Here is a 62840-nt window from a genome sequence, read left to right as displayed (position 1 = left end):
GATTTTAGCTCAGAATAAACTCACCCAAATTTTCATTTATAGATTGGTTATGGATTATTTTCGTCGACAGGGGGAACACAATTCAGCCCAAAGCAGAGGGAGTGTGTGCTGGGGACAAGATGGGGCAAGCCTCCAGCAGAGGCAACCTTGGTTTCAAGGACTGACTGGACAGCTCGTGTAGGGGCATGACAAGCCGGTTCAGGGAGCTGGGCAGGCCCCAGCTGCAGGGGCACCAACAGGCCCAGGAATGGATTTAGGACTTCGCTCCCCAGGAGCAATTTCCTAAGCGAGGTGTGAGCACCACCAACAGTGGGGGCCGATTTGGGAAACACTTGAACAAACTCTGCCTTGTGTATTTGTTTAAATGGGCAGGGAGAAATCGAGACTAGCACCATAAACTCATTGATGTTTTGTTAATGAAGAGGGCCTGAGTAAAGCTGGTATGTTTTTAAGAAAATGAACGTATTTTAAGAAAAATATTAATAGCACAGATCCTATGTGGATACAAAAATCCACATGGAGGTGGTATCTGAACCACTTTAGTTTGAGAAGTTGTTTATTGACTGAATGTTTGTGTCTCCCCCCAAATTCATACCAATATGATGCTCTTTGGAGCTGAGGCCTTTTGGAGCTGATTAGGTTTCGATAAGATCATGAGAGTGGGCCCCATGGTGGGATTAGTGTCCTTATAAGAAGAGACTCAATTGGCAGCCCAGGGCTCTCGGGTTTGGATCCTGGGCGAGGACATGGCACTGCTCATCAGGACATGCTGAGGTAGCGTCCCACGTAGCACAGCCAGAAGGACCTACGACTAGAATATACAGCTATGTACCGGGGGATTTGGGGGAGAAGAAAAAGAAAAAAAAGATTGGCAACAGATGTTAGCTCAGGTGTCAATCTTAAAAGAAAAAAAAGAAGAAGTTAAAAAAAAAAAAAAGAGACTCCACAGACAGATGGCTCCTTCTCCGCCGAGTGAGGATCAACCAAGAGGGGGCTGTCTCTGGAGCAGGAAGAGGGCTCTCACCAGGACCCGACCATGCCGGCACCCCGATCTCGGCCTTCAGCCTCCGGAACTGTGGCACCCAATCTGTGGGACTTTCTGATGGCAGGCTGAATGGACCAAGACACTGTCTTACATCCGATTTTAAGCAGATTTGCCTTCTTAAAAGATGGATGTGGCAGCATGGTGGGAGATGGATGGGAGGGGAGAAGGGGCAGAGAGGAGAGCGGGAAGGCTCTGGTCCCACTTTTGGGCCCGGGTGAGGGCACCATCAGAGCAGGCTCGTCTGCCCCAGAGTCAGCTGCAAGTGGGATCTGCCTGTCCTTGTAGGTCCCACCTTCTCCCCTTACCTGGCACAACAGCAAAGCCCCTCGCTGTCCTACACTTTCAGGAATTAAGGGCAGCTTCTAGTGTGGTATATAACCTGGGACCCTGCCTTCCTCTCCAGCTTCATCTCCCACGACACACCAATCACTGTCCTGACAGCACTCAGAGGAGGCCCGCCAATGTCCACCACGTGAGAGGACACTTTCGTCCTTTCAGCTGAGCGCTGCCCACTGGATCAGTTCCTCACACAACACAATCCTTTTTTGGAAAACACAATGCCAATGCTAAGCACAGCGTTTTGTTTTTAATATATTGACTTTTGAGCAAATGCATGAAATACATGATTTCATGTATTTGAATCATATCTTCAAGTAGCCAAGTTTGCTTATGTTAAAGAAACAAATTATTATTCAAACCATTAAAGAAAAAGCTATTCAATGACACCTGTTAAAGCATGGTAAGGCAGACTTCATTCAAGGGGGGGCCTTTGCGATGGGCACAGCGACCACTGCAATGAGTAAGACCCCGTTTTTTCTTGCAGTACGGGAGAGAGATTGGACTCAGCTCTGAATGCCTCAGTGAGAATTCATAGCCAAGGAGCAGGGTGGGTGTTGGTGGATGGAAAATTACTAAGAGGAGACATCAGGGTCAGCTAAACGTCAGGGGTTCTGGCTAAACCAACCTACCAGGATTCTTGCGGAAGGCAGGCCAAGAGGAGCAGATGTCACCTGGGGTTGGTGAGAGACAAGGAATCCCACTAGATATGGAGGGTAATCAGATATGGGGGACGTGGGATACTAGCGAAACCAACTTCGAAGGATTCTTGCTAAAATTGGACAATGCAGAGACAGACACACAAGTTGAAAAGGCAAGGCCCAGGTGAAATTCAGAGAGCCTGAGTACACTCTGGTGAAGGAAGGAATCTTTGTCAATTAATTATGGTGGCTTTGTCAAATAAAAAGACAAAGGCTGCGTTATGAATCTGCATTTTTTCCCCCTAGAGCTGTTTAGAAACAAGAGTCCTAAAGAAAATCTGCAATTTAATAATTATAAGAGTTGGGCAAAACTTGGGACCAGCCAATCAGAACACTGGCATTTGGGGACACTCACCAGACTCCCCCTTAGAATTCTCATAGTCACAGTTATCATGTGGCATGTTGTAGGGATGCATCGTCATATATTTGCTGGTTTATTTCTGTATAGCTACCTAAATGTGTATACAGTCAAAGTAACCCTAAAAAACACAGTCATCTTAATTGAGGAAGGATGTACTCTAAGTATCCTATCATTGTAACCTATTTTATTTTCCTAGGCCTTAAGACTCTTTATGCAAATAAATCCCAAGGTTAAAAAAATCTAACAGTGGGTTGGAAACTAGGTCTGGATATTATTCTAAGCTCTGCCATAGGCGCCCAGTTTGTCCTTGGGCAAGTTCCTTAGCTTATCTGTGTCTCAGTTTCATCATTCCCAGAATGCAAGGTAAGAAAGAGTGATCCTCTCTCGTTATTATGGAGGTCAGGGCATGCTTGCACCCTTTTACGAAATGGGACGCCTCTTTCCTAGGAAGGGTGGAAGTCATTATCAGGGTCTATATCTTAAAGAAATAATTCGATTAAAAACAGGATGGTGTATGTAAAGAAAAATGGCTGAATTCTAGAGTGAACCAAGCTTGAAATGAGTTTACAGCATATTTCTCTTACCTTTTTGGTCCAAACAAGAAAGTACTGCTTAAGCTATTGAAATATGCTTTTCTGCCTCATCTAATAAGTTATAAGCTCCTAGACAGAAGACAGATTTTAAGTCTCATTTATATTTCCCATTCATTAGCAATTGCTCGCTGGATTGAAATACTTGCTCCATTCTCTGGCTTACTGTATCTGGAGCATTTCTCAATGTGTTTCATTCATCATTGTACCGCACAAATGTTTGTTGTATGAATGGATGACTCTGTGGTATGTTTATACCATAAGTTAACAATTCCCCTTTGTTAGGCGTTAGGTGTCTAATTTCTTGTTTTATTAACTAACGCTGCAATGTGCTATCTTATGCGTCAACGTTTTCCCAGACACCTGGTTACCTACTTAAAGTTGAATTACTGCGATTTAGAATTGTGTAAAAGAAAAGCAATAAACACAAGGAAAAAGAATATATACAAATAAAACAAATGACATGGTTATAAAAGTACTACAAGATCCATAAACGTTAATAGTGGTTATTCCTCGACAGCGAAATTTTTAATGACTTTCACGTATTACTCATAATCAGAAAAAAAAACTATTTAAAACAACTGAGTCTCGGTCATTGAAAGAGAATTTAGCATTTCCTTGCATGTAGCGATGTTTCTTTCTCAATATTTTCCCTGTCTGTTCTCGGAAACGTGCACTCCACCTCGCCCGACAAGCAGGCGCCCTAATTAGAACAGAAAGCGCGGGAGCTGGTCCCGCGTTCCCCGAAGCGCGCAGCTGTGGTCTCTGATGGTAACTAGCAGCCGTCTCCCGGCAGGCGCCCCATGGCATCAGCTGGGCGAATTACAGGCGCGCGGCCGAAACCTCAAGGGACCCGGCATCTTGCGTGCGGGAGGTGGGGGTCACAAACCCCAAACGTGCGGCTCCGGGGAGCTTTTTACAAAGGGGGAGGGGTTTCTCCCCGGAGCTCTCTGCCACTGGGCTGCCCTCCGCAGGCTGGTCAGGACACTGCCGGACCTGGGGTTTAGGCAGCGGGCGCGGCCGAGAGCCCACCCCACCCGCCAGGCCTGGGAGCCGCCTCAGCCCCGCCCCTTACTCTAGCCTCCCCGGGACCACTCCCGGTCCCAGGCCCGGCCGCTCCAAGCTTCTGCCCCAAGCCTGGCCCCAGCCCCCGCTGCTCCAGGCGTCAGCCGATGCCCGGCTCCGCCAGGCCCGGACCCTGCTGCAGGTCCCGCCCCCTGCTCCCGGGCCCAGCCCTCGCCGCTCCAGGCATCTGCTCCCTGCCCGGCCCCTCCGGGCCCGGTCCCTGCTCCATGTCCCGTCCCTACTCCAGGCCCCGCCCCTGCCCCCTGTTCCTGGCCCCAGCTCCCGCCGCTCCAGGCATCTGCTCCCTGCCCGGCCCCTCCGGGCCCGGTCCCTGCTCCATGTCCCGTCCCTACTCCAGGCCCCGCCCCTGCTCCCGGCCCCAGCCCCCGCCGCTCCAGGCATCTGCTCCCCTGCCTGGCTCCGCTACGCCCCGTCCCCGCTCCCGGCCCCGCCCCCTGTCCCTGGCCCCAACCCTCGCCGCTCCAGGCATCTGCTCCCTGCCGGGTCCCGCCAGGCCTCTTGCCTGCTCCAGGTCCCGCCCCCTCCTCCAGCTCGCGGTCCCTGCTCCCGGCCTCAGCCCCAGCCGACCCGGGCGTCTGCCCAAGCCCGGCTCCTCCAGCCCCGCCCCCCGCTCCTGGCTCCGCCCCCTGACGTCCAGGCCCCGCCCCGCCCCGCCCCCTGTGCGTGCTCGGCTCTGCAGCCGGCGGGACGCGGCGGCGGCGGCGGCGGCGGGGCAGCGGCTCTCCTCTCGCTCCTTTGTGCTGCGGCGGCAGCCTCTCGGGCTCTCGCTCGCGCGTCCTCTCGGCCCGCCAGCCCGCGCCTTCCGGTGACACCATGTCGGCGGCAGGAGCGGGAGCGGGCGCGGAGGCGGGCTTCTCCAGCGAGGAGCTCCTGTCGCTCCGCTTCCCGCTGCACCGCGCCTGCCGCGACGGGGACCTGGCCGCGCTCTGCTCGCTGCTGCAGCAGACGCCGCGCGCCCACCTGGCCGCAGAGGACTCCTTCTACGGCTGGACGCCCGTGCACTGGGCCGCGCACTTCGGCAAGGTGGGCGCGGGCGCTTTAAGGCGCCATTTTCCGCGGCTTTCCTGTGGGGGTCTGGGAAGGTGGGATCTGAGGTGCTGGGGGCGCGGGGCGTGCCGGGAGCGCGGGGCGGAAGCGGGGTCGACGGCGCCCCGAGGGGCCCGGGGCGCATGTGCGGCGCTGCGGGCGCTGGGGGCCCCGAGGGGGCGCGGGGCGTGCCGGGAGCGCGGAGCGGAAGCGGGCCCGGCGGCGCCCTGAGGGGCCTAGGGCGCATGTGCGGCGGCGCTGGTTTCAAACGGGAGCGGCTGCCCGGAGGCGCCGGCTTCCCTGAGGCTCCACCCTGGCCGAGTAGGGCCCGCTTCGGGCACCGCGCCTTGGCGCCTGCCGTCGGACGGGAGTGCGGGTCCACCCACGGCGGCTGCGCGGAGGGCCCCGGGTCCCGCGGCTGGTGTGCGCGGGGCTGAGGAGGAGAGGCCCCGGGGCGGCGCCCCTGAGGGAGGCTGTGGGCCTGCGGGGCCCTGTCCCGCCGTGGGGGGCGCTGTGCGGGGCGCTGCGGGACTGTGAGGGGCACCGCGGGACTGCGGCGGTCGCAAGGCGTCTCCCGCGCGCTGACGTCGACGCGGGCGGCGCGGGCGCGGAGGTCGGGCCGTGCGTGCTGGAAGCGGCCGGCCGCGCGGGCACGACGTCTGCGGGGACGGGCGCGCTGTCGGCCGCAGGCTGAGTGCTGGCCGGTCGGGGGCGGAAGAACCTGAGTAAGTTGCGGAGGCGACTGTGTGCGGTGCGTAGGGACGTTTGGAGAAACGGCGTAAGGGCGTTTGTGTACGACGTTGTGCGCTTCCGACGTTCTTCGCTTGCTGGAGTGTAGTGAAATAGGTGGTGGTGGCGTTAAGAGCGTTTCAGCTGCTGTAGAGGGGTTGGATTGGGTAGATAATTTTCTTGTGGAGCCTCTACGTTCTCCTGTGTGTTTTTTTTTTCAGTTATTTAAGAATTTGAGAACAGAGTGCTACTTTACGTTTTTAGAAGATTAGATAACGTTTTCCTCCTTTGTGCAGTAACTGAGGTTATCTGATCAGGGATCAGTCCTAAGAGGAGGCTCACGATGCGTTTCACAAGTGACTTTAGTGATTGGGATTTACGTGCCCAAACTTCGGGACGCTTAGAAGCGTTCTCCCTCTGAAATGACGGGTTTGGGTTGAGGGAAAGCGGCGGCTTTGCAGAAGCGCCCGCGGGGTGAGGTGCCGTCGGTGGTTCCGGGCAGCCCGCGCGTCTGAGGCCTGGTCCCGGCGGGGCGGCTGCGTGCGGGGCGGCGTCTCGAGTCCGCTCGAGGGGACGGAGGCGGGGGAGCGCGGGCGCCGGTGCCCGGCCCGCCTCGGTGCTGCTCGTTAGGCGGGGCCTGGCTCCAGGCGTCGCTTCTCGGCGTCTGTGTCCGCGTGTGTTCTGGGGAAAGACGCCCTTGTCACAGGCGCGGACACTTGGGGGGGGCGGTGAGCCCTGATCCCCCCGTGCTGGGTGCGAACGACGGTTGTAGGACCGTCTGGGACGTTCTGTAGAGTGTTAAAGCCTCCTCACGGACGGTCGTTTGGAATGTTCGTTTACCAACCGAAGGACGCCTGTAGGGGCTAAAAATCACCGTGACTGCCGTCGAACGCTGAAAGTGGTCGGTTTTCCGTTACGTGCGTCTGATGGCAAAACTCAGCCGCGTTCCGTTTCTGAGAGTCTCGGCTTGTCCCGAGCGTGAGTGGCAGGCCAGCCGTGGAGGCCCGGCGCTGTGGCCGGAGCCGGTGCCGCGGGGTTTCCGGCCGCGCCGTCGCGGGGCTGTGGTCTCGGATGCGGAGGGGCCGCAGAGACATCCTCTGGTCTGTGAGGAGAAGCGGCCGGCGGAAGTGGGCCGGCCCTCGGGCCGCGGCTGCCCCCGGCCCCCGCCTCTGCGCCTTTAAGCCCGCGCGGCTCTGAGGAGCTCCCGACTTCCCGCCTGTGCTCCTGGGGCTGTGCCCGCTGTGCGCAAGTTACCCGAGCTCTTGGGAACTTTGTTCCCGGAGGGCTAGACATCAGGATTTAAATCCTCTAATTATACCTTGCCTTTACAGGCTTTCACGTTGAACCGTGTATTTCCACAGTCCAGACCCAACTTCCTACCTTGAACTCAGAAGTAGCAGAGTTAAGGCCGGGGTGCTCTCCATGTTAAGATAAACCACTGTGGGCGTGCCAAGTGATTTTCATCCTTGTTTCGTTTTTGTTTGATTCGAGACTGTTCCTCTTGTGACTACTACTGGCACTTGGATTTTTCACTCAGGACGTTAATAAAGGCACCGTGTAAAAAGTATACCGAAGTCGTGTCTGTTTGTTAGCTGTCAGTCCTGGATTCAAGTCCCGTGAAGACAGGGGTCATGTTTTAAATGGCTGCACTCCGGACTGTGAGAGTTCGTCTCCCGCAGGTGTTCTTGGCAGCCTTCTGTCCTTTGCAAGGAAAGGCCTGAGTTGCTGAAAGAGGGTGAGGGACTTGGGCTGAGATCAGAGTGTAGCTGTGTGTTCTTCATTTGAGGTCTGTCCTCTGCAAGAGAACTGTTGGCACTTAGAGCTGTTTGACTGACTGCCTCCTGCTTCGGGCGGGGAAGCGGGGCAGCTCGGGATCCAGGATTTGAGGACAGCAGGCCCTCTCCGACAGCGCGTCGCACATGGTAGGCGCTTGCTGAGTACTTGGTGAGTGTGATGAATGCTTTGATCCAGAGGCTTGTGCAGTGTCGGTGCCTGGCTGCAAAGTCTTGTCTTGACTCGCATCTTCCTCGCAGTCACCTGCTAGGCGCGGAGCTCGCTGTGCTCTGGGCTTTTCACATCGGTGGGGGCATTCTCTACAAAGAGTTTGAAAGGCTAAGTGCTGCCCTCTCACTTACGTGACACATCTTTTCCCTAAGAAAGTAATTTGGATGCTGGGCCTCAGCTGAGTATCCAGTGGATGCTGTGTTGCCAAACGGGTGCGTAGTACAGTTGTGCGAGCTGCGGAAACAGTCTTTGAGAAGTTTCCTGTGGCTACACAAGCCTTTTTTAACCCACCAATTACTTTAACATTTTTATTGTTTAGAATAGTGTGTGAAAGTGACAAAATCTAGTTTTGATAGAAGTCTTTGAATAATGCAATCTAATCTTTTCTGATTTTGGCTTTTTCAGTTGTGGGAAAAACAAAATAAATTTGTGTAGTGTCAATCTTTTTAACTTCGTGTCCTATTTACCAACTTTTTTGACAGGGACAAGGAAAAATATTCTTTTAAATGTTTTTTCAAATTTGTATGGGATTGGGAAGGAATGACTGACTGTTCCCCAGGACAGAAAAAAAGTTGGTAACCGAAAAGGCCATGTCTCTGTTACAAAATTTAGGTTATTTGTGTAATTAACAGTATACCGACATTTATGCATGTTTCATTCCCCCCCTGCTCTTTTTGAAGTTGGAATGCTTAATACAGTTGGTGCAAGCTGGAGCCACGCTTGATGTCTCCACCACCCGTTATGCGCAGACCCCAGCCCACATTGCTGCTTTTGGGGGACACCCTCAATGCCTCATCTGGTTGATTCAAGCAGGAGCCAGCATTAACAAACCGGTAAGGGAGTGTGATGGTCGACTTGGTTTGTTTTGTTTTCTTTTTCCACTTATGATTACATGGTGTTGTCTTAAATTGAGGCCTTAATTAGAGTTTGATATATTTATGTATGGGCTAATGGGAATTTGTGTTTATTGAATTATTTGTGGGTAATAGGAGTTTCCCATAGCAGTGCTTTCACCTGTTGTATGACTGGCTGTGACCCGCAGCCATCCAAGGCAATTTGCCCACGGTTACAGCTGCCAACTAAAGAGTATGGCCTTGAGCCCAGGTCTCCTGGCTCCCCTGCTCGCAGCTGCCTTTGCTGCTTTTCCACAGGTGATTGTGAAGACACATCCGTGCTAGCAAAAGAATGGCTCTGACATCGTCTCTGTGGTTAGGTTAGCATCAGCAGATTGACCAATGTGAGTTAATGCTGCTTCAGGTACACGGTGGGGGTGATGACAGATGCAGATAAGTAGCCAAGTGTTGTGAAGGAAGTGACTCTCAGACGCCACATGCAGGGAGTGTGCATTTAAGTGCGCAAACATGAACATGAGAGTGCCAGTTTTTTCATGTAATTTCAGTATTCTTTTCACTTTGGTGGGAAAAAAACACAAGAAGAGTGTTTAGCTTACTGGGAGCTCTCTTCCCTAGACAGACGTTTGGTGTAGAAGACTCCATGGATAGTCTGACTGGAGCAGCCCCAGATTTAGCCCCCTGCCGCGAGGGTGGATTCCTCAGAGGGACTTATGCCTCTGGCTTTGTACCTGTTCTTCATGCCTTTCTACTTTTCTCTTTCACTTTATCCTGTTTTTATATGCTTTTTCCACTGATATCAAGAGACTGCTGTGTGCAGAGGAACTGTTATTTCCGCCTTTCTGCTTTTGTCTTTCCTAACATTCACCCCCGGTCATAACCAGGTATAAAGTAGTTGCAAGCCCCTCTCAGGAAGATAACTCAGCTACCCACCTAAGAAGCAAGTCGTTGAGGAAAGGGGTGTTCAGCAGTGGGTCAGTGGGAAAGGGAAGTGAAGGATCAGAGGGCAGTTTGTTCTCAGTAAAAGACTTGTAGGAGAGAGGACGGACGGGGAGAGCCCTAGATTTTAGGCCTGTTTCTGTTACAAAACTGGAACTCGGGAGGTGGGACAAGTTAGGCTTCCCCTGCTGCCCCTTCCTCTCTTCCTTCAGCCTCCACGCACTGAATCTTTGTGTGTACGTACTTCTCTGCCGCTTTGCGGCTTTTGTCCCTGTGCTCAGAAGTCATGAATGGGCAGCTGTGCACTGTTATTTCACGAGGCATTGCCTGTCTCTCCACTTGTCTCATTCCTGGTCCTGCATCCTTTCCTCCTTTCTCCTGGTAGAGGGCACCTGGCTCAGCCTCTTCATCTCTCTGGCCTTCGGCAAGTCATTTACTTGATCTGTGGCTCAGTCTCCTTATCAATAAACTATGCATAATCCATGAATGGCAGTAATTAATATTTAGTATTAATATGTAATTTAAGTATAGAATATTCTTCTTTTTGTTTTGAGGAAGATCAGCCCTGAGCTAACATCTACTGCCAATCCTCCTCTTTTTGCTGAGGAAGACTGGCCCTCAGCTAACGTGAGTGCCCGTCTTCCTCTACTTTATATGTGGGACGCCTGCCACAGCGTGGTTTGCCAGGCAGTGCCATGTCCACACCCAGGATCCAAACCGGCAAACCCCGGGCTGCCAAAGTGGAACGTGCGCACTTAACCGCTGCACCACTGGGCCAGGCCCTAGAATATTCTTTATGTTAATTTTCATTAAATTGTTACATATCACCTAATTTAGAGAGGTCTAATGAAATTGTCTAACAGTGCTTTTCAGACCTTTTTAAATGTAGAAGCCTCTTTTTAGTATAGTGTTTTGTAGCAACTCAGTATTTTCCACAGAGAAGGTTTGCCACTCTGCCCCTCCCTTCCTCCAAGCTGCTCTGCATGGAAATCTCTGAACCCTGCTCCCAGATCCCACTCTCTCCACGGCCCTCCTGTGTGTAAACTGCCCAGCTGGCTCAACATCCTGAGTCTGCTCACGTACAAGGGGTCGCTTGTGTTTCTTAAGCATGCTGGCGTTGCTCCTGAAAGCGTCTCAGTGCCGTGCTCTCGTGCTGAGCTTCAGTCTGGGTCTCAGATGTCGTCTTGCTCTGTTAGCTAGCAGTTGGACTGCTGTGATGGGCACGCAGTGACCCCTAAGGTCCCAGGAGCCCTTTTGTTGGCTCCCCCAACGCAGTGTTGACTCATCTTGAGGTAGACAGTTTTTCTCACTTCCTACATAAGCTGTTATAAAATCAGATCCAGGTGTTTTTTATTCTTTTTTTGTCTGTGTATGTGTAATATATTTGAACCCAGCGTAGTGTTTCTTAATAACATTTTGTTGATTTTAACTCATCTCCTAGTCTTAATTTTTTGGCATATTAGTTACTAACCATTGTAAGTTCATTTTCCTCGAGTTTCATAGAGACTCTGCCATTGCTAAGGTCAGCGTAAGGGGCTACTGGAACTCAGATGTACTGTCTACAGGCTCTGTGTTCTAAGTTTACCCAGAGGAAGTTAGTTTTCAAGTGATTTATTTTTGGTGAGTAACTACCCATGGGGATCACTTTTTTTAAGTGTTTGCGAGTCATCTCTTTCATCCCCCTTTTGTTGACATTTGATGTTGCCTTTAGTTTCTTGTAACTAAATTAGAAATAAGGTTTTTCTTTCTTAAAATTCAAGGTGACTTGTCTGTCTTCAGATTTCCAGCACCTCTTCCGCTTTATTACTCAGTTTGCCAACTATAGTTCTAGACTCATACTACAAACAGTTTGGTATTTTTGAAATGTGACTGGTCTGAGCTTGAGATGTGAGTAACCTTAAAATGGCTTTTTACTCTTACTCTCTTAGCTGCAGTGTCCTTGAAATAGTGTTTGTTATGCCCTTCCCAGCTTAAAGATGTTCTCCTTGTATAACACAAAACAAGAGCTGGGTAGTTTTGCTTTTTCTCTGTCATCTGGTGTATCCTACCTTCTGCTTGAAATAGTAGAGAAAACCCTTATTTTTTCTTCTTGTGCCAGAGATAGCTGTAGAAGCGCTTTTTTGTTTTCTTGAGCTTTTTTTCCCTCCCAAAACCTCATCTAAATCTCACTTCTGCTTTTCCTGGCAGTACTTGTATGTAATTTTTATTTGTCCTTATTATGTACCTTGTCTCTCTCCTACCCCACTTTTTGGGAGGTATGGGGTAGGTTTTTGTTTTTTTAAAAATCTAAGTTTACTAGATAGTTCCCATACAGCCACATGGTTTTCTGTTTCTTTCTTCAAAAATGGGATTATTCTGTTTAGAACTTTATATCACTTTTGAGCTTATTTTTAAGTAAATACATACACTTTTCCCTCCACTAAGCAGTCGAGTCTTTCATATTATATTTTCCTGTAAAATAATCTATCACTCTTTCTTTTTACTTTGGCCTTCACCTCCATTTTTTCCGCTGTGAGTTAACATGCATTGGTGAAGGACTCAAGTATCAACTGAATTTATAAACTGTTTTCTCAGCACCACGCACTGTGTACTGTGGCCTCACTCCTGTTTTATATCTTTGTCCCTGAATTGTGTGTAGCCATCTACTGCCAAGTTCAGCTTCCAGTGATGTGGAAGTGTGATTGATTCAGGAACTGTTGCTGCTTAGCCAGTCGGAATTACCCAGGCAGAAAGTCCTAAATCAGTTTTTCTAACAGAAATGACTTCCTTCTCTTGATTGCTGTATCTTTCTTTACCTCTTGTTTGTTTGAGAGCCTGTGAGTGAAACTGTATTTCAGATTTTTTCCATTCCTATGGTGTAAGCTAATTCATCTTTTTTGAATAGCGACATTAGTCTCCAGAGTCATTTCCTTGAGTCGCTTCCTCCACCTCTTCCAGCCTTGTTTTCTGAAGCAGAAATCTGCTTCTAATGTAGCCTTCCTAAATGTCCTTGAACGAAGTTGTCCATCACAAACAGCCTGAGTTGTATACAAAGCTGGCTTTTTGATGCTTCTGTCCTCTCTTCTCATCTCTTCCTGGCCTTAAAGTTTAACACCAACCGTCTTGTCCAAAGTATCGTCCTAATTCCAGTTCAAGATAAGAAATCCCAGGGAGGCATTGATGATGTGTTGACTCAGGCCAGCCTTGTGGTAGACTAGGTGAACATGGGTAGCGTGGAGCAGACATTATGTGCTGTTTCTTGGCCTTGATTACCTTTTGTTTTTAAATAATTTGTCGGAGGATAGTTATTTGGGGTTTTATATACAACACATTTGTGCTAAGATCCAGCATAAAATGATTTCTAAACCGCCATCTAGAGTGTCTGCTGTCACAGCTGGAGAAGCCCCATGGTTTTTTCTTCTTTAAGAATTCAGGAGAAAGTGCTCCTTCCCTGGTCTGCTTTTATTTTCTCTTTGTGTTCTGCTTCAAATTTGGCTCACCATATTTTATTTCAAACGTGAATGTGTGGTGCATGATCTATGTTAACTATTTTACTTTACAATGTAGAAGTCTTGTTGGATCTGTATATTTGTGCGTGTCACTTTTTGTTGTTTCAGGACTGTGAGGGTGAGACTCCCATTCACAAGGCAGCTCGCTCTGGGAGCCTAGAGTGCGTCCGTGCCCTGGTGGCCAACGGGGCTCACATCGAGTAAGTGTCTTCAGTTATTCCTCCCAACCAAAGCTGTAGTTAGAGGTGTTGTGTTTAGAGACAGTATTTAGAGCAAGCAAAGGTCCTGACCTTTGTTTGTAACATCATTAATAGAATTTTGCTTTTTAGATCAGTTGGCCTTAGTGAGCAGAACTGTTGCGTGGGTTAAGTTGACCACTAGCAGAAGGGGCCCTAATTTCACAGCAGCCTCAGAATTCTTGCTGTGAGAGAGAGCATATTAGGATGGAAAGAACAGTTACCTATTCAGTTTGGAACCTGGCATTGTTGACTTTGCCACTGACTAGTTGTGTCACTGTGGTCAAGTCTTCAAACTTTTCTTTGCCAAGTTTTAATTTTGAAACCAGGGCCTGGAATTGAATTAGAATACATTTCCAGGCCTCTTTGGCTCAAAAACTTTTTCCAGACAATTGGCTTTTCTAAATTTTTATTTCCCCATCTTTCAGCAGATGTGAGATTGTGTTTTAAAGCCTATTATGACTTTTAATGATTTATGGCGCCTTATAAAATAGATCTGTATACATTAAAGACTTAAACTCAGTCTGAGCTTTTGATACTGATGGCGTTATTTTAGAGTATCCTTGTTTTAGCTTAGTTTACATCAACTAGCTTATTTATGGTTTGATAGAACAATATTTAAATGTATTAATCTAAAAATGTAAACTTGTATGCAAATCATTAGCTAGCCATGGCATTATACATTTATTTTAGGTATTAAATTTATTTGTATTAACTTTCTCTTAAAGATTTATATTATAAAAATTTTTTTCTGCAGTTACAGCATTAACAAAATGGATGTGGTTTTCACCCTTAAGTGTTGAGTGTAAGCTATAGAGCTGTAATAACCAAAATAACTATGATAATATCAGCTTTTTTGTTTGACCTTGTCTTGAATATTTTATAAAAATTAATTACAAACCACTTTATTCTAATTGGAAATGTGAAAATTTAGACTTTGGGAGAAATAAAACCCACAAAACTAACTTAGTTTAACCCTTTGGTTTCCACTTCATTGTTTTGACTCTGTCTTATAATAAGTATTGAAAAGAGATCCTGGACAGCAAAACTGTATAGGTTAATGCAAGGCCTGTCTAGTACCAGGGCTGTCATTAGGCTCTTAGTATCTTGGCTTCTGTTTCATTAAGTATTACGGTTCAGATCAGTCATTAGTTTGGGCTTGGATCATTTACTTCTGTAGCAATTGAGTATTGTAAATGTGACCTGTGTTAACTGTTACGTTGCAGGGAGCCTTGTGACTGCATATGTAGTTATGACTTAAGGTAATGTAAAAACAACTGATAATGTGAATATTTATTACGCAATCTCTAAAACATTGAGATGATTCTCAATGGATTGCTTTAAAGCAAAGTTATAGATGCAGTTTTCTTAGCTATATTTAGATTAAAACCTCAAATCTTTGATTTTAATAACAGAAGCTTTAATTACAAAATACAGAGTCATAAAATAATTTATTTAAATTGCTTAATTGTCATTTATTGAAATAAAGAATAATTAGAAGTTGATCTATTTAATAACTTATTTTTCTAAGCAAAACTCTAATTGGTCCTGAACATTTTATTACTAAGATGTTAGTTTTACTCATTTTAATGGATAGCTTAATCCTTTGAGCCAATAAATATCACTGTGTCCTTTTTTTAATAGGTGTCTTTTTTTAAATGACATCATTTTGTTTACAGTTCTGTCCTTGGTTACAGGACCCTCGAGTGTCTCTTTTCCACCAAGTGTGACTGAGCATGGCCTCAAGTGCCAGTCTGTTTTTCCTTCTCAGTATAAGAGCCACTCTCTCAAGACCCTGCATTATGGTGATTTCCCTTGACTGAACTTTGAGATATTTTTTAGAAGAAATATTTAGGCTGAGCCACTTAGCCAAAAGCAATTCTTAAAATTATGAGTCTTTGGCCTAGAGATGGAGCACAACTAATCGTTATTTATTACTATTGTGTATGTGATTATTTTGTTTTAACATCTAGATGAAATGTCAGTTTTTGCCAGGAAGCTACATTGTAAATTGCTTTTTGATATCTGTTCAGCATATTTTTATAGTATTAACACTTTTAGTGTACCAACAAATAATAGTTTGATTCCCCCAAATTATGGTTCTTAGATCTATTTTACTTGTTTTCTATTGTACTACTCATATGGTAAAGTATAGTCCTAGCAAATAAAATGCCTTTTTCTTTTTTTAGGAAGATCAAAGGGCACAGAATCCATTTACTTACTTAAAGTTACTTATTTTTTTCCCAGTTCAGAATGGGCCAGATTATTAATTCTTCATATTATATGCTGTAATATTTAGGAGATAATATAAATTTTTCCTTTCCTGTGAATAGATTAAAAGGTGTCTCATATCCATATTTTATCACACTTGGTGGTAATTAATAATTTTGTTATTAATTCCTACTTTGCTTTTTATATATATGCTACATGAAGTGGCCAAAGTCTTAAGTTGCTGCGTTTTTTGGTCATTGTGTAGATAATGAGGAGGGCAAGTGTACACTGCGTCTGTGGCTAGAATGGTTTGTTATATAACTTACTTGTCAATGTAGGCCGCATCTGTAAGATAACGCATGTCAGCTGCTGTGCATCGTATTACATTTTCTAGCACCACACGTGAGTATGTTGATGGAGTTTCTTTTTCTTCTCTTATTTTACATCTTAAGTTTTGGTGCCAAGTTTTCTTTTTCATGTGAGATTTTGTTTCTGCTTATATGATGGTCATTATCATTTGCCATTGTTTACATCTAAAAATAAAAAAGATGAAATGTCAGTTCTGTGACCAGACTAAATGTTTGTATACTTTAAATGATCTAAACCTCTACAGATGCTTCTCATTCTCATTTTTTCTCAAGTAGGTCAGGTACGGAGGTTTCATTAAGTAAGTTAAAATTGTCATTATCCTTAATTTTGTTTATATGACAGTTTAATTTTTCATCGCAGCCAGTATTTGAGTGCTGCTTGCTTCACACTTAAGATTTTTGGTTGAAAGAAGGGCATATACTAACATGAAAAAGTTGTTCCCTCATTTTTCTTTTGGATGATCAGATAAGTAACAATATAAGATTAAGTCTTAATGTGATACCAGGAAAAGACTTTGGAAAACTTGTTGACTATCTGCTAATAATTAAGAATACCTTTTTACCACCGATGCTGTAGAGTGCAGATTTTGAGCCTTGGATTATCTTTACTTTCAGTATTTTGGCACTGATTAATTTTAGTTACTTTGTCTTTATTTTCTTGAGAGAAGAGCGGAGACTGTTTCCATATCAACCAGATACTAGAGGTTTTTTAATGCCTCAGAGTGGAAATAAAGGGATTTAGCAGGCTTGAGAGTGAAACCAGAATTAACTTGCAGCTCAGGCAAATTTGCTAGTCCATTTTAATACCACATTGTACAGGTGCCAGTGTTTAATTAGGTCATGACGGAGTCTTAGAGGAATTTCATATAGTCTCATATATGAAACTATATGAGTCAAAGTCTCATACAGTTTCTATAGGAGAGCAATTCTGTAGAAGCCATTAATTCTGTGGTAACCAGGTCTTCAAATGGGTTACATAGATTTTAACTTATTTTGATCCCAAGAGGAGCTTCACCGTGGTCATTATCTGAAGAAGCATCTGTAGCCTTGTACAGTCATGCGTCGCTTAGCAGTGGGGATGTATTCTGAAAAACGCCTTGTTAGGCAGTTTTGTCATTGTGAGCATCACAGAGTGCACTTACACAAAGCTGGGTGGGATAGCCTCTTGCACACCTAGGCTACTTGGTGTACTAATCTTATGGGACCACCATGGCATATGTGGTCTGTTGTTAACTGAAATGAACCGTCATTATGTGGAGCATGACTGTATAAGCAAGTTCAATGACTCACTCTAAAAAAAAATCTTTCTTGCCTAATTTAGAAAACAAGCACAGTTGGCTGTAATAACCAAAGTCTAAAATGTGATCTTAATATAGTTTTTTTTGCAGCGTTAAGAAAAGTCTATTGCTGAACTTTTAAAAAATCTTAGTTGAAATGGAGTTGGTTTGGTTTGGTTCCTTCCTAATTGGTGGCCACCCTTGTGACTACTCTGTTTGCTCACCCCTGGAGCCCTGTCTGGAAACAGGATTTCCTTAGAGTATACCCTGTGAGGAGCACGTTTTGCACTAGTGTCAGAAGTTTGCTTGCAACTTTTGCCCTTGGCAAAATATAACCCAGATTTACTTTATTAGCCATTCATTCATGTTTGAAATTCATGGTTTCTTTTCATTTGTTCACTTATTGGCCCTTGAGGATAATAGTCCAACTCTGAAATTAGAATTATAACTCTAAAGTAGTAGTTTCTGATTGGGATCCTCTGCATTCCAGTCTCCTTGCCTCCTGGTGCTGCCTCCCTTACCTAATTGTCATGACCGCAAACTTGTCTGATCTTGCTATTTCCTGGCTCTTTTTCCTTTTATTAAAACGTTAACAGGCACGGTGGAGGAATTGCTTCATGAGATAGCTGTTGAAGTCTGCCTGCCAGACAGGAGCAGATGGTGGACTGACAGTATTCTAGAGTTGTTGACAAATTTAGTTTAGAATTTTGATTGTTTTTCATAACAGCTTGATTATATAGTTTTAATATTTGTTTAACCACTCCTTTTATAACTAGTGCTTTCAAGTAAAACCAGTGATTTCTAAATCTAATTTTCTCTTCCCTTTGCTAAATTATAGTAGGAGCATGTTAAGTATTTCATCAGACTCTTTGAATGATACTGTTACATTTTAATGTATGCAAACATAATGGGGGTTCAGTTGCAATGTAAAACTATCCTCAGTAATGTTGAACTTGAAATGAAAACTTGGCACCAAATTTATTCAGGTAGAAACTTTAAAAAATAGTTTCTTCCTATTGTTACCTAAAGAATATATTTAAGAAAGTTTTCATAATTATTTAAGAGTTTGGATACCAAAGGGTTAAAAATACACATGTTTTTCTTTTACTGAAGATATTTTAGATGTTTGCTAATGTTTTGTCTGTACAAATGGACTTTTAGTAATGTTTTTTTTAAATCTTTTTTTTTAATGATTCCATGTATTTGCTTATTTCCATCTAGGAATAGTTACTAATGTATTTGAGATACAGCATACCAAATTTTAAAGTAACCAGAATCGTGAGTTAATGGTTTTTAGTCCATACTGTTAAACTTTTGTTGAAATATTGACATAATGGGCTTCATGCTAAAAATTACTAGAGGTAATTGAAAAGGCAGCGTTTTGGAACAGTAGCTCTTGGTCAAGGTGGTCACATGACAATGGCTTACGCTCAGTAATTGTGCTTCTGCACCTCATGTATGTATATGTATTTTTAATCCAAATGTTGCCTGCAAATATGTGATCCCTTATAGTTTAAGTTTCCTGTTTTATGAACCATTGCCCGTTTTAAATCACACAGAAGATTCTGAATCTGTAAAAACTACACATGTCAATGTTTTACAGCTACGTAATTCGAATTGACTTGATTTTTTCAAGTAATCCTAGAAAGGGGGAGCATTCCATATAGAAACTGCTGAAACTGCCACAGGTGCTTCTCCGAAACCTTACGGTTGTGGCATTGAATGTTCAGTATGGCTTCCTTTCTCCACTCGAGGCATACTGTTGAGGTATTTGTTGCGGTGATTGGTTTTACTGCTAATCTAGGAATTCAGATCTAGACTCTTTAGATTTGCATGCTTTGCTTACCCTATTATGATACCTACCTTTTATTTGTAAACTAACAATAGTTAAGTTGAGATCAGAATTTTAACAGAAATATTATTTATATAAAAATTGTGGTTATTTTTCATTGTCACATGGCATTAACGAAAAGAAAACATCCTGAAGGTGATGTGACAACTCAGATTCTAAAAATTTTATTTCAGGTATTTCCTGATCCGTGGTTTTTCAAATTAAAAAAAAAAAACTGTTGTTATTAGAATGGCTTCTCTGTTATGAGGTTGTGACACTATAAGTGGAAAATAGATGGGGAGTTAGCTGGCAGCAGAGTGGAGTTTTGTTATAAAGTTCTTTGAGGAAACATTTTTAGCTATAATAAATTTTAATACTCTTCAGAATTTTATGACAGAAAATATAACATATAAGCATTTGTGTTTTAACTTTAGTAAAGTTAATACCAGCTTGATTTATTTTGCCAGTTATTCAGCAGAACAAGTAATTCACAGTAAAGATGATTCTATGTCTTCCCGTGTTTTCATAGTCCAATTTTGAAAGAATACTAGGAACTATTGGGAGAAAATGGGTGCCCTGCCCAAAGACGGCTTTTCATAGTCTTGGTGAATGTTATGGGAACTAGACTACAGATACAGGCATGGTCACCATAACTTCCATCATAAATTGTAGCAAATTGATCTTACTAGCCTAAAAGTCTGATCATGTCTACTTTCTTTTAAAGAAAGTCAATTTTAAAACTTCAACAGACTAGACCTAATTCGAACATCAAGTTGATTGGTGTCTAATTTTTAAAATCTCTGCCCACTTTCAAAGATTTTTCAAGTGGATATTGGAGAAGACAAGAGAAGGTAAACTAACCTTTAGGATGACCTCACAGCACAGTCCCACTTGGGACCTCTCTTGTTTTCAGAAATGGACAAAGGTAAATTTTAGATCAGGCATAGTCTGATTGCCCAGGTGCATCAAACTGACGATGCTAAGTTCAAAAGTGTATGTTTTTTAAAGATTTAGTCTAAAAATATTGTGAACACTTTGATTACTACCCCAATGTTTATGCAAAATATAGTTTTTGAGAGTAGTTTTGAACAGTTTCTTCCAGGTACTGTAAATTTCCCTTTGGACTAACGTGTGTAAAGGCTGCAGTTCAGAAGAACTTGGTCTTTCCCAGCCTCACTTGAGGTTGATAGCAGTGGCCAGCAGTTCACGCAGTGAGGCCATATCCCACAGCAGTGAATACCTAGGGACCAAAGGGTGAGGGCTTGACTGCTTGCAAGTAGTGTAATGGAAGAAAGTGCCACATTGGAATGTGAAATTGTCATAGAACCTGTAAATCCTAAGTCACATTCGTGTGTCCAGCTCCCATTGAGTTTTAGGAAAATAGCAGAGGGTAGCTTAGGTTTAATATCTACTTAAACTTGAAACACTGAATAGAATTTGATGGTTTAATAAATTGTTGATACGTTTGAACCAGGATTACTGTTTGAACTCCTAAAACATTAAAATTGAAACATGCTTAACAAGTAGGAAAGCATATATGAAAAAAGAGTTTAAAGACCTGAGCCTCTTTTGTTAAAAATTAAAATGTTTCAAGGACTATACCATCTAATGATTATTTATTGTAGCCTTTGTTTGGAACCCCCCCCCCCCACACAGGATTTTCAGCCTCTGTGGTACATTTGAAAGTCCTCTCTACCTATTAAATATTAAAAAGTGGTTTGAGGAATTCAGACCTGTAAAGACAGTTTTCATCTTAGTCGTATTAAGCACATTCCCTAATTCAACTATAAGACACTTAAAACTTTTTATAAAAAACACTCAAATGGAATAGGAATGATTGTATTACTTCTCTGTGCTCTGTCAGGGTCTTTTATTTGACATTGACATTTATTTGACATTCAGATATTTTTCTTGGTATTTAAAATTTTGTGCTTTAACAGACTTAGCAACTTTTTACAAGTTATTTTTGTTTGAATTGAATAGGGCACAAAATTACTAGAAAGACTTTTTCAGGAACCATAGAGATCTGTTCCAAAGTATAGAAAACTAGATGCCAGTATCATCTATTGGTTAAATGTTGCTTGACAGATCCAACCCACTGCTTGTTTTTGTGTGGCCCGTACACGAAGAATGATTTTTAAGTGTTTGAACAAAAATCAAAAGAACAACAGTATTTCATGATATGTGAAATTGTATGAAATTCAAATTCCAGTACCCATAAATAAAGGTTTATTAGAACATAGCCACACTCAATTGTGTACCTATTGTGTAAGGCTCCCTTCAGGCTACGACGTCAGAGTGGAGTAGTTGTGACCGAGACTGTGGCCTGCAAAACCCAAAATACTTAGTATCTAGCCCTTTTCAGAAAAAGTGCCTAACCCTGGCTTAGATGATACCTAACGTTCCTTTCTGTCTGCTTTCTGTGACGTGCACTCTAGGATTGAGCAGCCACTTGGAAGATTTTAAATGTGAGCAGAGCACAAAGGGAGTTAAACGTTTCCCAGGCTTAGAGCACAGAGGAGTGAATGTAGATACATAGGAGAGGAGATGTGAAGGAGAACCTTTGGAGGCAAGAGAGGGGGGCGGCTGGTTTTGTTGCTGTGTACCAGAGTCAGGTATTAACAGCTCCTTCTGCTGGAGAGGAATAGAAACACTGTGAAGATGAACTATATGTTGTGTATGTTCGGTCTCAGTAACATGAGAAATAATGTAGTTGAAACCTTCTGTAGCTGACTAGCAGCAGAGAACGGATACTCTGTCTCCATTTCTGACAATACTATAGGGATAATGCAAAATTATCATCTCCCTATTAATTCTCCCCAGTCACCATATGTCTCAGATTCTGATATCTGTCCATCCATTTTCTAGAATGTTTTGATCTTCCGTTTGCATCACTTTGACTTCCAGTCCCTCAAAGAATTTGTTTGACTTGTGATTGTCGTCTCTTACTTGCTTGGTCCGTACATGGAGAGTACATAGCACGAATTGGCTGTAGTCCTTTTGAATGTTAAAGATAATACCTCACACCACCTAGAAATTTGAGTGGCTCTGTCTACGTGGAGTGGTGTGCAAGTGTTTGACTGCTTTTGGTGGGGAGGATGCAGGGCAAGGAGACCTTGCGTATTATTTTACGTCTGGACAGATGCTCCCACGCAAACATGTACAGTCTCCATGGTCTCCCAGTATTGCCAAAAATTTGTTGCTTAGTTTTCTTTTTTTTTCTTTTTTAAGATTTTATTTTTCCTTTTTTCTCCCCAAAGCCCCCCAGTACACAGTCGTGTATTTTTAGTTGTGGGTCCTTCCACTTGGTGGCCTGTGGGATGCCACCTCAGCATGGCCTGATGAACGGAGCCATTGTCCACGCCCAGGATTCGAACTGGTGAAATGCTGGGCCGCCAAAGCATGCGAACTTAACCACTCGGCCATGAGGCCGGCCCTGCTTAGTTTTCTTAAAGGTTATATTTCCTTGGAAGAACAGTAAACTTGCTACTGTAACCCACGTTCAGTCTACTGTTCATTTTCTGAATGAAGAGTAAAGGAACTGAGTGTAGTTTTGGATGTTCTGCTTTTCAGCAACTTTAGATTGTTGGTGTGCTCCTTAAGGGTCTCAGCTTTCCTTGGTGAACTGGCATTTGTAGTGGTAAATGCTCTTTAACAAATCCATGTGCTGTTCTTTTTTATTCTCTGATCCACTGAGGAGTCATCTTTACTGTCAACTTTATTTGTCCTAATTTTAAGCAGCAGCTTCTCATTTCCATAGTCTTTGATTTTGGAAAGTCCGTATTTGCCTGTAGAAACCATGTTTTATAAACTTTGCTTATGTTCTAGGTCTTCTCTTTCAAATTTTGAAGAGTTAAATTTTATTTTTAATTTTTACGTGGCAACTTATTTTTCTGTTCACATTCTTGATAGAGGAGACCTTTTGGACATCTTCACTTGTGATATCTTCTGAAAATGAAATACACCATTTAAAAAAACCATCCAGCCTGTATACTTACTTGAATGTTATGCTTCAGTAACATTAATATTAAAAAATCAAGTATATGATCATTGTATACACATAATTAATGTAATTCACTCTGCCAAAACTTTGGTGTTTCCTTTCTATTTAATTCATATATCAAAATAAAAATATTATGAAATTTCTGGAATAATATTCTTCAGAATTCACAGCCATAAAGTCAAGTGAAAATGTCAGTTTTAGTCCCTGAAAGTCCTGTACACAACTGCCTTGTATTTTTAAGGAAGTAGTGTTGGTTTCTGTGATTCTCAAGTCTGTGTCTTCTGTATCTGACTGCATTGAGTTAGGCTTTCACCTTTCCTAGGAATGTATAATACATTTCTTTACCTCATGCTTTAAAAGGCGAAGACGTGTTGAGTGATTGTCCAAACATAAATAGATTTTTTATTTCGGAAGTTGGAGCTTTATGAGTGTGACGGCTGGAAATATGAATGCAAGGCTTATTGTTATCTTTAAAATGAAAAAACCCTATTTGTCCCTGATTCTGTAGTTTTCACTCTGAGATGTTTTTGGTTTTTTGCCTTAACATTAACATAGGAAACAAGCATCAGAGGTTCTGCATCGGCTATTTCAGTGACACAAAGGAAGGCCTGTATTTGATCACACCTCTGCTGTGTCTGTAGTGTAGCTTGCTGAGTAGGTATGAGAGCTCTCTTTGCTGCTTCTCCAGTTTCAGTTTATCAGCCTGCAGCTAACAACCTGTTTTGATTTTTTGAAGATTTATTTCACAGAGCAGTGTATTTTCTTGCCTTACAGGGGAGCTTCAACATGGAGTTGCTTTTGTTCCCTAAATTTTTATTGTTTCCTAATTAAGGTTTACAAGTTGACCTGGTTCGTTGATATTCCTCTTGCACTTACTCTGTCACCACCTCCTCCTTTAATCTGAGTCTCAGCTGCTGTAGAAGACATCAGACTCTTACTTGTTAGTGGTCATCAACCACATTAGATGATGTTGCTTCTTTTCAGTGGTAGGACTCTTAGCTTAGGGGATGAGTTCCTGGGACAGTATTAGAAGGTTTTTCACAGGAAACATCCCCTCAAATGCTCTAGAATGTCAAAATGTAATACTCCTGTAAGTTTTCCTCAGCACGCCCAAAAAACAACTCAGCTTTTCATATCTCCAGTCTAATGATAAGTTATTTTGATGTCAGGACATCCTTCTAAACTTCCACTTATAGTGTCACATGTGAGCATAAAATCTGGCTTGTTGGTAAGCCAATTACCTTTGTCTTTAGGAAGCCAATTTTTAAGAATGCCATGGACAATTTCAGTACATGTTTGTTTGTTATGATTTTACTCGAGCTAAAGGAATGGATTATTAAAATTAAGTGCAAATACTATAGAATTCAGTTTCAGGTTAAGTCTGAAGTTAGCATAAATTTAGGTTCTTCAGACTAACATAAAAAATGATTTTGAGAAGTTAAATAGGAAGATGCTTTTTTTAAAGTTTAGTATATTGATTTTTAAATTACTATCTCCCAAATCTTGCTTAGTAATCAAATGTGCATAAGAGAGAAGTTAGTTGGTGAGCTAGGATTGAGTAACTCCTTCTTTAATGAAGACTTGCTGTAAATCTGTATACTCTTGCATATCACTTTCAGATAGATAGTCAGTGCAGCAGGAGCAGAGACCAGGTGAAAATGCTAATGGGATGTAATTCAGTGTTTTTGTGTCATACAGCCTGAGAAATGCCAGTGGCCTGACAGCAGCAGACATTGCTCAAACCCAGGGTTTCCAAGAATGTACCCAGTTTCTCTTGAACCTCCAGAATTGTCATCTGAACCGTTTCTGTAATAATGGCACCTTAAATGGGGGCCATCAGAATATATTTCCTAATCATGTTAGTGTGGGAACAAATCGCAAGAGATGCTTGGAAGATTCGGAACCCTTTGGAGGAAAGAGAGCTAGAACTGAAGGTGAGAGCACTTTGTGGGTGGGAAGGAGCAGACTTGTTTCCTTTCTTTAATGTGTGTTCTTTCTTACGGCTGAAAGCACCTTGGAGATGAGACCTTCACTTAAGGAGGTACTGTGCCCCGAGGATTCTGGCACAGTGATGGTGGAGTTTTTCCCGTATTGCCACTTTGAAGATTGACCATTAAACAAAAGGGAAGGATATAAGAGGGCGTGTTGACAGCTCACATGTGAATGTGTATATATAACTTTCTGCACACCCAGGTTCATCTGCCATGAAATAGAAATATTTTTCTCATTTTTTGTACCTGTTCGAAATATAACTATTAAAAAAAAATCTGCCGCCGTGCCTGATTTTTTTTGTTTCCTGTACATCTTCCTGAGCTTATAAGAATTGTTGATCTGATAGTAAAACATAACTTCACATCTGGTAAGGTCGATGTTTGCTGTTCTCTTCCACTTGCACTGTCATTTGCCCTCAGCTGCTCTCCATACCCCACAGTGTAATATGTGTTTGTCCCAGCAAGATCTGATCTGTCAGTTTGACATTGAGGACTTAAGTCTCTAAGGTAAGTTATTTTAGCTTTAAGTATTCTTCCACCTTTTTTATCTTTAGTTAGTTTTGGAATTTGCACATAAGCAGAGTCAGTTAGTCACTCTTCCAAGTTGAAAAAACCTCCCTTACACCTAGGAAAAAAAATCACCTATGTATACCTGTGTATAAAATTTCTAATCAGGAGACAAATTGATAGCTTAGCAGGAATATTTAGCAAACTTACACAGAAACAGAAATTTAGACCTGACAGTGAAAAGTAATCACGCTGAGATTATGCATTCAAGATGTGCTGAGGAGAAATACAAAGTTGTACCTTTCAGTTTAAAAAAAAACCAATCAAGTATAGTATGAGAAAACCCTGGGTGGCTTGAGGTTTTCTTGGACTTTAAATTTGATGTTAGGTCAACATCCTCTTTTCAATGCTGTGCCTCTTTAAGTTGACTGCAGTGTATCCAAACGAAAACTTTTTTTTTTTTCCTATCAAGTTGATAAAAAGTATGTTATCTATCTATGACTTTCAAATCTTGGTCACTATAAAAACTTGTGATTATGTGACGTTTTTGTAGAAATGAATATATGAACTTAAAACATACCAAGTTCATAAATTTTATAAGTTGCTGGCCTAATAATTTCTAGAAAGATGCTATAATAATTATAAGTACAACATGAAGGTGTGTCTAAAATTCAAAAGTGATGTTTTTTAATGGTGAAATATTGTTCAATGTTGTCATTTATTTGTGCCATGTTCCAATATATTTTTCTATTTTTTTTTTTAAGATTGGCACCTGAGCTAACAACTCTTGCCAATCTTTTTTTTCTTTCCTTTTTCTCCCCAAATTCCCCCAGTACATAGTTGTATATTTTAGTTGTGGGTCCTTCTAATTGTGGCATGTGGGACGCCACCTCAACATGGCCTGATGAGCGGTACCATGTCCATGCCCAGGATCTGAACCATCAAAACCCTGGGCTGCCAAAGTGAAGCGTATGAACTTAACCACTCGGTGACGTGGCCGGCCCCTCTAATATGTTTTAAAAGCCCTTTAGGAGCATCCACATTTTTAAAATATTCTTTGTTTTATTTAATGCCTGGCTAATATTTTGGAATGGTATTAAGTGTCAGCTTTATTCTGCTCTCCTGCAAGAATTATGTATGTGTCCCTGTCCAGTATGTTAGCTTATAGAATGAATCATAACTTCTGTTTAGTTTTTTTAGAAGAACGTCACTTAACATTTTAGTAAGACTCAGAAACATACCTAAAGAGTTTTTGAGCTAGCCTCTTAAGGTCAGTTGAGTTGGCCAATAACTCATTGTTTAAGTATCCTGAAAAGCCTTTCCAGGGATTCCTGAAACTTAAATTTCAGTGTCCTAAAGTCTGTACTACACACACATTTTGAAGAATCATGCAGATGTTCCGGGGGTTTTATTTTCCTCCTACAGACAAGTATCTGTTTTGGTTGACCAGAGCAAGGGGTGCGCACTTTGCTCGTTAAACTCAGCTTTCCCAAACTGCCCATTCCTGGTGCTCAGCCCGAGGCTGCTGGCTGATTCAGAAAGACATGTGGTTGGAGCCTGGCGTTTGTTTAAAGTTTGCGGGAATAATTAGGCAAAGCTCAGGTTGTGCGCTGCCCCACGCGCACATGAAGTGATAATGTTCTGTCACCGTCACAGGAGAAGCCTTGGACACTGATGTGCCTGACTTCACAGCTCCTTTTCTGGAATTCCTCGTTTCTCTGCTGAATGTTAATTATTTCCTCCCTAAACTTCCTAACACTCCTGTCCTGAGGTAGGGTGGTGCTGAGATTTGTCCCACGTGTCGCTTAGTGTGTGTGTAAATTTGTATTTGTGTAACCGTGGATGGGTGCCTTTATGCCATCCCCACCCTGGCCACTCTTCTCTTTTCTCTATGGGAAAGGAAGTGGTGATTTTTTTTTTTTTTTTTACCATTATAAACTCCCTGTGAATTGGGATCTTGGGGCCAGGAATTCTTGATTATTAAAACAAGATTCTCCCCCACACACACAACTACCTGAATTTTCTAAATGAAATTCTTGGCTTCAAAAGATGAAGATATAGTTGTTTCCATTCTTTGACCAGTTTTTTAGTGTATACCTCAATGTGTGTTGCTTTCCTTCGTTGTCAGTTAATTTCTGGCATCGTCTTTTGATTTGCTGTTTAAATCTGTGAGCTTCAGTTTTTGCTCATTCTGAATTATTCATTTTGCAAGATAAGTTTTTCGTTCTCATGCTGAAGTAAAAATGAGTATTTTTTTCCCTCGTCTAACATATCCATATAAAATACTACTTGAATAACTTCATATGTGAAAGTATTTAGAAGAGTTTAAAACTGCCCCTTTTTTTGCCGTGTGAGTATGGCTTTTTTTCCCCACAGCTGCCTGGAATAATACCTTGGCTCATAAATGCATAACTTGGACCTTAGTGATAAATTTAGTCCATTCTGTCTTCCTAGAATTTAAGAATTAGACATATTGATGTTTTAAGTGTGGAATTTATAAAAGCAATTACTTCCAGAAATTTTCCTGGCTAAGCTAGCTCTTAGAGGTGTGCCCTGTAAAATTCACTCTTTAACTTTTTTTTTTTTTTTTTTGCTTTAGAATCATGTCTGAGAGTTATCTGTTCTCCTTAGAAGGTAGTATCTCTCACTGCTTTCAATAAACTATTTTCAGATATTTTAAGGTAATTGGAGTGATTTTTCCCTTGGAAGCTGTATTGATACAGAAGAACTTCAGGGAGTAATAATGCCTTGGCGTTTTTGCACTGCTTACATGCAAACTCTCCTTTGGAAGCAAGTTGTGCTACAAAAATTCATAAAGTATCTTTCATGCAGTCATTCACACCAGTGTCAAAAGGTACTTTGGTCAGAACACAGACATAATAGATGTGACCACAAACTGTAAGGTGAAATCAAATCCAATTGAGCGGTTGATTTTGATGAAAAGTATTTTGAGCTAATATTTTCTCCAATATGGGATTTTGTTCATTTAGGGTGGTGTAAGGACTATCAGTCTATAATTAGGTTTTGGGTCCGTCCTCCCCCCCCCCCCCCAATTTATCAACCATTTGCTCAAGATGCAATGAAAGATGGACTTCAGCTGCAGCTGCTCTGTAAAAATTGGTTTAGGTTTGTTAGCATTGCTGGTTAATCTTCAGGAATAACTCTCAGTACAATTATCCATGTATAAGTATTCCTTGAAAACTTGGCTGAATTATCACTGGTCCTGGTTAGAAAAGAATGCCAGTCCCATCCTTGAGAAAAACCTTCATCTTGTTTTTACTCAGTGGTAGTTTTGGGTGCAGCTCCAGAGTCTTGATTAGAGAGGCATTGTGAGTTACAGGCTGACCCAGTAACCTACTATTTTGTTTTTGGGAGACAGTTTTAAGAAGTAGGCTGTGGTGATAGCAGAGGTTAGATGTGAAGTGGATTTCACAGTTTTGTTTTAATCCAACAGCTTTATTATTGATCTTAGCGTCTTGTACATAACATACAGGTATTTAATGTAAAAGCACCATTTAGGAAAAATATCTACAAGTTATGAGTCAGTTCAAAATTAACAGTGAGAAGTTTTTCAGCACACTTTTCCCAGGATGAATTTAACATAAACAGTCTCCACTGTGTTTCTAACTGTTGGTGTTGACCAGGCTTGCAGACCCCCGGGGGGTTGGGGGAGAGCAGAGAGCTGTGACTTAAGTGTATTAAATGATACATGTTAGCTAATTATGTAAAACATAAGATTCCAGAAGTCAGGTTTTTATTGTGGTTCCTGCTAGGTTCCATAGTATTACAGATAGATAAGACTAGCTTCTAGTGTCCTTAGTGTTCTCAAACTTGTAGTAAATGACCTTTTTAAAAATTTGACTGGAGTGAGAGAACAGTCATAATTGTGTTCAAATAACAAATGCTTCTTTTAATTCCTGAAGACATAGCATCTTTCAGATAGAATCTGATTGAATTATATTTAGGAACCAAGCAGTTGCCTGGATTTCCACTGTTACTGTTGTAGACTGGAATTCAGCAAACCTCACACACCTCCTTTGTTGGCAGCAAAGTGTGGCGGCTGCAGTGGGAATCAGCCAGGACTGGCTCCTGGCACGCCTTCAGGACAGTCTCTTTCACATGCATCTGCCCTGTGTTCTTTAACAAGACCCCAAATCCCTCCTTAGTGGTCCAGAACTGTCCCTGCTCCTCCGTGACCTTGGCGTCTCCAGTGTCCTGCCCTCTTGAATTTCGCATGCCATCTGCTGCATTTGGGGCCATGGCAGGAGTGTTGTCCCAAGAAAGGTCACCTTGTAGTAGAACCACTTTTGTACTGGCTGTAGGTGTTCTTGTAATTTTAACGGGACTTTGCTTTTAAAAGGCACTTAGTTATTTGGATAAAGTGTGCTCTATAGTAGACCAGAGAATAGTTCTAATAGTGATTTGTGGCAAGCCACCAAGGAAACATTCTCTGGGTCCTCTCCTGGAGAACCACCAAGAGCTTCCTCAACGGTCAGACTTCCCAGATTGGGGACACCATGGGGGTGTGAGGGGTCCTGGTGCTCCTGGCTACTAAGGGTTGTGGGTCACCACTTGGACCTCCTGCTCTGGCACCTAAGGAGGCACAAGGGAAGGTAAATCACTAAGCTATCTCATGAGCCCAAGCTTCACTTCAACGCACAGTATGATACTGCTTGCCAGGTACTGCCCATGTCAGGTGGTGCCTCCTGTGTGGGGTGTGTCTAGGAAGTGGTGCCGTGTTAGCTAACTGGAGCACTTATATCTTAAATGTGGGACTACAGAGATTGATTTTTGCCTACAAGAGATTGCCTTTAAAGTTAAGTCTGATCAGACATTTTTCATAAGCGCTAGATATACTTGGAAGCATGCCTGGCATTGAAAATCTTGCTTTTGTGTCCACCTTATGTATGTCAGTGTTCTGAGGACATGCCAGTTGTGCAGTAAGAGTGCATCTTCCTGAGTTGACATAGCCAACACAAAAAGGAGCTTCCTTGACGGCACAGTTTCTGTAATGCAGCAGACCCCTGGCTTTTAAAAGCTAAATTAAGCCTTTTCTACATTTGCAAACTGCTTGATCATTAATAGTTTTATGTAGTTTTAGAATGAGAACTGTCTTTTAAGAGTTTTATTCAGTTCTCGAGTTTTAGATGAGAATACAAATGCAGACTTCTGCATTGTCCTGGGTGCCTTCCCAAATGAAGCATCTTTCCTGGTCCTGAGGTCAAAAATGAGAGGCCTTCTTGGGCAGTAGTCAGTCCTGGTTTTGACTCTGCCTCTGGGGGAAGGAAGCTGGGAGGGTTTCTTTTGAGCCAATCCTAGGTGGATTTCCATCATAAATAGACATCATCTAACGTGTACTAGAATCTTCTCAACAAATACCTGCTTTGGCAACCAAAGTAAAAGGTAAGGATGCTTTACAAAATGTTCCATAAACTTTGGGAGTGATAAGATGGGCAGGGAAAGTGCTTCTTTTCCAAAACCTAAATGGAATCAAAATTGATAACTTTGGAAGAGACATTTCAGATGCTTTTTCTCAGATGCAATGTGGAATATTTAAACAGTTCCTTTGGCAATGGTAATAGGTATGGTGGGAGAAAGGAGTTAAGTCCAGATCCAGTGTTTAAATTGTAAGAGACCCAATTTTAATTTCATGATTTATGAAGTACAGTTTTAAAAAGTAAATAATTGCAACCTGGATGCCCCTATCCAGCTGAGCACTTCCTCTTTACAGGTGCTAAGATTAAAGAAATGAAAGCATTATTATCAAATACATTCCAAGGTTCTGGGGCAACTAGACTATCAGCCAAGTTGTTAAATATCCTTGCAGATACTTTATGGAAACAAGGCGCTAGAAAGATTGCATATTTGCAGAGAAAGATAAATTCTAGGCTGTTTGCAATAACATACTTCCCACATTAAAGAATTTCTTTACTAAAATATGAGAGCCCCTGGTCTGTTTCTTTTTTATCCTGCTCTATTAATGAGAAACTCTACATTAGCAGAAGACACGGATCTTCTAAATGGAACAGTTTCAGAGCGAGTCCCCAGTGCACTGCATAGGGCTCTAGCTAAGAGTAATTTATGCCTTAAAATGGCATTGTGCCTCAGCTCATCTTTTTATTTTGAATGTCCCCAAACTCCCTTTGCCATGGGCTCTTCTGGCCCTCTAGTGGAGGTCTGTTCTCATGTCCCACTTCCATTCTATAGCCACTCTAATTCTTAATTTTTTTTTTTTTTTTTTTTTTTTTTTTGCTTTCTTTGTAATGCCTTTTCTGGCTAGAGAATGGGCTTCGTTCATTGATGTGGGCACTTTTCTAGGCACTGAGGTCAGGGAATGAACCTACGAAGATTCCTGCTTTTATGAAGGTTTGGGGGGGAGGTGGGGGGGCGTCCTCATGTCTTATGAGTGTGGGTACTTAAAGATATCTGCATTGTATCCCCGGAGAAGTCTGTCTTGTTACAAAGGTGTTTGTAGTTTTGTCACAGTAGCCGGCACCAGTTCTCAGGAAACTACCTGAGTTGGCTTATCAGGTGCCAGAGAGTGCGGAAGGAGGGAAGCTGATCCCACGCTGAGTGCAGGTTCCTCATCTCTGAAATGACCAACCGAGGACGCCCTGAAGGTTGTGCGGCTTTGTCCACTGGCCTGGAACACCCGCCCCACTCCCTGCCTCCTTTTTTTAAAACAGTCTGGTTGCCACCAATGCCTTTAAGGTACCTTGTTTCATAGTGAAGATAGAACCTTCCTGTCAGATTTGGGGCCTGTGGAGGATTAAAAGCTTTGAGTGGAAAAGACAAATCCACGGTTTAATTCCTCTGGTTTTAAAGCACCTCTCTGTAGGGTGCTTTTGGCCTCGTACCTGTGCAGATGTCTCTTTTTCCCCAACTACGCAACTCACACTGTGTGTTTCTATTTCTCCTGCACACTAATTGAGAACTCGTTTTTCTCATAAGGGCTATACGTTATCATCGTTGGTTTCAGCAGTTTGGAGAGTAGTCTGGAACTGGTGTGCTCCTTCCTATATTGAACATGACTCATAGACCTCTATGAGGAATTAAAGCTGCAAAGTTAGTTTCTCTGTTTGTAAATGTTTGAGAGAAATGTTTATTTGAAAGAAAGCACTGAAAGTTGTTACTTATTTGCTGTATGTATTCTTTGGCCCAGAAATAATCCTAGGTATTTAAGAGCAAGGAACCAGAAAAGCACACAAAGGTGCATTTTTAAGGATGTTTAGTTATGGTATTCGTGATGGGGAGGAGAACTGAAGCAACCCGCACGGTAGTGGGGAATTTGGTGGTGGGAGCATTATAATGCAGCCGTACAGTGGATTATCATTCAACTTGAAAGATTCTTTTGAACTTAGTTGATGCGATTCATTCATGCCATGGTAAATTAATAAAAGCAAGGTAGAAAAATGATTTTTGGATCCATTTGTATAAAAATACATGTTTATTAAGACTTGGAAGCCATAGATCAAATGAGAGTGGCTGCTCCGGAGAGGCAGGGATTACTGGGGTTTGCCCGGCAAGGTGTTTCTGCACAGAGTGCAGTGCTCGGAGGAAAAGGGGTTAAATGTGCACCTTAGCTGTTCTCCAAGATACAGAGGAGGATAATTTTGTAAGAAATGTGCATATATATATATATATATATATGTATGTATATATATATCCCACTTCAGCTCCAAATATCTTGGAACTAAGATGTAATGTTTGCTTCCATGTTTACTGTGTCTTGGTGCAGAGGGCCGGTGACACTCAGGGACAACGTTGAGAGACCTGTCTTGAGTCTCGGCTTTTATCTTATTTCCTGTTACTGAAATTATTGATTTTTTTCTTTGATTTGAGGATCATTTTAATGATTTCTATGATATTATTCAAGAATTGTCTTAGTATTTACTTATGAAAAAGAACTGAAGGAATGTTTTTGGGCATAATAGAGATTATGCTGAATTTTTAAAAATATTTAGAAATGTATCTGGGTTGTATAACTGCTTTTATGTTCTCCAAATAACAGTCGTAAATGAGATAGGTATCTGAAATTCCTTGACTTGTGCTTGAAACTGCATACTCCAGGAAATATTTTTTATTGTGGAAAAGTAAGTTTCTTGGTAGTGTACCAAGTCCATTAGTAATCTGTAGATAATTATTTGGCAGTGCTGGAGTATTCAATGCTCTGACAAAAGGGAATGAGAAACATTTGTCTTGAAGTCATGGTGCATGTACGGGGAGTCTGAAAGTGCCTTTGTTTTCTGTGCAGCTCAAAGCTCGGATTACTTGATGTCACTAGTGAACGGCGAGACAGAAGATGATGCTGACAAAATGCACGTCGATAGAGAGTTTGCTGTCGTAACAGGTGGGAGTGGACAGTTTCCCGTTAGCTTCAACAACGGTCCAATGGTCGAAGACACCAAACCACAGGAAGGTGGTTCTGTTGGACCAAAAGAAATAGAAATATATACTGTTTCAGCAATGCAGACCCCTTGTCGTTGCAAGAATCAGTATGCGTATTATTTCTAACATAAATTCAAATGATTTTTGCACTTTGTTGTCCAGCTTTTTAAAGACTGTTACACTATAATTTGCATATCTTGGGCAAGTTTGTAGAATCAAGGATAAGTGGTTTTGGTGCATTATATGGATATGAAAACTACAAGTGCAATCTTCCTATTTTGGTTTGAAGCTTTTGCTTAATGTGCCTTGTTTAATTTTAATGAGGTTTCGCGTTTTTAATTTTCTGACATAGGACCTTTAGGCGAATATACACAACGAACATCTATTGTTAGTAACTTCAAAGCAATAAACAGCAAGAAGGATGACTTGCTGTGAATGCTGAAGACTAGGAAGTGTTGTGGGTTTGACTCATAACAGTCACGCCAATTTGGGATCTTCCACTCAACCCTGGTTGCTTTGTTCCTGTGGCATTCACTCTTTAGTAAGATGCTGAACACCGTGTCTCACAAAGCACGTTTTATATGTGAACATTTTTAGTCTATTAAAACAGTTGATAGTCATTTTCGGTTTTTAAAAGGCAAAGGCTCAGTTTCATTTAGCATTTAGAGTAAAGAGTTATCCATTTACTTAGCTTTTTCTACTGTTCTTTTATTTAGGTGACCATGAAAACATTTTAGCCATTCTCTTAACACGTTAATATATTTGGAAATAGATACTGATTTTTAAAAACTTTATTATTGTGTCTTTATACTAAAGTCTTCACTGGGGATAAAAGATTATGTATTTTTTCCCAGACATACATGAAAAAAGTTATGTCTGTTCACTAAAATGAAAAGAGAATGTGTACATCTTTCTAAAAGGTACAGAATTGTTATGAGTGTAAGTCACCTTTTTGCCAAATTATTAAATGAAATGAGTAGATTTTCCAAGGGAAATTCTGAGGGGAGAGTACATTTAAAGACCTTGGCTAAAGATAAATAACAAAACTCAAAGCAAGCTTTTTTTAAAAAATGGCATTGTTCTGTGCTGTTTGAAAGGCAGGAGTTTAATCACTCTTTAATCTTCAAACATTAATTCCCTAGGTTTTCAGGTTAAGTTTAATACCAAGCTTGAACGTTACGTTGAAAAAGCCATGCTTTGCTTCAGACCCAGTTCATCCCGTGTAATGGGTGCTGAGTAACCTTCCCCATGCTCCCATCGTTTCATTCTAACATCTGACTGAACAAACAAAATATGCGACGTTGCTGGACATGGCTAGCAGTAGACGGGCACGTGGGCGAGAGGGCGGCGTGAGTCCCGAAGGCAGCTTGGACAGACTGAAGGACAGTTGGAGACAGGCGGCCTGCGGACGCGGTCCCGGCCGGCAGCTGTCTTTGCCGGTCTCTAGGGTGTCTGCTGCCTTCGTGCTCAGTTTTATTAGATTTGCTGTAATGATAGGAAGTTAGCAGCTAGCCTTGATTTTGAGATTGCGTAATGGAACTAATTTACTTTGACTAGACACTAGGGGAAATCAGCGTCCACGCACAGTGAGCGTGAAACAGGAAAGAGTCTAGTCAGCGCAGGTTTTGGAGGCAGCGTGTTTACTTTTGCAGTCCCCATCACCTGAGAATAGAAGCTCTGTCTCCATTAGCAGTGTCCCAGTTGTCTGAATGACTCAAGGTTGCCGCCGAAGTCATGACTTTATCACCCAGGAAAAGTTATTTGTACTTTATTTTTGAAAAAACAATTTAAATATGTCCCTGACAACAACTTGTCTTATTTCCTTTTATTTTACTTCATGTTTAGTTCTTGAAACACTTGTTCTTTAGCTTTGAGTTTTGACTAAATAGAAAAGCGATCAGTTAATTTGAAAAAAAAAATCCCTAATCCTCTGAAGAATTTGTCGCAGTTATTAAACTATGTCACTTAACTTGCCAGAAAATTCATGATTAATGGAATGTCGAGAAGACGTTTTCGTCCCTGAACAAGCCGTGACTGCCTGTTGGCAGGAAGGTTTGCAGGACGCCCAGAAACCTCTGTGCAGGTGCGGATCAGAGGTCTGTAGCTGGCGAAGCGGCAAGTCAGCCCTTCGAGGGGAGACTCGCCCCGTGAGCAGCTCTCCCTCGGAAGGTTGTAGAGCTCAGCTCCTCCGTCTTTGACACATTCCTTGCCTAATAGTGCACAGCGTTGGGTTCAGATTTAATATCACCAAGCAAGACGCAGTTTCGGGTCACTCTCTATACTGTTCTGTGAATTTCTGTGAACGTGAATATTAATTCTCGAGTTTCATTATACAGAGAAATATGCGTAATTTGCCTGTTCCCACGTGCCCAAACGTTTTGTGATTGACCTTTTTTCCTGTAAGACATCTTCCTCTTACTGGATGTCTCTATATGCAGATTAAACTACCAACTCTTTCCCAACATTGGTGGTTTTGAAAGTAGCCTGGTAAAGTGGAAGCTTGGATATCATAGTCACTGTAACGGCCGAACTGAGAAGAAACTCTTCAGAACTGTGCTCTTGGCCCAAGACTGTGTGCATGTGAATCATCATTATTCACAGTTCCTTCCTGTAGTTGCCACTCCCTGCGCTCTGCCAGTGCTGCTTGTGGCATTTTGCAGAAGGACTGTGTAGATTTGAGTGTTACTATGAAAAAGTGGTTCCTTTTCATATTCCTGGGTGTGCCTCCCTGACCGAGGTGGGGCGCTTTAAGAAGCGTGCGTGACGGTCTCACCTGCTCCACGGGGCTTCCTTAATTCACCTGCTTCACCGACTGCTTTTCTTTTTTTCCTTGAAAGCTGGGGAAGTTTTGTGTTTTGTTTTAACCCTTTGTGGGAATCCTTACATTCAGTTCTGATGGACTTTTTCAGGGGTGATTTTAAAAACTCCTCTCCGAGAGTAGTCTTAAAATGAGAACAGGTTTTTGATGGCTATTCAGTACTCTTGGTATTTTTCATGCAGTATATTTGTGAACTCGAGTTTTTAAATTTGGCTCCACAGTGCTGCTGAGATTCACCAGTGTTTCCTGTCTTACCAGGCAGATGTTACTGTTGTGTTTTATTTTAAATCTACCTGTGCACAGTTTTTACTTTGGAAAAGGAACTGGTTTGTTGTAGAGAGAAAAGAAAAGAAGCTAATCTTTTAAAATTGTAACAGCAGTGAAACATTTTGTAGTCTCTCATCCCCTCTGGTTCTGAATTTTGGTGACAGGTGTATTTCTTAATGCAGATATGAAAAACAGTAGCTCCGTATCGAATACATTGACAAATGGATGTGTCGTCAATGGACATTTGGACTTCCCCTCCACGACACAGCTCAATGGGATGGAGAGCAGGAATGACCACTGCTTAACAGGATCTAATGGAATTAGCAATGGATTAGTTCCAGGCCGGCCGTTTCCAAGTAGCCAGGGCTCTCTCTGTGTTAACGGGACCGAGGAGCCAGAAAAGACCATGAGCGTTAGCCCCGAGATGTGTGGCTCTCTGCACCTGAACGGGAGCCCGAGCAGCTGCGTAGCCAGTAGACCTTCCTGGGTGGAAGACGCGGGGGAGCACTTGCACTATGGACATTACCACGGGTTTGGGGACACTGCTGAGAGTATCCCTGAGCTCAGCAGTGTGCTAGAGCATTCCAATTCCGTGAAGGTGGAGGAGAGGTACGACAGCGCCGTGCTGGGTGCCATGTGCCTGCACCACGGCTCCTGAGGCCAGCGCCTGCCTGTCCGGACACTCCATCCTTCCCAGTACCCGACTTGGAATGCTCACGTAGCGTCAGCTTGAAGGAATGCCACGACTTGTTTTGTTTTTTATGCTCTAAGTTTCTGAAAAGGTGGCTTGTCTTGGATGAGTTCCCCGGGATTCCTGGCGTGCACGAGCAGGGCTGACTGAGTGCATAGGTGTTTCTGCCACGGGGTAGTGGGCCTCTTACACAATGCACTTTTGGAATTTCATTTTTCTGCTGCCAATCTCAATATTTCCTTTTATATGCTATCACCAAAAATTGCCGTTTTTCCTTTTGTCAAATTATATCTGATCAAGATAAATTGGAGGCAGTAAATGAGGTGCCTGGTAATTTAACTCTTTGCACATGGGCACCATTTTGAAAAGCTTGATTTTCCTCTTTCCTGTAGAATTTTTGACAAGACGGCGGTTTCCCTATGCAAAGTGTAGCCTTACAAAGATTTCTGGCAGCGATTTGTATGAAGAAAGAACGCTTGTCTTTTTCAGTCTCTTCAGTGAAACTTTGCAACTTGCCGTGTTGTGAGGGTTTTACTTGTCGACACACAGCGTGGTCTCCCTTCGGCGGTGTGGCTCCTGCCCTGGGTTTCATGGAAAACACGCACAGCCGGGGCCTGGCTTCTGACCTACTGTGTTTTTATTCCACATTTCCTACCTTGTCTCTACAATTTTTACCACAGGTAACGGTTTCCTTTATATGTAATGGAAGTTACTATTTGTAGGAACTGTCAGGTCAAAATATTTAACTGACTATTCTGACTTATATTCTCTTTTTTTCCTTGTTTTTGGTTTTTGGGGGTTTCTGCTTTAAAATATATACCACTATGTGTATCCAGTTAACTGAGAGAATTTTGACTCTCTCTTAATAAAACCGCGTTAAGTTTATGGTTTTATAGAAATTAGCTTTTGTTTAGGCAACTAGTGGTTACACTGTGCAAATATTGTAATGAATTTTTACTTTTCTGATTTTTGTAATAAAAATTGGTGAAGATAAAGAAAACATCCAGTGAACAAACCAATGTTCTAAGAGTGTTACTAACATTTTGTTTTTAAATTGTTTGTGAATTGAATAAAAAACTCTCACACTCGATTTGTTCCTGGGGTGTGATTTCTTTCTGGGGCGTGAGGGGCGCGTGGTACCCTTGGAAGGAACGGGAAGCGGGGTAGAAGGTTAGTGTCGCCTGTGATTTTACTTGTCAGATTTTACTCTACCTTCAGATTCTCCCCGGGTAGTATTTGGTTCGTTCATCTTCTCTAGTTTTAGGAACAATTTATCTCGCTGGATCTTTTGGGGGGGTATACATGCTGTCAGCTAACAACATTGTCCCTGCACATTTCTTTTTATAAAAAACAACAACCATAATTAGCTGAACTTTGAGCCAGCCAATATTAATGAATGTAAACCTTTTAAAGGAATAAATTATAATTAGTAAATAGTGACAGAATAGCCATTCTGGCATGCCTACTTGTGTTCTTCAGTACACTTGTTGCTTTATGCTTGTTATCCTAAAACTTAATAGACCAAAATGAGGAGGGAGCATTAGGCTTTGGAGTGTCCAAAAATGGCTCTGTGATGAGAAGGAAAGAATCATGCGGTGCCCAGGGCAGGCATCAGTAATCGAGCTCTGAACACAGGTGGCCTGGGAAACCTTTTTTAGCAGACCGCTCTGAGAAGCCACCCACGTTGCTCTGGGTGTGCAGGAAGGGTGAGGCCTAATGCCATTCCTTGCTGGGACTATTGTGTAGAGTATTTCACAGACTTCATAGTGAATTAGTATTTGCTGGAAAACATTAAGTGAATCTCTTAAATACGCTGAGGATCAGAACATTTGGTTGGTCTTGGGAATTGGACAGCGTGTGACTGCTTCTTGGGAGTAAAAACAGTGCACAGGATCTATAGTAGGGCCACGTGCTTACTGGAGTGGTGATGGAGACAGTTTGTCCTGGACACTAGGCTGCTAAGTTCCTGTTTAGAGATACGTAAGAAAGTCGTCGTTATGGAATCGTATCTTGCCTGGAATTGGCTTCAGAGTAATACAGGAGGGGAAAGTGAATGAAGATAAAGCTCAGGCGAGATCAGGTGAGAGTTGATGTCGACGCTGGAACTCGATTCGTTATTCTGTCTACTTTGTGTATATCTGGGAGAAAAATGTTTTCATTAGAACTTTACGGAAAAAAAGAATTTTGTAATCCTTTAAAAAGTTGTGGACATTTCAACGTTGATCAAGAATAAGCTTAAGTTTCACTCTGCCTAACTCACAAAACGAAGTTCATGCTGAACTATTCCGGTAGCTCACTGGCTCCTCACTCTTTTGGTCTGAAGACTATTTTAGGTGCTTATATTCTTAAATACTAGTAGCAAACAGTTGGAAAATGAAATAAAAAATAAGCCCATTTACAGTAACACCCAAACCATGAAGTACATAGGAATATATCTTAAAAGGTGTTGAAGGGGCCGGCTCCGTGGCCGAGTGGTTCAGTTTGCGCGCTTCGCTGCAGCGGCCCAGGGTTTGGATCCTGGGCGCGGACATGGCACCGCTCGTCAGGCTATGTTGAGGCGGCGTCCCACATCCCACAACTAGAAGGACCTGCAACTAAGATATACAACTGTGTACAGGGGGAGTTTGGGGAGATAAAGCCAAAAAAAAAAAAAAGATTGGCAACAGTTGTTAGCCCAGGTGCCAATCTTTAAAAAAAAAAAAAAGATTCTTAATTATTTAAAAAAAAAAAAGTGTTCAAGACCACTGTAGTGAAAACTGCCATACATTGCTGAGAGAAAGAAGGCCTACATGAATGTTGTAGCTGAAGTACTGAAGAAAATCTGGCCTCGTACAGATACGTAATTGAGAAAGGGAGGTGTGTGTTAATAGCCTTTGCAACAGTTGTGGGTATTTGATACAACAACAACACTCTGCAGGGTTAGTTTCCCTTTTTTTCCTTTGGTTAGGAAGATTGGCCCTGAGCTAGCATCCCTTGCCAATCCTTCTCTTTTTTTGTCTGAGGAAGATTCATCCTGAACTAACATCTGTGCCATTCTTGCTCTATTTTGTATGTGGGTCACCACCACAGTGTGGCTTGATGAGTAGTGTAGGTTCACACCCAGTACTGGAACTTGAGAACTAGGGCCGACAGAGCAGAGCATGCTGAACTTTAACCACTGCACCACCAGGCCGGCCCCAGGGGTAGTTTCTTAAAGGTTGGTCGCAATATTGAATCAGAAACCAGTATCAATGAATTTTTTTTTTTTTAAAGATTTTATTTTTTCCTTTTTCTCCCCAAAGCCCCCCAGTACATAGTTGTATATTCTTCGTTGTGGGTCCTTCTAGTTGTGGCATGTGGGACGCTGCCTCAGCCTGGTTTGATGAGCAGTGCCATGTCCGCACCCAGGATTCGAACCAACGAAACACTGGGCCACCTGCAGCGGAGCGTGCGAACTTAACCACTCGGCCACGGGGCCAGCCCCTCAATGAATTTCTTGTCCTCAGTTACTTTAAATCTGTTTACCTTGCACTTTGAATGGACCTCTTACCCATGCCTGGTTTTACAAGATCAGGCACTAGCTAGTTAGAAAATATTCTTTAACTAGTTCTGCAGACCTTATAAATGCTGAGCATTTCATTATTTAGTGTTAAATTTCGCATTATCGCTAACAATCTCATAAAAGATGAAGCCGTCAAGGGCAAGGTGGTGGATAGAAGTTGTGCAACGTTCTGATTTTTGCTGGAAGGTTCAAATTTTATCATTGGCCACAAATATTGTCAGTTTCCCGTGAAGTGGCAGGGTCACTTAGTTAATTTTTAAAAATTATGTCTGCTAAACAAGGAAGTCTTACATAGTTTGTCAATCATTCTTTCAAATAAAAATATTTCCAGAAACAAAGCAGCTGGTTACATTGTAACACAACCAGCCAGACGGGGCTTTTCCTGGAGACAACCGTCATGCTTGGATGTGTGACAGAAACGTGGATGCACGCTTTCCGTTTCATCACACGAAATATGTACTCGGGTTGAGGTTTAATAAAAGTAGTAGTTTGTACGGCATCAAGGGCATTCTCTAGTGAATGGCTTTTGTTTACCTGGGTGCACAGCAGTGAGGAATGTAAAGGTAAGCAGGACGGTGGTTGCTGAGGTTTGGCCGTTAAGCCGTTTGGCCATCGCCTGTGACCTCACTGCCAGTGTCAGCTCCGGGGAGAAGTCACGGCACATCCCGGTGATAGGGTTGTGACCTCCTGGGTCCCCTGAAACGGTCCTGGGGCCCTCGGGTCTGCAGAACACAGCTAGAGAAGTGCATGATGGCCTTTGGTGTTTGGCCACGAGATCTCAGCCACTAAGTGATGAACTCTGGGATTCTAGAGGGGTGCTCATCGAAGTCCTCTTCCAGCTTTCCTCAAGATTGGGGTTTTTTAACAGGGACAACAGAATGAGGGGAGACTGATTGGAGACAGAAACATGGAAAACTTTTCTTTGAAGAGTTTTCCTGAAGGGGAAGCCAGGAAATAGGCCATAGGGAGAAGGGGTCATGTCGCCAGAGACTTTGAAGATGGGAAGAGAGGAAGAGGGGGCACTGGGGGTGCAGGTGAGAGACGGGCCTTCCGAGGAGGACGTGAGACGGGGCGGGTCCTCCCCACGAGGGCCGAGTGCTGGGGGTGCGAGTGGGGAAGCGCTCTGCCCTCTGTGGCTCCCGTTTCCCCCAGGAAATTGTGAGCCACCAGCTGAGTGGCTGTGGGAGAAGGCGGTGGCAAGGTGACCGCCATCTGGGACAGTGAGTGAGCAGCCTGGGCCTGAGGTATGGTTCCCTGGTTCTGGAGGTCCTGGCATCACAACATTGGTGACTGTGCAACTCAAAGTGATACTGAGCAGAAGGGTTGCGTTTCCATTGGACTCAGTCCGCTTTGTGGTTCCCTGAGCAAATACAACAGAGCCGAGAGGGCCAAGAGGGTGGGGAGAGTGACCGGGACAGCACGGCGTCGCCTGGCCGAGGGGGAGGACAAGGGCGGGGAGCGGGGAACAGAAGGCTGGCGGGCTCCGGTGGAACCGATGATGGAGAGGGAGGGGCTGGAAAGCAGGGGCCGGGACTAGGGGCTGTTTGTGGGCAGGGTCGTGAGGGGTGTGTGGCTAGTCGTGGCAGCGCCGAGGTCTGTGGGAAGGCCAAGGGGTGGTGATGAGGGGCTCGGGGAACAAATTGTTGTGGACAGTGACAGCCCAAGTTACCCCCTGAGTAACCTGGAGAGTGAGTGAGCCAGGCATGCAAGCCCCAGGCCCCAGGGGAAGGGCCCAGGGCGGGCACGTCACTGCACAAGGAGGGGCAGGTGTGTGGTCAGAGGGAGATGCGGGGCGGACGGTGTCTGGTGATGAGGGAGCAAGAATGATCCGGAAGCAGTACAGGGGCTAAGGGGCCGCCTCCAGGCCCTGCATCGGGAGATGGGGGAGGCAGCATGAGGAGAGAAGCACAGCGCACAGCTCGGGGTCCCGGAGCGCCCAGAGGAGGCGAGGCCAGCAAGGGGGTGTCGGAGTTGAATGGGTTGGGGTTGGAGTCTAAGGGGGAGCGACGGCCATTGGGAAGAACTGGAAAAAAATGGTAAGGCTTAAAGATAAGTATTTACCAGACTTCCTCTTAATGATACACCGAAATGACTTGAATTGTATTGTAAGAAACAATACAATTCAAACAACCGATTCGACTCGAGTCAGTGGGACATTTATGAGGTCTTATTTTTCTGTTAGAAGTAATGCAGGAATGAACATTTTTCTGTCAGCTTCTCTTTGGTTTTGTTTAAAGATTTTGTAGGATAGGGAACTAAGATTTGACTAGGTCTTAAAAACCATCCTGAGGGGCTGGCCCTGTGACCCAGTGGTTAAGTTCAGCACACTCTGCTTTGGCAGCCCAGGTTCAGTTCCTCGGTATGGACCTACACCACTCATCAGTGGCCATGCTATGGTGGCAACCCACATGCAACATAGAGGAAGATTGGCACAGATGTTAGCTCAAGACCAATCTTCCTCAGCAAAAAAAAAAAAAAAAAAGCCATCCTGAAAGAGAGACTTTGAATAACCCCTTTGCTGGATAATTTGAGGTTAGGAATTCAAGATTTGGTGGTGACTTTAGAGGTGAGAATGGGATTAATAGAGATTAATTAATGGGTTAAGGGCCTTGAAGGTGGCTGGGAGGGGACAGGCTCAGGCAGGAAGGAAAAATGGTATCCTTGCCTGTCTGTATCCCTCTGGGGCCCATCAGCAGACAAACCACACAGTAACTCAAAGAGGGAAGTTGGTATCAGACACTCCTGAACTTGGATGGAAGGCTAATTAATTATACAGACCGGAAGAGCGTTCTGGACGCTGTGCCAGGGCCAAGGGAGGGGACCCAGGAGTGCAAAGGGGTCCCGTGTCCAGGCTGCACTTCAGGCCTCACAGGGGGCTGTGGTCACAGCCCACTGGATGGCAAAGTGCCCCGGGGTGCCGGGCGAGGACATCCCCAGACCCAACAAACAGGGGACTCATCCTGCAATCAAGGCCCGTGGAGGCGGGCGGGGCACCCAGGGGCTCAGCACACGGCTGCCAGCACGAGGCCCCGAGTGCCTGCCGTCCAATGGGAGGGTGGCCCCGAGGAGGTCACCAGCCGGCTGCTGCTGCAGTGTCCCTGAGGGCCTGCCTGGGTCAGAGCATCCCCAGAGAGCTCCCCACCACACATGCAGACACACGCACCACTGACGAGTGTGCAACAGGGGAAGAAAGTGCGAACAACAGATCCCAGCCTTCCTCCCGCCACGTCCCCCGGCGCCCTGCGCAGACCCGCCTCTTGGTGCCCCTGGCGAAGGGGAAAGGCTAGGTGTCCGTCTGTTCTCGCGGAGCAGTGCAGGTGGGTGGGTGCACATCCCAGAAGCCAGGAGTGACGACGGCCACGGGGACGGGGAATGCCGTGGAAACGTCGAGAGGTGGCTTGGTTGAGACCCCGTGTTCTGCTGGAACTTAGGCTCATGCAAATACGTAGACAGTCTCCTCATCTACAGATTCCCTGGGGCTCCTGGGGTCATTCACAGACTTGCACAGAGAGGGGAACATTCGAGCCTCTGCGCACACGTGCTCACTGAGGCCAGCCGGCGGTGCCCCGCCTTCTTGTTGCAGCACTCACGCTCCAACACCGACCTCGCAGGATACTCAGGGCCGCCTGTTGGTGCCTTTTGTCGCAGACTTCCCTGTTCACGGCCCGCAAGCAGAGCGCTGATTACCACCTGCTGTCGCCAAGCGCAGGGAGCCTCTGAGGGGCCAGATGCCTCCCTCAGGCACGAGCTCAGGGCGGTGGTCTGAGGTCAGTGTTACTGAGTCAACAATGTATATGAACTAAGGGGTCTTTAAACAGAAGCACACGAAACAAGGTTATGAATGGTTTGGTGAGAATGTCACAGCCAGAGGCTGACAGGAACCCGACCCCGTTACTCCCCTGGGGGCAGTGATCACAGTTGCCCACTCAGGGTTGGCAGCGACTTTATAGAATGTAAAACTACTGTGGGTAACAAGGATCGCCTGAGCAAGGCAGCCACACGCAAGTAATGAGAGAGTGATGGAAGGATGCGGGGAGGGCCCTGAGTCAGAGTCATCCATGCCACGCATGAGGAAGAAATTACAGTACTGGTAGGAGAGTTATAGCTGACTCAGAACTACTCATCTTGTTTCTAATCCAAAATCCTAACATGTGGCTTCTTGACAATGACAGTGAACACCAAGACTCAGTAATCCCAGTCGTAGCGGTACTCTGGAAAACTCTTACAATTTACACCGTGACATGTTAGTTATCTACTGCTGTGTAAGAAACTGCCCCAAAACTTAGGAACTTAAAACAACAAGCATTCATTGTTGCTCAGTTTCTGTGTGTCAGGAACCTCAGTGCAGCCAGCTGGGTGGGTGTCTCTGGTTCAGGAGTTCTCACGAGGCACCTGCCGCCAGGTGCGACCCATCCAGGAGTGCCATGGGGGACCCTGTCTGCAGGCTGCCTCCCGCAATTCTGGCAGACTCGCCGTTCGTGCCGATTCAGTTCCTGAGGGTTGTTGGGCTGAGGGCCTCAGCTCTTGCCTGGCTGTCGGCCGGGCCGCCCTCAGATCCTCGCCACATGGCCTCCCCATGGGACAGCTCACATCACAGCAGCTGGCTTCCCTTGAAATGGGCAAAGGAGAGCCTGAGGGGGGCTGCCAAGTCGGAAGCCACAGTCTTCATAACCTGGTCTCGGAAGTGACATCTATCGCCTTCTGTTCACCAGAAGTGAGTCACTAAATGGAGCTCAGACCAAAGCGGAAGGGATTAGGCAAGCGCACGAGCATAAGGAGTCAGATCATCGGGCCGTCGAGACTGCCCAGCACAGACGCGGACAAGGATGTTCATTGTTACAGCCAGAAGTCGGACGCAGCGTAAATATCCAGCCAGTGGGGCCAGATTCATCAACTACTGTGTGATTGTGAACCATTCATGCTACACAGCAGTTAATAGATGCGAACCCGGTCTTCACAGAGGATCAGGGATAGCAAGCATGGTGTTGGGTGACAGAACCAAATACAGGATGCCATGTGCAGCACAAGTCCGTGGTGCAAGCTTAAATGTCTAACAACACTACGTATTGTCTGTGACTACATAGGCAGGTGTAATAAGAGCGTAAAGCCACGTGGACCGGAGTGTGAGAGATGACGTGAGTGGAGCCCTGTTAAGACAGAGCTGGAGCAGCCATCCCGAGGAATTGCCTTGCTCGCCTTGTTTCTTTATCTTCCAAACTGGACCAACATCCCAAGAAGTCAGTCGGGACAAGAATATCCGCTCTCTAAGTGATGCGGGGTCCGTGAGCCGAGGAGTCGAAAGAAAGATTTCTTAGACTCTCAAGATCTGGCAGTAGTGCTCTTTTATTTAGAGAATAGTGTAGCATGGGGACAGGACCCATGGGCAGGCAGAGCTGGTGCATGGGGACAGGACCCACGGGCAGTCAGAGCTCCTGCTGCTGCCACTTCTGCTGCCCCCGCTGGCATGGGGACAGGACCCACGGGCAGGCAGAGCAGCTGCTGCTGCCCCTGCTGGCATGGGGACAGGACCCATGGGCAGGCAGAGCTGGTGCGTGGGGACAGGACCCACGGGCAGTCAGAGCTCCTGCTGCTGCCCCGAGTTGAGGGTTAGGGCTAAATTTAAGGCATAGGTATATGATTCATCTCTTTACAAGACAAAGGAAAGAACATGAAAAAAAGTTAAAATGGTATCAGTGCAGATGGGGTCTGGTCATTGGGTGATCCCATGACTTTTAGACAAGAATCAAATCGGATTAAGTAAGGGTTAGAAAGGTTAGACGCCACCACCCTAAACCAGTTACATGAGATTGCCAGACAGCAACCAACTTAAGTTCTTGCCTTCCCCATTAAGAGTTTCTAGGGATAAGGTCATCTCTCCTCTTCCTGGTACAGAGAGGGAGGCACCTTTTACAGATAGAGATTTACCTTACAAATGTAAATGTGTCCCAACAAGGGGAAGTTCCATTCCTCAGAGCCTCCTTCCCTGTCCCAGTTTATCAAAAGCAATCAGCCCAAAACAATCCCGATGCCAAAGAGACATATCCTGGGGTGGCCAATTTCGGGTCCCTACAAGGTCACCCCCCCTTCCTTCACAAACGCAAATGTCTCAAAAGAGCAAGCAAAATTCCAGTCCTCGGAGCCTGCTTCTCATCTACAGTTTTAAAAGTAACCAGCCTAAAAATCCTCATCATAAACCATTTTAAAATTAAGCAGCCTAAAAATCCTCATCATAAGGACTGGTGGAACGGGACTTTGCTGGTGACCAGCTCTGTGAAATGCAAACCAGCCTGACCTCATCTCTTGCCAGTGAACTCTCCTTAAGACAAGTCACTTCATCTTCCTCCCTTCTTCCCATAAAAACCCTGAGCCCCTCTCCTGTGATCAGGACACTCTTTGGATTTCCACCTAAATCCGTGCTCCCAAATGGCAGTTCTTTGATCCCAAATAAACGCTTTGCCTCTTAAACTGATTTCTGTTTTCTAGGTCGACAGGAGCGATGTCCACCACCTTCAGGAGAGGTCACCTCGGAGGGAGGATGGCAGCAGAGGGAGGGAGGGTACAAAGGAGGCAGCAGTCATTTCATTTTATTACTGTTTTTTAAGGACGATCTGAAGCAAGTACATTTAAATAAAGACATTTTAAGGACAAAATAGGAAAGATCGGATTAGAACAACTCTGCTTGGTTTATCCAAGTCCCTCCCAGCTTTCTCCTCCCTGCCTCACCCCTGCCCCTCCCTGAGCGCCGAGATTCCAGAGCGGTGGAAAACGACCTTGGATTTACCTTTTATGACTGACGCAGCGCTATCACCAGTGAATTTAATTAAAATGTTTTTAGGAACAGCTACAAAATCACAACCGAGGTGCATCAGCCAGTCAGTCCCATTCCCCTTCTGCTAAAGAGACCTTTTCATTACCGTCTGTCGTCTGCTGGGACGGCTTTTCCGACAGTTCATACAGTTCAAGAAAATCTAAGCCAATTTTGCAAGCAGAACATGGACCCCTGCGTCAAATAGCACATTAAGTCTCCAATCCATGACAAGGACACAATCTCCTTACTCCCGGAGTTTTGAAATTCTCTCTGAAAGAGCAAGAGGGGACAGGACTGTGAGAGGCTTCCAGCAGAACAAGGCCCTTTCCTCCTGGCTGCATGGAACGGCCCAGCAGGGAGGCACAGGATTAGAGTGACAGCTGTTGAAGCGCGCTCCACAGGTTACTCCAAAAGGACAGAACCATTAATATAGACGCTGGAACTAGGCTGATTGCATTCTCTACCTCCTGTGGGCAGCCTGCATAGTAACAATGGCAAGATCTTGTAACAAAGGGAATTGATGGAGCATTTCCGTGTGGGGGGAAGTTCCCCTTAAGGGACGAGGTAATGACAAGCTAGGGGTCAGGCTGAGGAGGGGAGACTGCATGGATATGCTCAAATGGGCCTCTCGGCCTTGGAGCATGAGGCCACTAAACATCCATATGCAAGAAGCAGCCAATTCTCACAGCAACAGAAGAAGAAAGACTGAGAACGCCGGTCGATGACTTCCAGAGGGAAAGCTTTCCAGAGCTTTCCTGGGTGCACTCCTGCTGTCCAGCTGGCAGCTCCAACCTGGGGAACCTTTGCCTTGACTTCTCCTGTTGATGGAATTGGCCTGGTTTCTGTCTCCTGGTGGCCCCGATGGAGTCAGTGGGTGGGGTCCTTCTCCCCTGCGTGGGACGCTGACCTTCCAGAGGTGGGGAACCCCTCAGAGCCGTCCAGCCCATCAGCCGTTCTCAGTTCCAGGTGGAATCTCAGCTTTGAACCGAGACACAGGTTTGTAGAGGTGCCATCTGCCAAGCACAACGTTCGTGTAAAAGGCACCCAGCCACATTGGATGAGGGCCCCGGAGGCCCTGATGGAGGACGGCCTTTGCGACCGCGGCTGGGGGCTCATGAACCTGAAGTGATGATTGCTCTCGGGAATTGCTCTTTGGGGCCCCTGGGGCAGGGTGGTGTGCAGCTGTCACCCCCCGAGGCTGCAGCCAAGAGCCTAAGGAAGAAGGAAGAAAACAAAGGAAGGAGAAAGAAGAACCCTGTGAGCAGCATGGACCTCACTGTTTTACAGTGGGAGGGGCTGGGGTCAGCATCAGCAGCCTGCAGTGGGCTCTGTCCTCACCGGCAGATGAGGGACATGTGGAGACGGCCGAGCTCAGCGAGTGTTATTTTGTCCTGATCCAGGGAAAGCATTCTTCACCTAAGATTCGCCTGTGCAAGTCACGCCTGCTAAGGACCGTTCCAGTTTTCACTCAGGAGAGTCCTGACATCACTGGGCCGACAGGCGGGCGAGCTGGGTTACCAAGCTCCAGATGCGCTGATGAGAACGGGCTTGTCAGGTTGTCAGAACAAAGCCTGTTTGAGACACTCACAGCCAAGGGCGGAAGGAGGCTTGGCGAACAGTGTGACATGGTCCCATAGAACAGAAAAAGGACATGAGCTAGAAATTAGGAAATCTGAATAAAGTGTGTTCCTTCTTTATAATGTGTATCACCGTGGTTCCTTAACTGTCGCAGATGTACCATCCCAATGCGAGATGCTAACAACAGAGATGTTGTACGGGCACTCTCCATACTGCACTGTTTCTGTAAATGTCAAACTTCTAAACAAATATTTTAAGTGGATTCTGTAAAAATTGGCGACTTTTCCTGGACGTGCCCTAGACGGGCATGGAACTGACCCTCAGGTTGAGGAGAGCGGGGTGTGGGCATCCACGCTATTACGGAAGGGAGAGCCAGGAGCACCTCCCAGGAGGGTGGTCGGTGGTCCTGCTGATGAAGAATTCTTCCAAAGTTTTGAAAGGAAAGTGATGTCTAACCTAGAATCCTATTACCAGCCAAGCGAGTGTTGAAAGGAGGGAGTGACGACTCAGAAGGTTTGTCACCCACTCATGGCTTCTGAAGGACTTCCCACCGCACGTGCTTCACTGGGCTGACCAACCATCCAGATCAGCTTGGTCTGACGAGGTCCTGGGACACAGGACTTGGTGTTCTGTGAGGAAGATCGTCGCTGAGCTAACATCTGTGCCAATCTTCCTCTACTTTAATGGGACGCCTCCATAGCATGGCTGATGAGCAGTGCTCTGTCCACACCTGGGATCTGAATCTGCCACCCCCAGGCCGCCGAGGCAGAGCGTGCAAACTCAACCACTACACCACCAGGCCGGCCCCTGGGACACAAGACTTTTAATGCAAAATGAGGAAAGACCCGGTCAAACTGGGGTGAGTTGCTTCTAACTCATCCTTATAAAATAATTCTGTCAATCCCACACCCTGTGAAGAAAACGGGATGTGGAGAGAGGGGGAGCAGACAGGTGGTCAGGGCAGCACAGTGACGGCGTCGACACGTGTTGGAACAGGGTAACACGGGGGTTGTTGAGGACGGCCCAGATAACTCAGCCAGCCTAGACACCCACGCTGGACAATGGGGCTTCAAATATTATTTGCTTTTGTTTTAGTCTGTAAAAGAGAACCTGGATCACTCAGTAACAACTGGGAACACTGCCAAATTTCCACCTGACGACACCTCCTAGCAACGGCCTCTGAGAGGAGAGCCATCAGCCAAACAACATGGGGGACCACAGAGCGCGCAGCAGCCGGACTGGGCTTCGCGGTCAAACACGCCAGACAGAGCAGGCCGGGAGCAGCGTCCTCCCCATCACCACCTGGTGAACAAAATGGGAAATCCCTTTACCAAGTGTCGTTCAAAACTCTGTTTGATCCAAATGATTTCTGTAGGAGATGGACTGAAAAGCATTCATTTTGACAGAAGTGTTTTATCTTTCTATCACTATATGGAGTATTCCACATTAAAAGAAAAAGAAAAAGCCGGGCCGACTGCTGCCCTACTGGGGCAGCATGAATCTGAGCCATAACACCAGGTCCACGTTTGTCAAGCATAGAGTCGGGATCAGAACAGGAAAACCAGATGAACCCTGGGCTGTCAAACTGCTCCTGGAGGCATCCATGTGAGCTCAGGTGTCTCAACATGGATGGATGGATACAAACACAAAACTAGACGTAAATGTGTGTGTGAGCGTGCACACACACACATACACAATGGGATATGTAGTGTGAGGGAGGAAGAAATTCTCCTCCACCCTTCTCTGTTCTTCTGGCTTGTCTAAGAATCAAATTGATGTGAGACAGATTAATAGGAGAAAATCTAACTTAATTTTTTATGTACGGGAACCCCACATACAGGAGAGGGTCAGTCAGAGACAGAAAGGTAAAAAGGGGTATCTGTGCCACCTTGAGCCCAAGAATGGGATGGATTCACAGGGAGATAAGAAGAGCAGATGTTCAGTCATTGGAGCTGTGCCCTGCCATACCGATAGGTCACACAAATTTATTTCTGGTAATTACTCTTGTTATGGGCAAGGCCCCCAGTGTAAATTCTTTAAGGGAGAGGGAAGAGTTCCTCTTGAGCCCACAGGGTCTTGACTGGCTTTAGCTCAAAATATTGCACATGACAAAGTGGCACGTGGTGGGGAGGCCTGTTCTGAACCCCTTCAATAGGAAGCGTGTGTTCCTGATACGATGCAAGTGGGAGAAGGAAACAAATCACGGTGCAAACAGGTGACACGGGGACACCAGCACGAATGCAGCTCCAGCGTTCTCCAGGGAGTCCTCCTCTCATCCTAGGTGATATTAAGGGTCCCGTTGTGAAACCCATCCAGGTCCCACCAAGTTACAAAGAAGTCCCCGTCAACTCGTTGGGCTTAGATGGTGACTAACCCACGCGCTCTTGCACCGGGAGATCAGCTCCGGCAAGAGGGCTCTAGTGAGCGGACGGCACTGTTGGTGGGGGACTTGAGGCCAGGCCCGTTTAAACCTTAAAAAGAAGCCGAGAGTTCCTCATTCCCCACCAAACAAAATAAGGGCTCACCTGTCTGATGAAAAAAATACATACAGCCAAGTCATAGAAGAAATCTCTTTTAAAAAGATGCTGAAAACTGGCACAGAGAGGGAACAAGATGATAGAAAAATTAGCATTTCCTAGGAAGGCTGGGACCAGATGGAGCCAAGAGTAATTTTGCTTCCAGGAGCACAGAGTCAAGGACAAGACCCACCAGTGGGGGTATCGCCCTCAGAGTTAATGATGCTGCCCGGGAAGCCTGGGGGAGACCACTCGCCCCAAACGCCCACCACAGTCCGCTGGGCCATTAATCTCATCATTTTATTCAAATCACTTCAGCTGTCGACCCCGGAAACCAACTTTAATTAAGTTGGCTCCTTGACTGTGTGTGTTTTTTTAAAGTTGGGATGGTGATACTTAAAGTATTAATGGCTCTTTTTGAAACTGGAAAGGGAATAATTCATTTCACCTTGAGAGAGCTCATGGAAAAGAAGTTAGAAACACACTGAAAGAGAATTTAAAATGCCATTTGAGTTGAACCGTCAGATTTGCTGAAGTTACATATGTGGTCATGGGGGACGTCATCTGCTCTGCTCCCCCTACCCGGCTCTCAATTTCTGCCTGTAAGGAACAGCAACTTTTCTCTGAAACTTATTTTCTTTATGGAATGTGATGGAATGTGTTTCTGCCAAAATCAGGAGTTTACCCTTAAGGAGATGACAACTCAGTTGATCAATCTGCATAATGAATGGAGAAATGCAAATTAAAACAACAGCAAGAACTGTGACTAGTGCCTGTCAGACTTGATCAAGATAAAAGGATAGGGTAACACGGAGCAGGTAAGGGGGCCGCCTCAGCTGCCCCGGAGCACAAAACGCCTCACAGTTTCCAGAATCAGTTTCTTACTGTTTCAATATATTTTATAGGACGAAACATTTTCAACTGAATTTAAACAGGGATTTGACCATAACTTTAAGCTGACTTCAATACGAGGAAATTTCAGCTACGATCTTTTTTTTTTTTTCTTTTTGCTGAGGATGATTCACCCTAAGCTAACATCTGTTGCCAGTCTTCCTCTTTTTGCATGTGAGCCACTTTCCCATTATGGCCACTGATGAGTGGTGTAGGTCCATGCCCGCGAACCAAACCCAGGCTGCCAAAGTGGAGCACTCCAAACTTAACCACTAGGCAGTGGGGCTACAATCTTTTATGTGGTTCTTGATCAGCTAGATTATCTTTCCCTGACTGGTTGTGTGTTCTCTCCAGCTTTCTGCGAGAGGCCCTTTCTTGCTGATTTATATAAGCTGTTGTGTGCTATCAGCCCTCTCTCTGAGTGGCACATATTCCCACCTTTCTGTTACTTGTTTTTTAACTATGTTCTAATGTCTTTAACCCACAGAAGATTTTTGTCGAATCAGTCCTTCTCTCCTTTGATGATTTCTGAATTTAATTTCTTTATGTATTAAATTGCTTTCCCAGCCATAGGATTTCAAAAATATTCTGCTACATGTTCTTTCAGTTCTTTCGTGATCTTGTTTTTATATATGGTTCTTAATCCGCTTAGATTTTTTTTTGCAGTGTGAGGCCAGCGTTAACTTTTATTTTCTTCTGAATAGATAGGTACTGCCGCCCAAATATTTATTCCCTGGCTTCCTTCCACACTGTTTGGAAGTGCCACCTTTATCATAGAGTAAATGCCTATGTGTCTTGCAAAGGCCTCTAGATTCTGTTCTGTTCCTATGCTCGTGTGACTGAGTTTATTCCAGTTTCCCACTGTTTCTTTTCCATGATGTTCTTTGCTATTCTTAGACATTTATTTTCCTGCTGAACATTAGAATTAACTGATCAACTACATTGCATCTCTATATTACTTTTAAAGGGACTTGCGCTTTCATGCTACTATCTTCCCATCTGGGTGCCTCTCCTTCGTCTGGGTCTTTGGTAATGCTATTTTATGTATTTGTTTGTGTGTGTCTGTATATACGTACATACGTATAATACACATCACGTAGATATGTGCTATACTTATTCATGGTTGTTTCTCAATTTTTGCTACCATTATGAATGAATTTTTTTTTCCTATTTCATTTTCTTACAATGTCAATAAAAAAAGAATTTTTTGGCATAAGTTTGTCTCATATCCAGTCATCTTGTTGAATTCTCCTGTTCTAATGCTTTTTTGGTTAAGGCTTTTAAATTTTCCAGTCATACCTTATCTTATACCATACACAAAAATTGACTGAAAATGGCTTAAAGAGTTAAATGTAAGATCTGAAACCGTAAGACTCCTGGAAGAAAACATAGGGGGGACGTTCCTAGACATTGGGCTCAGCAACGATGGCTCAGAAATGATACCAAAAGCACAGGCAGCAAATGCAAAAGTAGACAGGTGGAACTGCATCTAACTGAAGAGCCACCCAGCGAAGGAAACCACCAACTGAGCGCAGAGGCAGTCTGCAGAATGGGAGAAAATGGTTGCAAACCACATCGCTTATAAGGGGTTAACTTCCAAAATATGTAAGGAAGTCTTACAACTCAATAGCAAAAAACCATATAACCTCATCTAAAAATGGGCAAAGGCCTTGAGCAGACATTTCTCCAAAGAAGACATACAAACAGCCAGCAGGTACATGAAAAGGTGCTCACCTTTTTTCACTCATTATCAGGGAAATGCAAATCAAAACCCTAATGAGATATCATCTCACACCATTAGGATGACTGTTAGAAAAAAAAAAGTGTTGGCGAGAATGTGGAGAAACTGGAACCCTTGTACACTGTTGACGGGAACGTAAAATGGTGTAGCTGCTGTATAAAATAGCATGGAGATTCCTCAAAAAGTTGGAAATAGAACCGCCTTATGCTCCAGGAATCCCACTTCTGAGTATGTGCCCAAAGGAAATGAAACTGGCATCTCGAAGACATGTCTGCATTTTCATATTATTCCAGTATTATTCTCGACAGCCAGGACATGGAAACAACCCAAATGTCCATCAGCAAATAAATAAATAAAGAAAATGTATATACATACAATGGAATGTTATTCAGCCTTACAAAAGAAGGAAAGCGTACCATTTGAGACAACATGGATGGACCTGGAGGATATTATGCTAAGTGAAATGAGCCAGATGCAGAAGGAGAAATGCTGCGTGTTCCTGTTATGGGAGGCATCTAAACCCGTCAGACATATGGAAGTAGACGGTAGAATGGTGGTTAGTGGGGGGTGTGGGGAGGGGACAAGGGGACTGCTGTTCTGTGGGTCTACAAGCTGAGCAAGTTCCAGAGATACAACATAGCGCCTACAGTTAACAATAAGGTATTGTGCCCTTAAAAACGTAGAAGATGGTAGATTTCTTTTTAAGTGTTATTACCACAAGAAAACAAAGAAAGCACAAGGAAACTTTTCCAGATGAGGTGATGTTTATCGCCTTGATTGTGGTGACGGTAACATCTATACATATGTCCAAACTCCCCAAATTGTATACATTAATAAAGCTGGGGGGGGGGGGAGTTAAATTTTAGCCATTAAAGTTTTTTAAATGAAACTAATGCTGGTCTGGCTTTTCTTTGGCGATATTTACTGCTCAGTTTTCTTGCTTTGTTGCTTTGATTGAAGCGTCTGAAGCAACATTACATAATGGGCGTTTCCAAAGTGTTTCTGCCTTTAATGCCTTCAGCATCTCAACATTTAAGATGTATTTTTTGTTGGTTTCTGGAAAATACCCTTTGTTATAGTTTTTAAAGTTCTCTGCTATTTCTGTTTACGTTAGGCTTGTGACGAGGAATCCATCACGTTGGATTTTGTCGGGTGCATCCTGGTCGTGTGGTGGCAGTCCCGTGAGTTTTCTCCTTTGGTGTGTTGCATGGGACGAGCTGTGTCGATGGATTTCTTAGTGATGGAGCATCTCCATGTTCTCGGGGTGAGCCCTCCTTCACCACAGTGCGTGTTTTTAAAATAGTGCTGCGTTCGGTGTGCTGAGATGTCGCTTGGTACGTCTGCGTCTGTACTCACCAGGAGGGGGTGTCTGTGTGCACATGGCAAGGGGCACCTTGATGGGGTCGCCTGTGACGGTTTTATGAAACGGTGGGTCGTACGTCTGTGTTTTCCTCTCTTCCAGAAGAGTTTGTGTAAATGGGGATTACGTGTTCGCTGGTCAAATCACTTAAACACTGCCTGGCCGTGGCAGCCCTGCAGCTTTTTTCGGGTGCGTCTTTGCTGCCCTCCCAGGATTGTGTGGTCCTGGGTCTGTTCAGGCTTACTCTCACTTTGTGGGTGAATTTTTCTACAAAGTCATTCATTTCCTCCATATTTTCAAGTTTATTGACAAAAAGTTGTGCAGATAGTCTTTGCAATTCTTTTCATCTCCTTCTTCTTGGTCATCACATCTCCTTTCTCATTCTGACATTTATCTACATTCCCTCTCGCTTTGTCTAAAAGTCAGCCTTGCCAGGAGCTTGTCTTTCCTAAATAAATTTTAAAAACAACCAGCTTTTGGTATTATTTATGAGTTCAATTTTTTTTATATCCTTCTTTATTGACTTCACTTTTATCGCTCTGAATCGTATCCTTCTTATTCTCTTCTATTTGTTCTTTTTCTGGTTTCTTATATTGAAGCTTTCTTAAAACTTGAAGATGAAGCGTGCGTCCTCATTTGTTGATTTCTGTGTAACTAGTCACTTTTAAGTGTTTTGTCTTTTGATCTGGGAATCATTTTTAAAATTGTTTTTCAAATTTCCACGTGGATAAATGTTCTGGCTTCTTACTAAGAATTCGCAGGTCAGATAGTATGATCTGTAAGAACTCTATTCTTCGCAATTTATGAAAAACTCCTGCGTATCAAGAACATGAAGAAATTTGGGGAAACATCTGTTGTCATAAGAAAAGAATGTACAATATACACACACGCGCACACACACACACACGTTAATTCTTGTTTGAATCCTGAATGTCTGTTTATTTATTTCCTTCTTGACTGGTCAGATTCTGAGAGAGGAGCATTAAAGCTTTCCACTGGGGCTGGGTTTGAACAAATTCTCCTCATGTGTTTTTGGTCTGGGCCCAAAGTGTGTGGGTTGGTACACTGACTGCCTTTTTTAGTGGCTGTGTTTTTAACTCTGCGACACATCCCTTTGCCCGGCTGATGCCTGGATGCTGCAGGGGTCCCTCCAGGCTCCCGTCCCGCCAGGCTGACCCACCACGGACGGCCTCTGCAGGCTCCCATGCCCTGGCCTCCGGGGGTCTCAGCGAGCGGAGGGCCCGGCAGATTGGAGGAAGGAGGTCCCACTTCATTCCCGCTCCTCGCCTGGGGTTCTGCCTCAGGTTGGTCCCCTCACAGTGACCCCTTCCACTGACCCTCTCCCTCTGCGTCCTGGTGGCTCTCCCTTCCGCACGCTTTCGACACTTGGAGGAAGACCAGTCCTGTGGTCACCAGCCGCGGAGCGTCATCCGTGGTGCCCGAGACGCTGCCCCACCGTGGTGGACAGCCCCGTTCCCGCGCCCTCCTCCAACTCCCCGAATGTGAAGTGCTGTCCAGTCCCTGTTCTCCCTGCTTTGAGCCTTAAATTCCACTTTACCTGCTTTTCTGCCGGTTTGCATTTGCCTGTTCTTTCATTTCTTTAAATTTTTTTGGCTGTCTCATAAAAATAATATGGTTCGGTTTCCTTTTCCTCTAATCTGAGTGGCTGGGAGGGAGCCAGGGGTGCTCTGGGGGGCTGCTCTGTTCCTTGACCAGGGCGACGGTTTCACGATCTTCACCCGTGATCGTCCTTCAAGCCACACAGTCGTGCTGGTGCGTTTCACCGTCATGTGTTATAACTCAGTGACAGGCAGGAGCCCAAGGGCAGAGGAGCCAGCTTGGTGCGGAGGGAGCTCCCCTGGTTCCACGTCTCGAGGTGGCCCCCCCCACCCCCGCTCACAGGGGAAACGTTCTTTCTTCTTAAGAAGCAGCATACTTCACCCGAGGTGCCTCCCCTCCCGCCACTGTGCCTGTGAGGCCCCTCCCCTTCTCTAGATGGAAAAGTGGGGCACCCAAGCCACCAGGTACGAGGAGGCCCCCCGTGGGCTCCCAGAAGCCAAACCCCAGGTGCTGGTGGGGGCCTCTCCAAGCTGAGGCTGTAGGTCGACTTTTCCTTCTCTGTGGTGAGTGCTCACTCCTCAGCAGGCTGAGCGGGAGAAGGTGCGAGACGGGGTAACAAAGCAGGCAGACACTGATAGCAAATGGCAAGCAATAGGATACATTGGAGCATATGAGGAAGCCACTTGGTGTAAAGCTAATTTGGCCTAATCTTGTTTTTTCCAAAAGGTCTGACGTGGCCATTGAGCCTGCATTTATATCTGCTTTAAGCATTTGCTGTGTCCCACAGACAAGAATAAATGCCCTTAAGATAAAGGTGCAACTTCCTCACACTGGCATTTCCTTAAGCATAAGCATCTCTCCCTAGACTAGGAGCTGATTGCTGCACTCACCTGTGACCACCCAGCTCACCTGTGACCACCCAGCTCCAGACGACAGACAGGCTGCCTGCTGTGCCCATCAATTGCTGTGCTGACTGTTGTAAAAGGGGCATTCCAATCATATGGGATGCATCCTCTTTGAGGGTATGTAACCACTCTGCGCACCCCACTTCTTCGGAGTGCTCCGTTCCTTTGTGGAAGGACTCTCCCAGGCTCTGTGGTCCTCAGAGTTGGTTCATAATAAACTCACCCCAATTTTGATCTATAGATTGGTTTTGGATTATTTGCATCAACAACATCTTCCCACGACCCCCTTTATCCCGCATCTGTGAACACTGCCCCTTGGCTCAGGATTCAGCCCAAACCCCCTTCCTGAACTTCAGCTCCAAATATTCATCTGCCTTCTAGAAGGTTCTACTCAGGTGCCCTATTTTCATCTCAAACTCACTCGTTCTCCTATATTCCCTATCCTGGCTAATGTGACCCCATCCCCCCAGCTCCCAAAGCTGGAGGATGTGAGTGATCCTTGACCCCTCTTCCTCACCTCCGAGAGCCACTCATCAAAGCACAGTGATTATAACTCCTGGGTGTTTCCAGAATCTCTCCTCCCCGCCGTCCTCACCGTCCTCACCGGTGCTGCCTCCGTTCAGGCTTCTCTCTTCTCTTCCTGGACTGGAACTATCTCCGTTGTTTGAACTCTTCTATCTAACTCCCACACTGTTGACAGAGTTCTTTTTAAAACATAGACAGTGGGTTGAAGAATTGAGTCCAGATCCCCTTACTGTGGAACCTGAGGGAGTGCGCTGGCCTGATCTGTCTCCTCTTCTCCCAGGGACGGTGGGGAGGGGACAAGAGAGGGAGACAGCCTCGGAGCCACCCAGACAGGTTGGTCTGGTGGGGAAGACGGACGGCAGAAAGGCTGTAGCCAGGCTCTGGGAGCCACACGGCCTGGGCTCACCCCGCAGTCCTCCCAGCTGTGAAATGGGGAACAGTGTCTGCTTCACGGATTAGCGTGAGAGTTGAGTTAGCGTTTTTAATGAGGGACGCAATGTTTTGATGTCTAAATGGAGCTGACGGGAATTTAGGATCCGTGCAGTTCTGGAAATGCTTATGGCCAGTTCTGGAGACACTTACGGCCGGAGGCACACCCAGATTACTCCACGGTCAGACTGTAGCCCAGCTTAGCTGTTATTTAAATTTTGAAACTTAGGCCTTTGGTCATAGTCGCTTCAAAGCAGGTCACTAGATTAGCCAAAGGTTCTGTGTTGGAGACAGACAACAGAGGATGAGGGTCTCAGTGCCTGGTGCCCAGTGGCCGGGAAACAAACCCTGGCTCCTGGCTGGTTTTGCTCTCATTTGGTATGTAGCAGGACCAAATTTACAGATGCGACCCAAAAATATATCTTCCTGTATATTTATAACCAAAATCCCATCTTGCTCTAGAGGTCCCGTTCTGCAATGAAGCAGAAAGATAGACAGATAGTGTCGACGAAAATAATCCATAACCAATCTATAAATGAAAATTTGGGTGAGTTTATTCTGAGCTAAAATCTGAGGATTATAACCCGGGAGAGTCTTTCCACAAAGGAACAGAGCACTCCAAAGAAGTGGGGGTATACAGGGTGATTATATACCCTCAAAGAGCATGTTTCACATATGATTGAAATGTCCCTTTCACTATAGTCATGAGGCTTCTCTGTCAGCACAGCGACTGATGGAAACAGCAAATAGGTCTGCTGTCTCAGTGAACCCCGCAGGGTGGCAGGTCTGTTGCCTCGAGCTGGGCGGTCACAGATGAGCACTGCAATCAGTTCCCAGCCTAAGGAAAGATGCTTAATCTTTAAGGAGATGCCAACGTTGGGAGAGGGAGGGAAGTTGCACCTTTATCTCAAAATGTCTAAGCAGATATACAATGCATGTTCAATGGCTACAGCCAGGCCCTTTTGGAAAAACAAAGTCAGGCCAAATTAGGTTTATACCAAATGGCTTCCTCATATTCTCCAATATATCCTATTGCTTGCCATTTTTATTTGTCAATAGATAAGATAGGGAATTAGGCAGACAAAAATGTATAGAGTTAGAGTTAACATGGAGCCTGTTATCATTTGTGCGTTGAAAGAAATAGACCTGAGCACCGGACTGTTTGAACGGCTCCCCAGGGGGTGCGAAGGGGCAGCCAAGCCATCACAGTTGTAATTTGAGGAGGAATCATGGAACTCCAAGTCTATTTGATTTTGGAGTTCTTCGATCATGTCTAACTTTTCATCAAATCAATGTCGGCTCTGGGTGAAGGGAGATAACGCGTCCACAACTTCTAGGGCCAGCCTGGTGGCCCAGCGGTTAAGTTCGCACGTTCCACTTCTCAGCAGCCCAGGGTTCGCCGGTTCGGATCCCGGGTGCAGACGTGGCACTGCTTGGCAAGCCATGCTGTGGCAGGCGTCCCACGTATAATTTAGAGGAAGATGGGCACAGATGTTAGCTCAGGGCCAGTCTTCCTCAGAAAAAAGAGGATTGGCAGCAGATGTTAGCTCAGGGCTAATCTTCCTCAAAAAAAAAACCCAACAATTTCTGCCCGACCACATGGCTCCTCAAAACTTGCTCCAGCTGAACGAGGCCGCACAGGCGGTCAGGATGGAGATGGTCAGCTCTAATAAAGGAACACGTTTGGGCTCATAGTGGCGCATGTTACAGCGTGTTGCTATTAGTATACATTACCGCCTCATTTGCTGCAACTAATACTGCTTTTATGATGATGAAAAATCTTAAGTTTCTGCCTTTTTGTCCAACAATGAGTAAATGAAACAGTATCTCCATAAGGAGAAAGGGCCGGTGTTCAGTGGAAATCCGACGTGGTTCGTGGAAATGATGCCTGACTGAGTTTTCTAAAAGCACCTCCCCTGGCACACTTTGTGCCTGGGGAACCTAACCTGGACTGAGATCAAGTGTGCACACATGCACACACGCACACACACAATGCACACACCACACAACCCACAGCACCCACATACACACACCACACTCACACACACAACTCGGAAGCTGGCGCCACAGCACCTCTCCCTCCACCCGGCTTCTGAGAGCCCACAGTCTTGACAACTATTAGTTGAAACGGCCCCACCATTATCTCGAATTACGTGTCTTTGAGAGAAAATGTCCTAATAAGCTTTTGATCCACCCTGGAGGATCTGTAATTCGTAACAAGTAAATTTACCTGTATTTTCCCCCAAATCATTGTTTCTGTTTTCAGTGTGAGGCTAACACGTAATGGAGCTGTCGTAGTTGGAACTCAGGTTATAGACGTTTCTGGCAAAATGCTCAACCGTATATGCAATAGAAGGGGCACTCGCGGCATCTCCACGTGGCACCTGAACCTCAGACGGTGTCGCTGGAGGTATTTCTTTTTTGCACTTGGACCTGAGATGAAAATTTGTGTTTAAATAAATGTTCTTACCTTTTCCCCATCACTTCCGTTCTTGGATTCTTCATCAAACAATTCAAGAACCCGACCTAGAAGGAGACAGAAGTGTGGTTTGATAAAGGGCAGTATCTTTGTGTCTGTTGGATCTCATTTTGGCCAAATGAGCCACTGCATGCTGGACTGCTTCCCCAGACGTCACGTAGAATTATTTTATGTGTCTGTCGCCTTACCACGTAGGAAATTGCTGAATGCTTTTCAGGTCTGTGCCAACAAGATGTCTTCTGGTGTGACCTGCAGAGACGGGCCTGGGTCATCATCCCTCACCCAGGACTTCTGGGGTGGCCCACTGGAGCAAGCCTGATGACCATCTGAGGGGATGTTGCTGCACCGGATCCGTCACCCTCCCTCCAACCCTGCCTGCTGCCCAGGGCATCCTCGGCGTCTCTGGGCTCCCCATGCTGCTCTGAGTGCCCTCCCTGAGGGCCCACATCCCCACTGTCACCAGACACACCTGGGGTTAGTGTCAAGAGGAGGCAGCTGGTATATATAGAAAACCCCAAAGAATCCATTGGAAAACTGTTAGAAGTAATCAACAACTACAGCAAAGTTGCAGGGTATAAAATCAATTTGCGTAAATCAGTAGCATTTCTATACTCCAGTAATGAACCAACAGAAAAAGAACTCAAGAATACAATACCATTCACAATCGCAACAAAAAGAATAAAATACCTTGGGGTAAATTTAACTAAGGAAGTGAAGGACCTATATAATGAAAATTACAAGGCCTTTCTGAGAGAATTGGATG

General features: G+C 44.7%; 1 protein-coding gene across 2 annotated transcripts; it reads left to right on the top strand.

Annotated features, from left to right (window-relative positions):
* The first annotated feature begins 4728 nt into the window (after window positions 1-4728).
* ANKRD10 (ankyrin repeat domain 10) lies at window positions 4729-38834 on the top strand. 2 transcript variants are annotated; one of them, XM_070579273.1, is made up of 6 exons: window positions 4729-5142; window positions 8559-8711; window positions 13265-13356; window positions 24781-25016; window positions 33835-33930; window positions 37236-38834. In XM_070579273.1, the coding sequence occupies exons 1-6, from the start codon at window positions 4933-4935 to the stop codon at window positions 37709-37711; spliced, it is 1263 nt and encodes a 420-aa protein (XP_070435374.1). In that variant the 5' UTR covers window positions 4729-4932; the 3' UTR covers window positions 37712-38834. The 2 variants fall into 2 exon arrangements, with proteins under 2 accessions (XP_070435374.1, XP_008505300.1); XM_008507078.2 differs by lacking the exon at window positions 4729-5142 and adding an exon at window positions 5945-7796.
* Window positions 38835-62840: the final 24006 nt, after the last annotated feature.

Source organism: Equus przewalskii, chromosome 16 (assembly GCF_037783145.1).
Source record: "Equus przewalskii isolate Varuska chromosome 16, EquPr2, whole genome shotgun sequence".
NCBI lineage: Eukaryota > Metazoa > Chordata > Mammalia > Perissodactyla > Equidae > Equus > Equus przewalskii.
The sequence above is the reverse complement of the archived record's forward strand: the minus strand, read 5'-3'. Positions and strand labels throughout refer to the sequence as shown.

What these genes read in the sequence shown, in the direction of transcription:
- ANKRD10 (XM_070579273.1), top strand. Translation starts at nt 4,933, where the DNA reads ATGTCGGCGGCAGGAGCGGGAGCGGGCGCGGAGGCGGGCTTCTCCAGC. An exon ending in GGGCCGCGCACTTCGGCAAG is followed by an intron (nt 5,143 to 8,558) that starts GTGGGCGCGGGC and finishes CTCTTTTTGAAG; the next exon opens with TTGGAATGCTTAATACAGTT. An exon ending in GAGCCAGCATTAACAAACCG is followed by an intron (nt 8,712 to 13,264) that starts GTAAGGGAGTGT and finishes TTGTTGTTTCAG; the next exon opens with GACTGTGAGGGTGAGACTCC.